Raw genomic sequence first — 71916 nt, 5'->3', positions numbered from 1 at the left:
ATACGGCCACGTGTACCCTAGACCCCCTGTCATGCTGCAGAACCGGGCAGGGATGATCATCGCCACCTATGAAGGGATCAAGGTGGATTGGCCGGTATTGATTGCAGACGAGTTGTGTGCGGCGATCGAGATCGTCAGAGGCAAAGACGACAAAGAAGGCCGAGACGGACGAAGGATATGGCACGCCGTAACGCAGTGGCTCACCTTGTTGGTGCCACCCATTCAGACCGTCCAACCCAAGAAACGAGGAAGAGTGTCGGACGGCGCCCCAAGGACGGCTTCCAAACGGCAACAGTTGTTGGCCTCTAAGGCCAGTAAGGGAAAGGCGGTGGATGCAGAATAGGCGGCAGCAGGAAGCGGAAGCCGGAAGCGCCCAACGGAGGCGCAGGAGGAACCACCGGCACGGCCCGTAAAGGTCACACTCCGCCGACCGGTGAATCAAGAAGTGGACCCCTTGGCGGCAAAACTCAATGCCGGAGCTCAGGAGGAGGAAATAGAGGAGGAGCCTATGGAGCACCTCCAGCGACGGTCGTCGGCAAGGACCGTTGAGACAGTCGGGAAACGTTCGGACCCTCAGACGGAGGGAACACCGGCTCCCCATACTGAGACTCCCACGCCAAGGAAGGAACCGGAACCGGTGCAGATGGCACCAGAAACAGAAGCCCCGGCAACACCGGCAAGCCCCATCCCGCCAGAGCCGGAAAGGTCACTGCAACCTCCCTCGGTCAGCCAAGAAGAAGCGCAAGGGGAACCAGGATAGCAGGATGGTCCACGGGCAGAAACGGAACTGCAACTCGGCGCGACCAGGCGGGACCACCCCTCTACAAGTGAGCCCATCTATCAAACCTCTGTGCAAGAACAACAAGGCACCGGTAGCCTGTGGCTCTGGTGGATAGGCGAACAGATAGCCGGAGCAGTGGGGTATATAGAGGCGGAAGAAAGAGCGCAAAGCGAACGGTTGCTCATCACAACCGAACAACTAGAGACGGCCCGGTCCAGAATCCGGTGCCTTGAAAAAGACTTGGATCAGGTCACGACAGAGATGGCCAAAATACGGATCCAATCACCGGTGACTCCGATAAGTGTACAGAATAAAGAAACGGAACGACCTGTACATAGCAATAAGACCCCGGCAACGGAAACCGTTCCGGCGAGAAATGTGGCGCAAGCTCAGGAGCTTGCAGAATTGAGAGAGGAACTTGCCGCACAAGAAGCGCTAAGGAGCCGTGAACGAGAATTGAAGACGGCGGTCGAAGCCGAATTAAAGAAGACTGCTAAGAACCTCCGCCGGGCAGAGGAGAACCTCCAGAAAGGCCATCAAGCGTACGACCGGCTAAAGGAGGAGAAAGACAAAGTGCTGCAGGAAAAGGACAAGCTGCGGAAAACGGTGAAAACAGAGATTGAACGGCTAAAGGAAGAGCTCTGCCAGCAGAAGGACCATGAGGACCGGGCCCGTCGTCAGATCAACGCACGGCTCAAGCAAAAGACGGATGATTTTGAGCACCTACACCGGGACTACAAACGGCTGGAAACAGAGCATAAAGAACGTATGGCCGAGCTCCAGCAGGCAGTTGATCGGGCCGCGACGGCGATCGCCGACGAACGGGCGGAAAATACAAGACGCTTGGAAGAGGCGGAGAAGGTCTGGATGGAGCTCCAGAGGCAGCAGCAGGAAGACAAAGAGAGAGCGTCAACAGTATTGCAAAAATTACAAAGTACATATCAAAGGCAATTGACGCATTACAGAGCCACAAACAGAGGAGCAGCTGCAACAACCACCAACGGACCCGCCGCAGCAGACAGCAACAGAGCAGCAACAACAACAACAACAACAACCACTTCCAGATGAACCATTGGAGCCTCTCGAACAAAGCATTCTGGACATTTTGGACGAAGAATAGCAAGGGTCGGTTGTGGATTCGACGTACAAGGTACTATCCCACGGGCGTGCCATGTGTTACCGGCCGGCAAAGGAGTCCATAGTGGGAAACGGAGAGCTAATTAAGTAGTAGGAATGTGGTTGTAATTAAGCTATGAGTGTGGACGGACGGACAGGAAACGGTATGCCGTTCCGGATCCGGACCGATCCCGAACAGGTGCGAATGGCACCATTTTGTAATACAGACCGGAAACCTATTTAAAGGCCCGGATACAATGTAATAGTTAGCGATTAATTAATGAAAGCTTAAGCGTTGTTATCTCTCTGTGTTAATTGCCGTTCTGTCTTAATTGTTATATCTTACGCGTGTTATGAAAGACGATCCTAATAAGTAACTTAACTAAGTCGGATTAAGCGTTGAAGTCTAATCTGGTTGCCGTAACACCCTTTGGTGAAGTGTCTCCCGTAGACACCCTGTGTTAGGCCATTGTCCGGCCCGAAGAGTTAACAACTCACTCTTACATTCACACTCATAATCGTATAAGATTACACATACATATCAACACATTTCATCTTTCACCCTCACTTATCACACTTATCAATCACACGTACGTCTCGTACAGTAACACCCAACAACACTTTTGGCACGCCCGAACGACCGACCTCCCTTGAGAAGAGGTCGATCTCTCCCTCCCTCACTCTCCCTCTCCTTCACTAATCTTTCACCCTCCCTCTCTATGTCTCTACTTGTGTGTGTTTTTGTGCATACAATCACTATATGGTGAGCCATTTTTATTAGAGGTTTTTGGTGAAAGACTCTCTACATGATACGATGAGAGGTTTTTGATGAGATGAAAGACTTGAAGAAGACATGGAGATCATGGCTAAAGTTTCCATGGCTGAGAAGAAAAATTGATGCATAAGATTTTGGGAGAAAAGGATTTTGGAAGAATTGGTCAACAGTTGCGTCCCGGTGAAAAGGCTATCAGTCGAGCTCTCTTACAAACACGTACAGAGAAAAATGATTTGGAAGCACACAATATTCTTCTCCCTCTCTCTCCTTCCTTCCTCGTTCCCTTTTCCCTTGGTGGTGGTAGTGACTCGTGGGCATTTTACAGATTCTCAGACACACCCACATGATGATGGAGAATCCACAAGAGTTTGTTTGTCTGTCCCAAATACTCTTCACAGCTATGGCAACGATCATCACTCCCCACTCCATCGCTTTCACCCAAGCTCTCCCCCCCTCCTATGGCAACTCTGAGTAGCATCTAAATTAGAGCTATGGTGGAATGTGTAGCAATGCGAACTCAGGATCACATGGCTCTAGATGTAATGTGCCTTATGGAAATGCATCTCCCTCTACAGTGAGCTCTTATGGAAACTCTACATCTGGTTCAGAGAGTGGAGTGAGGCCCAGTTCACCACCACCACCACCATCTCCTCGCCCTGATGCTGCCAATACTGGATATGGTGGTTATGTGGATCCAAGTTATGGGGGTGGCTCAACCCAAAGTGGGCCAAATCGAAGCTATTTTGTTCCTGGTTCAGGACCGTAGATGGCACTGAACAAACAAACACCAATCAGTGGACGATAGAGCCCGAACGGACAGTCGGCCACCAACGAACGGCGACGGATGACGTTCGACAGTCGGCCTGCGAACAGACATGGCCGGCCAACAGATGGACGACGACGGCCAAGTGACGGCCAACCGGACAAAGACTGTTGAGTGAGTGACGGTCGTAGGACAGAGCCGGTTTGACAATCGATAGACGGCGGCGGCCGGACAGAGCCGGCCAGACGGCTGGGCCGAGAATCGGCTGAGACAGAAGCGTCAGCCAAGAGCCTGCCCTTCGACATCCGACGGAGCGGACGAACAAGGATCGACAGTGGCAGAGCTCGCAAGATGGTCTGGAAGCCCAGGAAGCCGTACAAAGACGGCCGCCAAGAGATGGCCGAAGTTCGACAAGTGTCCGAAAAGATACGGCAGAACTCGCCTAACAGTATCCACCGAGCCGACGGCCGATAGAGTCGGCCGGACAGATGGTGACGACACGGATGGAAATGGCCATAGATGACCACAGAAAAAGAAAAAGATAGAACATACACACAGAGAAGGAAAACATGAAGAAACGAAGAGGAAGAAGAAGCAGAAGAAAAGAAAAAAAAGAGGAGAATAGAAGGAAACGAAGGAAGAGAAGAGGGGTATGAAGAGAAAATTTCAGAAACATAAGGGTAGAACAGAAAATTTCGAAAATTAAAGGGCATAAAATAAAATTTTAAAAAAACTTGAGGGAAAAATTTTAAAGACCAAAGGGTAAAAAATATAAAACTCACTTCACATGATGAAAGAAAGAATACACAAATGCACAATACGATTTTACGACCCATGCCATAGTGAACTAGCCAATTGGTGTATGATCCAATCGCGACTTGTGTTGACCGAACGAGAAGGTTCGAGTCAAGCAAAGCTCTATCGATCGTAGAGCAGTGATCTGGTCGAGGGATTTCCGACCATTGAGACGATGAACGATGGAGTTCCGGTCGAGAAGAGTTGTCATGGCGAGTGGGTTCACCGTGCAATGCACTGTCCCACAAGTGTGCCATGTGTTACCCGTAAGAATATACGGGAAGGCATAAGGGTATGTGTAATGGTGTGGTTGATGTGTATGTGTAAAGTAAATGAGTGTGTGAGGATTAGTATGTGTATGGACACATGCACAATTATGTGCATGTGTACAAGAATGTGTAATGGTCTTATTTATAACGGTCATGTAACCGTTACATTGGATGTATTATATAAACCCCCTATGGGGTATGTAATGAGATATACATTTTTCCCCTCTCATTTTGTGTCACTTTCAATTTGTCTTTCTCTCTAGCTCTCTCACTATCGTAACCCCCTTGGGAGGGGGGTGAAGCCATTCTAGGCTTCACCCCCGACCCCAACAACAAAGCCACCTAGAGATCTCTCGGGCATTGCCTGTAGATGTTTATGTGTACAAGCTCTAGGGGTAGTCGTACTGTCTCGTAATGGAGAGAGTGCAGACTTCAAGTCTGTTTCCTGTAATGACAATGCTCGCAGAAGTCCGTCTTCGATTGGAGCTTCAGGATGTAGTTGACCGCCATTAGTTAGTCCAGTTCGACTTGAGACATATGGCTGAGTCGGCCATAGATTCGAGTCAGTCAATTTGGCTATGTTCACAATGCGTTGTGGATTGATCACCATTAATGGATACAAGTTGTTGTGCTTGCATCCATTCTTGATTTTCATGTTTCCTTGGTTGATCATCCATGACGACTCATCGATACCCATCTTCGGCTAACATGCCGATGGAGACCCAAATCCTTTTGAGCTCGGGCACGTGCCAAACATTGTGCAAGATGATTGTATTGCTATTCTGCAATTGAATTGGTACTTCGCCGATTCCAACGATTTTTCATTCCTGCCCATTGTCGAGTCGAACTGTGCCATCGGCTCCTACTGAATAGTTCGAAAACCATTTGATATTTGGAGTCACATGAAATGTGGCACCAGAGTCTAGTACCCACATTCGTGCATCTTGTGCACTATAGATGACTTCTCTGATAATTGAGTCCTCTAGAGAGAGACTTTCTCCTGATCGGGAGTTGGCAACATTGATTTGGTTGCCTACTAGAAAACAGTTCGAGTTAGAACATCCTTAATTCTGCTCAAATTGTCGACTACTCTACTTTCTTTTAATCGACTAGCAGTCAGAAACATTGTGACTAGTTTTTCTGCACTGGGTATAGAAATCACTTGGTCGGCTATTCCTCGACTTCGACCGTTGTCGGTCTCCCCTCTTTCTTGGTCGATTGATGTTTCGACCGGTTCTTTCGACTTGTTCTCTCGATCGACTCGATTGAATGGTAGGCTTCTGCCGACTCACGGATGGTGAGTCCCATCGATTTTCGCCGAATGTCCCATGTGAGGACTGGTCAAATCGCCTCATCTAGATTTAGATTCGGACAACTGTTGGCAAAAGTCGTGCGGAATATCTCCCACCTCACCGGCAATCTCAAAATGAGGGCAAGGGCTTTAACTTCTTCTTTGAAGTTAATCCCTTGGGAGGAGAGTTCAGATAACACCCGAATGAAGGTGTTGATGTGGGAGGTTGTTGGATCTGTCTCTCTCATCTTCATGTTGAATAACTATCGAATCAATATCAACTTTGATGAGGAGGATTTCATTGTGTACACCGCCCGTAGTTTCTCCCACAAAGAGAATGCAGTTGTCTCCTTTGCCATATTGGAATAGATGTTTTTAGCCAGGTGTATTCGAATGGTCGATCTAGTTATTTCGTACATAGATCGCCATTCTTCTACAAACATTGAAGTCGGCTTGTTATGCCGAATGGCTTCAATCTATTGTCGGACATGTTGCATCATTTCCTTCCAAAGGGCGAAGTTCTTCCCATCGAACTTCTGGATTTCCACACTCGTGTCGGACTACGTTGTCATGATGTGGCGTGCTCGAGTGTGGGAAAAACCAGCGAAAGGGGGGGGGGATCAAAAATGTGCATGTGCACACAAAAGCAATTAATTGTGCATATGCAAAATAAAAAGGAAAAGAAAGGGTGAAAAGGAGGTATAGAACCTCGTGCAAAAAGTAAGAGAGAGGAGAGATAAAAGGTAGAGGGGAGACAAGCTATGAATTTATAGAGATAGATTTATGTATTATATAAGAGAGAGTTAGTGGGCTAGTGGATAGTCACATTGACTACTAGCTCGAGGTGCACGGTTTGAATTTGGACTTACAGTGCAGCTTGATTTAAGGAATTTTATTCCTTTTTCATTGAAGACAAATTTGGCGACCCCCCCTTCTTTTTTTCCTATAAAAGGAGGTCGAGGGGGGCTCATTCGGGAGGACGTTTTGGGAGGAGGAGACTATTGCCAATTTTTCTTCGAAGTTCTTCATCTTCTTATTCACCACTTCTCTTCATCTCATACCCCTTCATCCCCCCCATCGCCACGTGCTCGTCTTCTTCACGTCGGCACTCGAACTGCTTGTGAGCCCAAGCTTCGTTGGTTCGACGTTGCTCCGCCCCGTTCATCGTTGCGAGCCCGTGTGCTCGTCGTTCGGGAGGTCGTGGTTCGTTGCGATTGGTATTTTGGTGGTGCTCGTGTGTTCATCTTCGCCGTGTTCGGATTTGCTTTTGTCTCTAAGGGCATTTAATATTTATGTTTTGATTGAGCTTGTGGTTAACTATAAGTTGCCATTGTAAACAAAACCCTATTTTATAAAGGGTCCTCTTGCGTTGGAATCAAACACGTATTTATCTCTTTGGTCGATACCATTCGTGTTTCTTTCTCTCCTTCTTTCTTTATTCGTGTCTTCCTTGTACGTTCAGTCGTCTTGTGACGAGGGGACCGTTCGGGCTTGCCCATGCACCTCTCCTCCTCATAAAGGCGTACGAGCATTTTGTGCCTGTGTTTGTGTCTTTCTTGTATGTTTGGTCGTCTTGTGACGAGGGAGCGTTTCGGGCATGCCCATGCACCTCTCCTCCTCATAAGGGCGTACGAGCATTTGTGTGTGTGTTTGTGTCTTCCTTGTACGTTCGTCCGTCTTGTGACGAGGGGACCGTTCGGGCTTGCCCATGCACCTCTCCTCCTCATAAAGGCGTACGAGCATTTGTCTGTGTGTTTGTGTCTTCCTTGTACGTTCGGACGTCTTGTGACGAGGGAGCGTTTCGGGCGTGCCCATGCACCTCTCCTCCTCATAAAGACGTACGAGCATTTTGTGCATGTGTTTGTGTCTTCCTTGTACGTTCGGCTATCTCGTGGCGAGGGACCGTTTCGGGCTTGCCCATGCACCTCTCCTCCTCATAAAGGTGTACGAGCATTTTGTGCGTGTGTTTGTGTCTTCCTTGTACGTTCGGCCGTCTCGTGACGAGGGAGCGTTCGGGCTTGCCCATGCACCTCTCCTCCTCATAAAGGTGTACGAGCATTTGTGCATGTGTTTTGTGTCTTCCTCGTACGTTCGACGTCTTGTGACGAGGGAGCGTTCGGGCGTGCCCATGCACCTCTCCTCCTCATAAAGACGTACGGACATTCCTGTTTGTGTTATCGTCCCCTTGTGCGTTCATGTTGTGTGCTCATCTTGCTTGTACCCGTTTGGTCACTTGGCTCGTGTGGTGATCTCGGAAGGTCGACGAGTCATGATCAACGAGAGCCACCGGCCTCACAAAACAAAGGGCAACGAGACCTTGCTCGGGAAGTAGTATTGTCATAAAGCAAACCTCGGGTCTTCTCTATCCCTTGAGTACTCCCTAGTCCAACACCCCCATGGTCCCGCCCAAGTAACACACGTTGTCGTGAAGAATTTCGGCCAGAGGCGGAAACCGGGAAATATTGGCTACATCGGCGGGGTGCAGCATGTGCGCTCACCCTTGTACATTTAGTGTGAATAATGAGGGCGCCTTTATGGCGCCGAAGAGTAATCAAGTCGGGACAAGAATCCCATGTAATAAGGGATTTATCCCACGATGCTACGAATCCCTCTCCTTGTTCTATAAAAGGAAGGGAGCGCCCTTGGTGAAGGGGTTGCCCATTTTTGGTAGTAGGGTATACCATTAGAGGAAGAAATGTTCTCTCTTCCTCTTTCTTTTCTCTGGTTTCAGGGTTTCTTCTGGTTCTCCTCTGCTTCTTCTTTGTCGTTCTGTGTGTCGAGCCTTGGGATCTAGTGTTTCTGTTTTCTGCCTTGTTCTCTGTGCAAGACCCCGCTCGACGCGACAAGCCCGAGAGCTCCCCAACCGGTGGCTTGGCAGTAGACAACAGTTGTATCCTATGCTACCTAGGTCTGGCTCGAAGTCGGTGTTGAATCTCGTTGTCTTGTAAATACATATACATTTTGTCACGGATCATAAGCTCAAGAGACAAGCAAGAAGATAACCAAATGGATAAGAAAGAAGATAGTATTAAAGGAAAGACTCCATAACTGGTGTTGTTCACCTTGAATTCCTTCAAGGTGAACTCCTCTATTTATACTACATGGCATGCATACTTGTTTGCACGCATGTGAATCTACAATAGAGCATGTAGGTATGCATGCATGTGCCAAGTGTAAATACTACAAGGGAGCAACTATGCACATGATGCTAGCAAAATAATAAGGATCAATTACATACATAACTATGTACTAGATATCTTGGTTAACTCATAATACTAGATTATAACTATGTCGTGTCAAGAGTTCGAATCTTGACATTATCCCCCCTCCTACGCCGCCTTCCCAAATCGGCCACTGGTTTGTGGGGATATCGGTGATGAAAATCTTGGACGACCTCTGGGGCATTTTGTAAATTTGCTGATGGTTCCCACGTGGCCTCAGACATGGGGTAACCCCTCCATAGGACGAGGTATTGCAAGTGTCGACGGTGCCAACGCGAGTCAAGGATTTGGACGACCTCGTATTCCTCCCCTGTCGTCAATTGCACAGATGGTGGTGGTGGGGCCTGACGTCCTGGGAGTTGTGAAGCATAATGGGGTTCGAGGAGGGAGACATGAAAAACATCGTGAATTCGGAAGTGGGATGGAAGGGCGAGCCGGAAGGCGACGGGATTGATGCACTCGATGATTCGGAATGGTCCCAACTTCTTGTAATCAAGTTTCGCAAATGGACGAGTAGTAGAGATGTGTCAACGTAACAACCAGACCATGTCTCCAACGACAAAGTGTGGAGTGGAAGATCGATGGTGATCAACCTGCTTCTTGTATCGTTCACTAGCAAGACTAAGCTCCAAGGATAAATCATGATGTAGTTCTTCCAAAATGCGGGCGCGATCCTCCGCCGAAAGGTTCACGGAAGTGGTAGGAAGGGAAATGTTGAAGCGAGGATGTAAACCATAGTTGGCAAAGAAGTGGGTGACGCCAGTCGATGCATGGAGAGAATTATTGTAGGCGAATTCCACGAGCGAAAGTAAGTTGACCCAATCATCTTGTTGGTAACTAACTGAGCACCGAAGATACTGCTCAAGGATTTGGTTGACACACTCCGTTTGCCCGTCATTTTGGGGGTGATAAGCGGAGGATAACTTGCCAGAGATGCCTAAAGTTTGTAGCAGGCGCTGCCAGAAGTGAGAGACAAACTGGGGTCCACGATCCAAGATGACATCATCGGGGAGTCCATGCAAGCGTACCACATTGTTGAGTAACTGACCGAGCACCGAAGATACTGCTCAAGGATTTGGTTGACACACTCCGTTTGCCCGTCAGTTTGGGGGTGATAAGCGGAGGATAACTTGCCAGAGATGCCTAAAGTTTGTAGCAGGCGCTACCAGAAGTGAGAGACAAACTGGGGTCCACGATCCAAGATGACATCATCGGGGAGTCCATGCAAGCGTACCACATTGTTGAGTAGTAGATGCACCATTCCTTCTCCGGAAATGGTTTTGGAGCATGGAGTGAAGTCAGCCATCTTCGTAAACCGATCGACAACGACCAACACCGAGTCATAGTTATTGACCAAGGGTAGATCAGTTATCAGGTTCATAGAGATAGAGGCCCAAGGATGACGAGGACATGGAAGCGGCTGTAGTAAGCCGTATGGCCGATGATGAATGGCTTTGGAGCGAGCACAAACCTCACAACTCTTTATGTATTCTTTGACCAACTTCCATGGTTGTGGCCACCAATACCCCCGAGAGATTAGCTCGAGGGTTTTCGCGACCCCGAAATGACCTGTCGTGGCATTCCTGCAACACCCGGGTGCGACATGGGCCCTCTGGGACGTATAAGAGATGATCTCGGAACAACAAACCCTCTTGTATGGTGAAGGTGTCAAGATCCTTCCTTTTGGTCGCCTTAGAGGGGTTTTGCAGACTATCTCGAATCTCGTTGGCGAACGCATCAGTCTTGGATGCATTAGTGATTTGTTGGAGTAAAGAATCATCCTGCAACATACAAGTGGCAAAAAGATGTAATTGGTTGGGTTTCAACAAACGTCTAGATTGTTGAGCATAAGCAGCATCCCCAGGGCGGAGTGCAAGGTCAGCTCGGCGAGAAAGGGCATCAGCCTTCCCATGTTGGCCACCAGGTCGAAATATGATCTCAAAATCGTAGTCGGCGAGAAATGTCGACCAACGGGCCTGCCTTCGATTCAAAGTACGAGTGGTGGAAAAATAAACTAAATTTTTATGATCAGTCACTACCTAGACATGATGTTGTGCGCCGGCCAAGTAGGGTCGCCATTCTTCAAAGGCAGCAATGATAGCAGCAAGCTCCTTGTCATAAATGGGATAATTGATTTCGGATGCCGTAAATTTTCGAGAATAGTAAGCCATTGGGTGCATTAGGTTGTTGTTGTCTGCCTGGGATAAGATGGTGCCAATGGCAAAGTTAGAGGCATCGGTTTCGACTTGGAAGGGTTTTGTGGGGTTGGCATGTAGCAACACCGGGGCAGTGATGAATGCGTGTTTGAGTGAGTCGAACGCATTTTGCGCCTCCGAGGTCCATAAAAATGGAGTGCCTTTATGGGTGAGAGCGATAAGAGGTTGTGCTAGGGTGGAGAACCCCTTGATGAAGCGACGGTAAAAATTCGCGAAGCCGAGGAAGGATTGCACATCTTTAAGTTGCCTTGGAGTTGCCCACGCCTGAATGAAAGAGACCTTCATATCCATGGTGATGCCAGTGGGCGAGATGATGTAGCCTAGAAATTCGATCGAGGTACGGTCGAACTCGCATTTCTCGCCTTTGGCATAAAGGCCATGCTCGCGAAGTTTGGCAAGAACTAATCGGACTTGGTGAGTGTGGTCCTCCATGTTTGGCGAGAAAATGAGAATATCATCGAGGTAAATGAAAACAAAAAGATCAAGATATTCCCGGAATATATCGTTCATCATATGTTGAAAAACTATGGGAGCGTTAGTAAGACCAAAAGGCATTACCTTGTATTCGAAATGCCCATACCGTGTTTGAAATGCGGTTTTCCATTCGTCCCTCGGCTTGATGCGTACTAGATTGTACGCTCCACGCAGATCAACTTTGGAGAAGACACGCGCAACTCGGAGTCAATCAAGGAGTTCGGGGATCAGAGGTAGCGGATAGTGGTTGCGCACAGTGAGTTTGTTGAGACCTCGGTAGTCGACGCATAAGCGTAGAGAGCCGTCCTTCTTCATCACAAATAAAATGGGGGCCCCGGCTAGTGACTTAGAAGGTTGAATAAATCCTTTCTCGAGGTTCTCTTCGAGATACACACGAAGGGCCTTCAACTCTGGTGTAGACAACGCATATACAGGACCAAAGGGTGGACACACACCTTCTTGAAGATCAATCGGACAGTCGTAGAGCCGGTGTTCAGGCAAACGATCAACATTACATTTTTCAAATACGTCGGAGAAGTGTTGGTATTTTTCGGGTATAACATGGAGTGTGTTAGAAATGGCGCCACAAACAAACCCATCCTGGACCGATGATGGGGTCTTCAATTCAGAGTCGACCGTCTCCGAAGGATAGGAAACTGAATTTACCTTCATACTTTTGCACGAGCATCTTGGCTTGCTAAATGTGATCGAGCGGTTGCACCAATCCACTATTGGATTGTGCGCCTCCAACCACGTTAGTCCTAAGACGATCGGATGTCAAGGAGATGCGATGAGGTAAAAGGCGAGCTCCTCCTGGTGTGAGCCCACCCGAAGCCCTAATGGGATTGTAGCTTGAGTAATTGCACCTGACGAGAGGACACACCCATCGATGGCTTCAACTGGAATGGGTTTTGAGAGGCCAACGACAGGTACGCCATGTGCTTGGGCAAACGGGACGTCGATGAAGCAAGAAGATGCCCCAGAATCAAGTAAAGCAACAGACTGAATGAAACTAGAGTTAAACGAAAGCCATACCTCCAATGTGAAATTGCCTGATGGTCCGGCAATGGAACCAAGAGAATGTGGGTGACAGGAGATGTCCAGTTGCATGGCTCCTACTGCAACCGAACGATGTCGTTTTCCGGATGTTGGGGTCCGTTAGCTCGATGGAATTGTGGGCGAGTACTTCTAGGACAATGGTGAACGACATGACTGGAGGCGCCACAATACATGCACAAGCCATTAGCCCGTCGAAATTGTCGTTCAGCATCAGTCAATGGCCGAAATCGGGCTTGATCAATTTCCATGGGGACAGGAGCATCTGCCAAAGTAGGCGAGTGTGAGGATGCCTAGGGTTGTATGATCGGGGCGTGGCGTGGAAGTGAATGAGGTGGAACCCAAGTCCGGCGCTCTTCTTGGCGAAATTCGAAAAGACGATTGTCACAATGAACTGCTTGTGAAATCGCTTGGGATAACGAGGTGGGCTCCGGAAAGTTTAAGAGAAGATTCTTGACATTGCTTCGAAGGTCGCGCCGAAAGTGATCAGCTAAAGCTTGATCATCCCAATTGACGTCGCATGCTAGTTGTCGAAATTCTAAAGCATAGACCGAAGTTGCACGCGAACCTTGTTCGAGTGCATAAATCTTGTTAAGAGTTGTACGTCGTCGGTCCGTCTCTTCAAATGTGGCCTCTAACTCGGCGAGGAAGGTGGGAAAGTCCTCCAATAGAGGTGACGAGGTTTCTACCAATGGTGCAAACCAAGCTTGGGCCGGACCGGAGAGAAGGGTGCCCACAAGGCCGACTTGTCGAAGACCATCTCCATAACGTCGAGGTTGTAGCCGAATGATAAGTCGAACTTGGTTGATGAACCCTCGGAAACGCGACCTCGTTCCATCAAATTTTTCTGGGAGGCTAACCTTAGGCTCAAGAAACTGTGACAAAGCTAGGCTAGATATTGGTAGAAGATCGGGCTCTAGGCTAGGTTGTTGTGGGAGACTAGGGTTCGGGGGTTGTGAGGATAGGGAGGTACCAACTTGAAGTTCTTGTAAAGAATTTCGAAGAGCTTCATTTTCAAGTTGTAGTTGTCGTAAGGCTACCATTATTTGGCCTAACTCACTATTTGAGTCGAACATAGCTATGGCTTATGAGAGGGAGAGCTATGAGGATGGGAAGGTGAACAAACTGTCACGGATCATAAGCTCAAGAGACAAGCAAGAAGATAACCAAATGGACAAGAAAGAAGATAGTATTAAAGGAAAGACTCCATAACTGGTGTTGTTCACCTTGAATTCCTTCAAGGTGAACTCCTCTATTTATACTACATGGCATGCATACTTGTTTGCACGCATGTGAATCTACAATAGAGCATGTAGGTATGCATGCATGTGCCAAGTGTAAATACTACAAGGGAGCAACTATGCACATGATGCTAGCAAAATAATAAGGATCAATTACATACATAACTATGTACTAGATATCTTGGTTAACTCATAATACTAGATTATAACTATGTCGTGTCAAGAGTTCGAATCTTGACACATTTGGTTGTGCATATTCGGGTCTCTGTTGGTGTGTGTGTCTTAGTGTCTCTTTCTTGCTTATGTACATAAGGGCGTGAGTTGGGTCGGTGTTGTGTGCGTGTGTGAGAGTCAATGTTGCATGCCTGCTCTCTCTCTCTCTCTCTCTCTCCCTTCGGTTGCTTCAGGTGTGCTTCTGGGATGCCCCGGAAATGGTGAGGCACGACTTCCTATGCTCCGTCACTCCCTAGTCCAAGACCCCCGTGGTCCCGCCTAGAATTCTACACGTACCCGCGAAACTTCGCGACATCTTTGGTGAACCCGACATGAAAGGCGGCAAGGGAGGATGGAGTCGGAAGATGATGACCTCGCGGAGATGATGGCCGAAGTGCCGTTGGAGTCCGCACGAGTGGTGATGAGGCGAGAAGCAGCGCAACAATCTATTGAGTGGGTGGTCGATCGAGTCGGCTGTTTCAATGGGGACAAGGTCCCATTTTACTTGGTAGCATACAACGCAGAAATGGAAGTGCGTGGTGTAGACGAGGCGTTGAGGCTGGAGTTCTTCTGTCGGGTCGTAACTATCCGGATGCATGCGGAAGTAAAGGAGCTCCGTGAGGCTCATAGTTCGTGGGAGGCCTTCGAAGAGGCGCTCCTGAAGGCATACGGAGGGCGGCCGAAAGGCCGAGGAAGGCGTGACTTCGACTAATGGATATCGTCGGCAAAGACCCACCGGGGCGCGATGAAGGCGTTCAAGGAGTTTGAGCGACGCTTCACTCGGCTCCCAGAGCGGGAACAAAGATCGGTGGGGGTGGACAAGGTCCTGTTGTTTGTTAGGTCGATCGACCGAGCAGAACGGGAGGCCATCGGAATTGAGCTCGAGGACGACGATGGAGCGAATGACCTTACCGAGGACTGGTTGGAAGTCGAACGAGTGTGTTGGCGGTTGGACGAGGAGCAGTCCGCGAGCGGAAAGGGGAAGATGACGCGCAACGGCGCTTCATCACAGTAGGAAGTGGGCACGCGACGAGAAGAATCGGGGAAGCTTGATGTCGAGACCTTGGTCCGGGAAGCATACGAGGTTCTGAAGGTGATGGTCGAAGAAGAAGAAAGATCTGGCACACAGTCAGATTCCGGAGACCCAGGGCTAGTCGGCCTTCCAGACGAGGCGGACATGGCCGAGGGAGGGTACGATGGTACCACAGGAGAGGGTGAGGAGCAAGACGCCCTCTCGACTTGCGGAGAATTGCCGACCGAGGACAAGGTCGGGAGCGGAGAAGAGCCCTCCACGCGGATTTTGGAGACTCTGGTGGTCGAGCCCGTGTGCCGACATGAGACTAGAGAGAAGGAAGGCGCCGACGAGGAGTCCTGGCAAGATGCCAGCGAAGAGGGATGGGAAACGGCCTGCAAGGAGGCCAAGGACGGAAGCGGCACGGAAAGATCGGCATTCCGATTCGGATGGAGCGTGATCCGGATGTGGATGACTCGACCGAAACCGGCCCAAGGCGCGAAAGACCAAGGATGGGCTATAGAGCCCGATCGGTAGGGCTCAGTTCGGTACAATAGTGCCGGCGCGGAAGAGGGTGCGAAACAAATCTCCCTCTTTTACATGAGGACACAAGCCGGCCAGGCGAAGGCCGCAAATCGGGAAGCTAGCGATCGAGGTTGCGGAGAGAGACCGGCAGGTTTCGGACACTGTGGCCCGAAACTCTGGACATTGGAGAATCAAGTGCAGGTGGCACTTGATCGATCGAAGTCCAAATGCTTCTCACCGAACGTGCTTGGGGAACGGTAACCCGAATGAGCGTCCGCAAATAATTACGGGACGGAAACACCACGTCTTATCCGGAGACTCAATCAGCCGGCAACAAGCACCGGCGTGAGACTTGGAGAGATGGGAGATGGAGGCGGGTACGCGAGAAGGAGGGCGAAGAGTTCAAAAGAAGCACAGGTGAGTGAGGATGAAAGCAACCAATCCTACGGGATCCCCACACCGATCCAAAGACTCCGACAATTCGGCCAACGTGGCAACGTGAGACCTAGAGAGAAGGACAATGGCGGCGGGAAACGGGAACGGCCAATGCGAACAGACCTCGACGATAACAGGGAGGACGTGTTTTTGGATAACCAATCCGGAAGGAAGGAAATAGGTACGTCGGTACCACGGGAGAGGGTGCGGAGATAACCACCCTCTCGGCATGCGGAGAAGGACGACCCGAGATAGGGTCGGGAAGACAAATCGGAGGCCCAAAGAGGATCCTTCACACCGGATCTAGAGACTTCGGTAGTCGGCAACGTAGTCGACGTAAGACCAAGATACTGACGGTGGCGGCGAGGGGACAAGGGCGGAAAACGGCGAAAGAGGAAGTCCCACAAAGACACTCACACTGATCCGAAGACTCCGGCAGCAGGCTAGCGAGAGCCGGCGTGAGACCTAGGGAGAAGGACGGTGGCGGCAGGGAACGGGACCCGGTGACACGAGATAGCGGATTGGTAGTCGGTAAGACGGGGGCGGACGAAGTGCGAAACCCTTACCGGCCGGTTACGGTTTCGGAAGGAGCCGGTAGGGGCAAACACGGGGAGGTGTGTCGGGCTGGAAAGGCACACTTGGGACGGAACAAGAGTCTCGCAAGTCGCCATCGCGGGCCGGATCGAAGCGTGACTACGGGACGGTGTTCAGCATGGGCGGTGCCGAAAGGACCGAAGAAGGATCCTCCACACCGTTCCGAAGACCTTGGCGGTCCGAGCCGACGTGGCGACGTAAGACCAAGGAGAAGGAAGGTGGCGGCGAGGGGACGAAGGCAGTGGGAAACAACGCGGGACGACAATCAGGACCACGCGAATGGTCGACGGAGGCCAAGCGGGCCACTACGGGCGTTCCTCAAGCGGAGGACATCGGGTATACGGCGGAGACTGGAGCGTGCATACGGCCGAACAAGGGCTAGTGGAAGTACGCGTACTACGGAGATCGCGGCGAAGGACCCATCGACGGGTCGAACGAGCCTACAGGGAGGTAAGCGCAAGGGAAGAACCGAAGCCGACGATTCAAACCGGTAGCGAGCCGGGATGCGGATTACGGAAGACCGGTTTCTCACCGGCCGAAATCTCTCACCCTTCACCGGATTTGGCACGTACCGGTGGACGTGCGGTTTGGTGGGGGCGGATGTCGTGAAGAATTTTGGCCAGAGGTGGAAACCGGGAAATATTGGCTACATCGGCGGGGTGCAGCATGTGCGCTCACCCTTGTACATTTAGTGTGACTAACGAGGGCGCCTTTATGGTGTCGAAGAGTAATCAAGTCGGGACAAGAATCCCATGTAATAAGGGATTTATCCCACGATGCTACGGATCCTTCTCCTTGTTCTATAAAAGGAAGGGAGTGCCCTTGGTGAAGGGGTTGCCCATTTTTGGTAGTAGGGTATACCGTTAGAGGAAGAAACGTTCTCTCTTCCTCTTTCTTTTCTCTGTTTTTAGGGTTTCTTCTGGTTCTCCTCTGCTTCTTCTTCGTCGTTCTGTGTGTCGAGCCTTGGGATCTAGTGTTTCTGTTTTCTGCCCTGTTCTCTATGCAAGACCCCGCTCAGCGCGACAAGCCCAAGAGCTCCCCAATCGGCGGCTCGGCAGTAGACAACAGTTGTATCCTATGCTACCTAGGTCCGGTTCGAAGTCGGTGTTGAATCTCGTTGTCTTGTAAATACATATACATTTGGTTGTGCATATTCGGGTCTCTGTTGGTGTGTGTGTGTGTGTGTGTCTTAGTGTCTCTTTCTTGCTTATGTACATAAGGGCGCGAGTTGGGTCGGTGATGTGTGCGTGTGTGAGAGTCAATGTTGCGTGCCTGCTCTCTCTCTCTCTCTCCCTTCGGTTGCTTCAAGTGTGCTTCTGGGATGCCCCGGAAATGGTGAAGCACGACTTCCTATGCTCCGTCACTCCCTAGTCCAAGACCCTCGTGGTCCCGCCTAGAATTCTACACATACCCGCGAAACTTCGCAACAACGTGCGCGAAACTTCACGACAACGTCACCATTCTTTTTTTGGAATTAGATGTTGTTGACCTTGTCTTTTTCTCTCAGCTGTATGTCTTCTCTTCTTAGCTTTTCTGCTATTCGTTGACGTTGGACAATAATGTCGCTCTGATACCACTTGTTATATATTAGATGAAGAATATGATAAGGACCTGCAATATAAGATGTGTACAACAAATAACTTAGATATGCAACAACAACAACAACAAGAAAGGTAGGAGATAGACATAGATGAAGCTTCAATGGAAATTATCTCTTATTCTCTTCTCTGTAACTCTCTTTCTCTCTGAGATTCTTTAAAATGTTATGTTTGAGCTTATATACTCAAGCCCTGACTAGAGAATGTGTTCATACTAAGGATTCAAAGTGGAAGGAGTCGGCCTTTTATGCCAACAAGTGGGTCACTTGTCACCTGAATACTTAACACAAAAGAAGTTCTCGGTGAGCCTCTCCTCAAGAAGAACACGTTTATGCATTCATAGACCCCATGAAGATGATCTTTTAGTTAACAATCGATGCAACTTGGAACAACAAAATCTAGTTCAAGAAGAATAATAAAAGAAAATTGACGATAAATGGAAGAATAAACTATATGGATTCAAACCCACAATTTTGAATCCAGCAACCTCCTACCTAGTGATGCTCAAGATCTATGAAAGAGCATTTGTGATCAAACTGCTATGTTGAGAGCTCTTACAAGCTCTATTGTGGAAAGCACCTGCATGATGATGCTTCTGGAGTGCGAGAATTAGTGCTACGCCAAGCATTGTTGCTCCGCAATCGGCCATCATCCATAAACAGACGACAACATCATGCATGCTTATCACCAGACATCTGACCATACCGTACGCTTGACGCAAAGCCTAGGGTTCACAATATTGAGTCCTTTCAATTATTCTCTTTTTTCCTGATCCCATCCCTTATACAAATCCTAAAGGGGACCGAATTAGAGCCGAGGGATGACTGGCATGACTATTCTTGACTTGACCAAGACTTTCCTCCGGCCTTTCTATGAGATGACTTCAACCAACAACACAAGAAGAAGAAGAAGAAGAAGAAGAAGAAGAAGAAGAAGAAGAAGAAGAAGAAGAGACTTTCCTTTCCTTTGGCCTTCAATCTTTGTTGTGATGAGAATTGACTCTTTGCAAAAAAAAAAAGTCTCTCTCTCTCTCTCTCTCTCTCTCTCTCTCTCTCTCTCACTCTCTGTCTGTTTTGTCTGTCTGTCTGTCTGTCTCTTGTCTCCCTCTCTGATGCTCGGCTATGGCGTCTGCTCCCCTCATGCAGCTTCACGACTCCGACTCCCCCAACCATTTCTACCTCTATCGCGGCGGAAAGAGCCAAATCCGAGCAGAGAAGCAACTCCAGCAACAGACCACTTTCCTGTCAGAATTGGTTCGAGAAGAGTTCCCCTCCTCGATTAGCTCTAAGCACAGGGAAGACATGGACGAGAAGGAAGAAGAAGAGGAACGGAAAGGAAATGAAAGGAAAGAAGAAAAGAAGGAGTCTGTGGCTCTACTCGAAGCAATCTTACATGAATCTGATCTTCAGGAGAAGAAAGAAAGGCGTTTAGAAGAAGAAGAAGAAGAAGAAAAGAAGAAAGACATGGTTAGTTCTCTGTCTCAGAATTCTTCTCTGTCTGATGATCTTCAATTGGCTGAAAAAGCTTCATCGCAACATTTCTACTCCAAGGTTAGATCTTTCGCCTTCTTTATTCTTTTTTGCTAGAAAAACTAATGCCTGATTGATTGCTACTTTAAGGCATGCACGTTTTCTCTTTGAGGCCAAACGTTAATCTGGTGTGTCTGTTTCTTCTGAAGAGGGAAATTTTGCCTAGAATTTCTGGGTTTTTTTTGAGGCTTCCATGCAAATTATAGATGCTGAAGTTTGCTTGGAATTGGTGTTTTCTCTTCTTCTTCTTCTTCTTCTTTCTTAAACATCAGTGCAGGAAAAATAAATATCCCATTCATCAAGATTCTGTATAGTAGTAGAAGCAATTTCTAATGAACATTTTGCCATCCCTTGGAGGTGAAATTTACCTGGAATGTCAGTTTTTTCTTAGAGATAAAAAAATCCATGTTTCTTATATGTTTTTGCACATGATTATGAAGGAAAAATATACTGTTTTCTGTTGAAAGCCTCCATATGGATCATGTTTTTTCTTTTAGAAGTTTCCATACAAATTATAGGGGCAAGAACTTTCTTGGAGTGCTATTTCTCTGTTTTGAGGGAAATTTCTCCTAGAATTTTTGTTTCCACCAAGAGGCTTCTATATAGAGTCAACGATTTATCTGAAATTTCTTTTTTCTCTTAGAGGCTTTCATCCATAACTGTCGACTCAAATTTTACCTATAATTTCTGTTTTGTTCAGAATTACTTGTTACAGAGGCTAATTATACCTGGAGTTTTTCTTTAAATAGAAGCTTGTTCAGAATAGAGGCAAACTTTTACTTTGGGTGCTGTTTTCTCTTAGAGGCAAATTTACTTGGAATTGTATTTTTTTCCTCTTAAGGAATGTTTTATCTGGAATTGTGGTTTTCTCACTTAGAGGTTTTCTATATAACTATAGAGATAAAAATTGATATCAAATTTATTCCTGTAGAAGAATTTTCATAAAGGTTATATTTTTCTTTGAATAGAAAGGGAGGTTGCATTCTGCATGCTCAGGTGATTCTAGCAAAGATCCAGAAACATTTTCTCCTTCGGCTATTACGACCACTACAATGAAAAGTGACATTTTGGTTTCCTCCCCAAATGATAATGGATCTATCTCCAGCATTTCTTCTACTGAAGTATGTGCTACATTGCAATTTCATGTTTAGAGTTTCTCAATTATTTTCTTATAGGATAGGACAAGTTTGCTTATAACATGGGTTTTTTATTTTTAACCTTTCAAATAGGTCCAAAGTGTTCTACAATCATGCCTGGCAAATGCAGAAATCGTAGCAACGAAGCTTTTGCAAGAGGCTATGGATACCGTCCAATCACAGGTTCTGTGTGCTTTGCAGCAAGCAGCCAATGAGGCTATTGACAATTTAAAGAAAGATGCAGCACACCGTATTGTGATGGCTGAGCAGAGAGCTACAACACTTGAACATGAGCTCTCTATGGTGAAGCAGCATGCTCTGATGATGCTTCTTCGATTAAAAACTGACAGCGATGCCAAGGTATGTAGAACACTCTCTAGTTTGAGATTTGAATGTGTGTATGGGATCCACCATGGTTTAGTTCTACTTTGTTCTCATCATGGTTATTCAATGCAAGTTTTATTTCATTGAGTTATAGAAACAGAGTGCCTGTTTGAATATGTTGGTAATCGAACTCAACTTCCCATAGGAATAGGTTTCACACTAGCTCATGGACATACCAGGTTAGTTTGCTTTTCTTTACCGAATATATAAAAGGAAATTGACATGACGTACCTAGTGCTGGAACCGGGATGCTGCACTTTCTTGGGTTAATATTTCTATTCATGTTTCCTATGCTTGAGATTGTTTATGGGGAACTCTGTATTCTGAGCAGATGTATCTATCTTATTCTCTTAAGGTGCATTAGTGCATGTTTATGGTTTGCCCTTAGAACAATTTTTCTTTAAAGGTAATACGTATGCTTTGCTTTTTGTTTACAAGCTTGCTCCATAGTTAGAAGTTTCTTTACCCTTCATGGTGGATGGTGATCTTCAAGATGAAGTACAATGTTTATTGTTCTTGAGATATAATACATGCTCCTTGGTTCTCTATACAAACTTGCTCATAGTTTGAAGAACACAATCTCTCTAGGGATCAAATTCTAATTCTGCCCAGTTCGCCAATTTTTGAAATTTCTCAAACCATGTGTGGGTTTGGGTGTCAATGGAAAATTTAGATTTGAGCTTACACTTTTTGGGATGGCTACTCGAATGAAAAATCATACTTATAGCATGTATATGTGGTTTGCATACTGCTCTTCTGCATCCTTCATTAATGTAGAGCCCATCAAATCCAGTCATCTCTTTGCAACATCATATATACAAAATTAGAATTTTTTATCGTACATAAAGAGGCCAATTTTGACCTATGGGACCAAAGTATACATGTGTTCTTGATATGTGTCTCCTTCCTAAGAAAGGGTATTTATACATTGAAGCACAAAGTCTCTATGTGTGAATAAAGCATGCACATATGAGCTCAACCTTCTAGGTGGTGTCTTGAGTATGGCACTTAAGTTATCACTCCCTCTTAGTATGTCAACATATCTTGAACGAATTGCACTATATGTCGAGCATGTGTAGAGCAAGTGACATTCATCTTCTACCATGCCTTCATTGAATACTTTACATTACATGTCTTCAAATTCGTTACATTTTGATACCATGATGCAACTTCAATGCCTAACTTGTGAGATCAAGTGCGAAGTAGTGTAAGGGCTCTACGAGCATTACTACTCATATTGGTAATGACAAGGTTGGATATGATCAATAGGCATTCTTGCTTTATATTGAGATCAACATTCAGGGTTGACATTTGCAATGTAGTATTCTAGCTTTGTCCTCGTAGCATCTTCCCACTTCATCCTTAATGATTCCACCAAGCTTTCCTCAATCATTACATAATGCATAGCATCGCCCGAAAAGCTCTAAAAGATCATCCACACCCCATCTTCTAAACCATTTCCTTATGTCAACAACCAAACCAGATGAGAGAATCTTACTCTTATGATTCTTTTGTAGCTTACATCCAACATTCCAAGCTAGATGTGGTAATCAATGATTCGGCATATTCTCGACTTTTGTAATGTATTTATATACTCTTTGGAGTGCTAACATTTCTATGGGTCGAACACTTGTTTCTAAGAGCATAACCTGGTAAGAGGTAGTGCATTTAACTCCTACTTGCCTCCTTAAAAACATCTTTTGAATTTTCTCAATCTCATTCCATGCATTAAGCAAGATGGTGCCACCCCATACTTCTACTCCATAAAGCAATACTTGAGTTACCATGGCATTGAACAACATTAGTTTTACTTCCCGTCCACAAGTATCACTTTGGTTGCATTGGTTCTCCAAAAGGTAATACGATTTCCAACTGGCGTGGAGCCTAGAATCAAAGCATGTACTCTATTTATTTGTGGCAGGTACATCAATGCGAAGATATTTAAAGCTCTGAAAAAATTGTATATGTTCACCTCTATATGTGATCATAGGGTAATGATGAGGTTGGATGGTTTGCACTTCCATCATTTTTGTTTTCTCCACATTCACTGCTAGTCTACTACTATGGTAAAATTCTTCTAATACCCCAAGTAAATGTTGCACACTATCAACATCATATGAGAAGAGTACCACATCATTTGCATATAGAAGCAATAAGATAACATGTTGCATCAATTTGGGGCCATTCAATCCTTCTTCTCTTGCAACCTTATTCACCACTTCTTCTAATTGAATACATAAGCCAAAGCGTGTGGGGGATAGTAGACATCCTTGCTTGACCCCCATGTTACTTAAAAAGTGCTTTGAGAATCCACTATCCATTTTTAGTTGGCATTTCACTTGTTCATATAGGCGTGCAACAACAACTCTATACTCTAATGGCATGTCAATCTCTACCATTCTATTCCAAAGCTCACTTCATGGTATGGTATCAAAGCTTTCTTGAAATCAACAAAACAACAAAAAAGTGTTTTTCCTTGTAGTCGAGTCTCTTCCATGATTACTCTCAATGTAACCAAATGATCCACAGTCGAGTGTTTTGGTGTAAATCCTGCTTGCCCAAGTGCTCTTTTGCTTGTACTTTCAGCCCATGTACTTATCGTTTGCTCCATAATAGTGTTATATAATTTAGCAATAGTTGAGCTCACCATTATTGTACGATAATTTGATACTTGATTGTTATCTCCAACTTCAAATATTGGTTTAATCCAATTCATAAGCCAATAGTGTTATATAATTTAGCAATAGTTGAGCTCACCATTTGGAAATCCTTGTTTAATAGCTTGCTCAATAATTGTCATTATCCAATGACAAGTATGTGGCATTGTCCATTTTAAAAGCTCACTTGAGACGTAGGTTGCATTTGTTGCTTTCCCACTCGCTATCTTCTTTATTCCCTTATTGATATCATCAATATCGATACATGTAGTGCATGATGTTTCAATTTTCTCAATAATAGGAGCCACACCTTCATGCATATATAGCATTTGTACATAGTCTAACATCTCTTCATTTATAAAGTGACCTTTTCACGTCTTCTTTCTTACCCTTGAGTTGTCTCCATGCTAATTTTGGTTTGAGCTTAAACAAGTTTTTCTTTTTCATCTCTTGCATTTGGAAATATGTTCTTTTCTTTCTCCTCACTACTTTCTTATATAGGTGCCATGGAACAATCTTTTCATTTTCCCCTTCTATGGACTTAAACCATTTGAAATACATCTTACATTCATCGTCGAACCAAGAATTACATCTACACATCTTATGCCCACCCACATGCCTCTTAAAGTATTGATATCCTTCAAATGTTGCCAATTTTCTTTAATATCGTTTCTTAGAGAAAAATTTAACAAATTGTTCTCCACTTCATTTGCATATATCTTAGCTTTTTTGTAGCAAGGTCAGACGACACATCTCTTTTCGTCTCTCACTCCATGGCATCTATTGGTGAAATGTGGAATTGAAAGCTCTAAGTACAATGGCTTGTTGTCTCAGTTCGGAGATAGAGAACCAACTTTAAACACATTCACCAATGATAGATCACATGCCAACATTAATGTGTAATCAACCACACTTCCTCGACCCGAGGATGGTAAACATGTGAGCACATTTGTCAATGGGAATGCCTTTATACCATTTAGGATAATCAAGTTTGTGCAATTTAGCATATGTATCAAAAGTTCTCGATAATCTAATATGACACAATCCTCCTAGTTACGCAATAGACAATGTTCTACTTCATTTCCTTCAAATATCTCCACATTTTGGAAATTTCCAACTCTTGCATTGAAGTCTCCTATAATTAAAACTTTACCAAGCTTCTCAAATGAAAGTATATCATGGTATAATTCTGTAAAAGGATTGGCACAATCTAACCTAAACCTACTATAGTAGTTTGAGTCTTTGGGAGGAATGTAGCATGCAACTATATACAACTTCTCTTTCCCCAAATTAACCTCTATCCATATGTATCTCTTATAGTCATCATATTTGCATACTTTGATAAAATTATCTAAGCTCTCATGGTAGATACATGCTATCCCGACACGCCCAATATTCCCTTTGGAGTGAGGCCATATCGATTTTATGAGGTAACTAGGTATACGTTTTGCCTCGTGCTCCCATGTTTCAGCCAAAATTATAATATCCATACCTTGAGCTACATCATTGAGTCCTAAACCCTTACTTCCATGGATATCCTCTACAGTTCCAAAACATTACTTTCAATAGTGAAGCACTTATAGTCCCATAGGTCGTTGGTTACTATGCATTTTGATTTGCTTTCCTAGATGCATATGCTTGCCTTCTATGTTCTTGCCCTTGTGGAGTTTTATCCTCCATTATAAAAAAACTTGTCCCTTTTAAGTACACCTTACGACTATCTAGAATCATAGCCCTTTTATGTTCATCAAGGAGTGTACAAACAATAGCTCGAGATGACTTTCCCTCTAGTTACTTTTTGCCAACCCTATGTGCGGCATATATAATAACATCTCGCATAGCAAAGTGATCTTCAAAGAATTTCATAATATTCTCTCCAAGAGATAATGCATTTTTTGTTTCATTTTCTTGCATACCTCTAATGACAATATTATTCTTTCTTTTTTCAATTTCATATTGCTCCTTTGCATCTAACATATCCATGATATTAGAATGCCTTTGCGTGATTTTTGGTGTTTCTTTCAAGAGAACATCTTTCCACCTTGTCATGATCACATCTTTGTTCCTTTCAATTGTAGATTTTATTTCGGTATTTACCTTCACTAAAATCTCTTTTTCTGCCTCAAGACTCAACATTTTTCTTTCTATTTTAGGCATCCGATTATCGTGCATTTGAATAGTCATGTTCTTCATTGCATGTAGTTCTTCACGCAAAGCTTTAATGTCCAACTTTTGCATTTCCATTGTATGTTGAAGAGTTAATTCTCTCTCCTTACAAGCAACAAGCATACATTTTGGTTTGCATATGCATCACTGTCTCTTGCAATGAGATATACATAGCTGCCATCTTTTCCATTGACAAAGTATGCATTTGATTGTTTGGGCTTTCAATCACATCATCATTGACTTTTAGTCCTCTTGGCATATTTATTATTAATAAAATGATAGAAGAAGTATAATGTACCTTTCAATAGAGAGAGAGAGAGAGAAAGAAAGATATATTAATGTCTTCTAAGGCCAAAATTGACCCATGAGACAAATGGTTTACAAAAAAATGGGATATTTACCCATTCATCGAAAGTAAAAATAAAAATAGAGTTTAAGCTAAATAGTGAGAGAGAGAGAGAGAGAGAGAGAGAGAGAGAGAGAGAGAGAGAGAGAGAGAGAGAGAGAGAGAGAGAGAGATAGATAGATTATATTATTGTCTTCGGAGGTCAAATATGACCTCTGAGAGAGAGAGAGAGAGAGAGAGAGGTTATAAATTAATTGATAAAACTGTCAAGGCTCATTTGTATGCTTAAAAATTGGCAATAGATTTCTCAATTTTCATGGAGGAGCTATAAGTCAAATGGTTTTTTTTGAATATGATATTCACTAGCACCTTCACGTCTTTGATATACTGAAGACCCAATCCCCAACATGTTTTTCAGGAACATTGATGAATTTTTAGAGAAAAAAATAAATATAAAACATGGTGAATGTGGTCAAACAGAGAATGTTCGAGATCTGATTATTGAGAGGTAGCTGGTCAGTTAGATTTCAATACTATGCCTTGGGCATTTTTGAATTCCTCATAGTTTGCACAAGCAGAAGAAGACAGCTTGTTCCACTTCCACTATTCCTTGGATCTGGCTATATGGTCAGTCTGTGACCCCTAGATGCATTCAGCACCCACCCTGAGGTGATCCTGTAGGTGGGCTGGTCCATGCATGTGGATTTCATCTGCTCCATTGCTTGTTGATTACTTAAGAAATTAGAATTGAACTTTGATTTCAATGGATAATTGGACATAGCATTATTCGTTTCTAAATAGTGCATTTATAGTTCGTTCTTACTATTAAGAATATTGGAGCTTTCCCTACAAAGTATAACTAATCTAATTCGTTTTTGAGAAATGTTTTGAATCTCTAACTTTAAAATTCAAGTCAGATATAATGAACTGCTAGTCATTTCCATATCGTGCTACTAGAAAACTTGCCCTAGGATGTGCACATGGTTAGTTCTTTATTTTGTCACTGATACTCTGGACAAGAATTTCCCAAGCCAATTTGATAGGAAATCTTCTTCTTGTTTTTCTACACGTATTCTCCATCAGTTTTTGACACTTTTGAGTTTGCAAAAAGCAATAAGAAATTCACCACATCGTCTTACATTAGTTTTTGATTATCATGTGTCTCCTAAAGCTTTTTGAAACTTGGAAATTTTTTCACAATTCTCTAAACAAATCGTATTTTCCTAATCGTTATAGGCTTTAGAGAAAAAGAGGAAAGAAAAAACTGAGTGGAAAAAGGAAATCAGATTCAAACACAACTGAAGATCTTCCGTTTTTGCTTAATTTTAGTTCCAGCCCATGATTCAATTTTGGAAACTGTGGTTAAAGGCGATCAACTGTCTGAACTCTCTTCACATTGGAAGTTCTATATGGTGAACTTTAAAGCAATGCAAAATTAAAAGATCAATTATAAACAAGAACCTCCGTTTCTTCTTTTATGAAGTACATCAACTGCTTTCTATGTTGATGCTTAAAAGTAACAAAATGCTAGATATATATGAAAAATAGAAATAAAATACTGTGTATTTCCTTCATGAAGACATGCCATCTTTATTTAGTAATGGTTAGGCACTATGATTGTTGGTTATTCATGATTCATTATTACATTTCAAGACATGTAATTTTAGGTAGCTAGCATAGAAAGTCATTTATTTCCCTTCGTTCACTCACATTGACAAGCTAACACAAACAGTTGCGATCGTTGTCAGGTCTGATTGGCTAAATTATGGTCTTTTACAGACATTAATTTATATTTCTTTATTTGGCATGGTCGCAAATGTTTGTGTGTTTTTTGTTACCTATATTTTGTATTGACCTAGATCCTAGAATAACCTCAGGTCCTAACATTATTTAGTATATCATTCCCCTCACGCTATTTTTATGAAATTTCTGCTATGCTCTCCTGTGATGTTTTTACTAAGGACATGTGCCTCGATTTCAGGTTTTAGAGATGGAAAAAAGGTACTTAGCAGAGAGAAGAAGGGCCCAGGATGCTGAGGCCAAGCTTATAACAGCCCAAGACACCTCAAAGAGGTTGAAATTAGAGCTTAGAAAGAAGAGAGAGGTAATAGAAAAGATGCAAAAGTTGGTACAACCAATCAGTGGAGACCACCAACAGACATTAAAGAGAATGACAGATACAACTGTAGCTTGTGGAGGGAATTTCTTGAGAGATGAAGTAGATGATATGAATATGCAATCTCCCAAAAATAGGTTTCGTCCCAATATGGAAAATTATTCATTGCATGCATTTAGTCAAATAGCCCACCAGGATGTCCACTATGCTGTAGCCAAACCTGATGTTCTGATTGGCACAGCTACATCTACAGAAGATGGAAGAAAGCTAATTGCAGAACCAGTGAAGGATGAAGAGAAAATGGAATTGCACATTCCAACTAATTGTCTTATTGAAAAAGTTGAAGATGCAGCTGTTCTCCATACAGAGGATGCAATGCCAGAAAATAAACAAGAAAGACCCTTGTTCCAAATTGGAAGCACAAACACTGATCATGTAGAAACAGTTGATGAACCAAACAGAATGATGGTTATAGGTCCCAAGGCGATGATGGATCACACAAAAACAAATCATAAACATAAAGATTGGGTTGATTCAAGTATTGATTGTTTTGAAACTACCATGCCTCTGGTGCTAGACGAGCATCCAAACTTAGGTGATGAGAATTTTGGAAGTTTTAGAGGTTCAGATAGTTCCATAAAGGGAATTTATGTAAGGAGAAAGGATAGAATGAAAAGTGAACAATATGCAAAGAAGGAAAACAATGGTTTGGCAGTGGTGAAGCCTTGTCCAAGTATGAACGAGTGTATTCATAGTTCTGGCTTTACAGTATTGAGAGAAATGGAATTACAAGCCAAAGTTGATATAGGAAAGGGAAATGAGATGGTTGATGTTCCAATGCTTCCAGATGATGTATTACGAATCAAGAATTCTGTGACTTATCAAAAAAACGAAGTTTTGGAGGAGAAACTACTGAGAAATGTTTATGGAAATGGTTCAGAATCGAATCTCAATAAATCAAGAGATGAAAGTTTTTTAAAGTCAAATGAACTTGCAAGGCCTGACTATGAGGTGGCCACTTCACTTACTGAATTAGCTTTCCTCGGTCAAGAGCTTCAGCGTCATCAAATAGAGATGTCACCCTCCATGAGAAGAGAAGATGTATTCATAAAGCCAGGTAGAACAGGACTTAGAATGAAACGAATGGGAGTGTCTTTCCAGAGGAATGTGAGTTCTGGGGTTGGAAGAAAAATTGTAAAGAAGGCCAAGCTTGATGAAGATGATGGTAGAATGTTAGAGAAGTCCAGTCAAAAGAGATTGAAGAGAACAAGGATAGGAAAATCAACCACTACAAAAGATGGCTTTTCTGTTGAATCATCTAGAGATAGCAGAAGGCTACTGCAAGGGGCACGGCAGGTCTTACTCTTACACTGTTAAAATAGCTTTTGCAGCTTTTTTATGTTTGTGATCTTTAAGAGCGTAATTTTTGCATTTGGGATATTTTGGTGTAGCTTTTCCTTTTATATTGTTTTATGGACCTGGTTTTCTCATTTGGAATTTTGTTGTGTAACTTCTCTATCCATAAAGGTGGTCTTTAAAGAGCCTGATTTCCCATTTGAGATATTCTGGTGAATCTTTTTGCTCCTTTATGAACTTGGCATTTTGATTTGGGATCTTGTGCAGCTATTTTTACATTTAGCATCTTTTTGTGTGCAGATTTTTTCTATGCCTTCATAGTCATTCCTTGTTTTTCTCATTTAGAATCCGCAGGCGTTCCTGCAGCTGTTTGTTCCTCTCTTTTAACTTCTCTATCCATAAGTGTGGTCTTTAAAGAACCTGATTTCTCTTTTGAGATATTCTCGTGAATCTTTTTGCTCCTTTATGAACTTGGCATTTTGATTTGGGGTCTTGTGTACCTATTTTTTACATTTCGCATCTTCTTGTGTGCAATTTTTTTCTATGCCTTCATAGTCATTCCTGGTTTTTCTCATTTAGAATCCGGTGGCTTTCCTGCGGCTCTTTATTCCTCTCTTTAAGTTGTTTTCCTTTATCATTTGGGGATTTTCTTATACACAGCTTTTTTCTTTGTTATTATTGTAGTCTTTTGAGAAATTGATTTCTCATTGTTTTTGTTATATTGTAGTCTTTAAGGAGCCAATTTTCTGAGATGATGTCTTCTTTTGTGCAGCTTTTGTGCTTGGCAGAAAAGAAATGGGGATGATTGAAAACCAGTAAAATCCATGTTAAAACAGGTGTGTAAGAGGCCTTCTAGTAGTTGAAATTCCTTTTTAATTGAATCGTCTTTACAAGTCTCTTTGTTACACAATATATCATTCAATTCGAATGATGCCATTCTTCCCACAATTCTCCCATAGTAAATATCTACAGCAAGAAAATATGGAATACATGATATAATCTTCCAAGTAGCTTAGTGGATTTGGCCCCCTTCTGTGTACTATAATTCTATCAATAATACTACTACCCCTTTTTTGATGAATTCTTTTCTTCGATGATTATCCCCATCTTGTTTTTCACCAAGAAGCCAAATTTTGAAAATTTGAGCTCAGATTGTCACATAGAAAGTTTAATCCAATCAGCGCTCAAGTAGAAATTCGAAATCTTACTATGAAGTTGTGGAGTATATGTGCTTTGATTTTGGGAGTGGGAGTACCTTTGCAATGAAGTATATATACACTCGGACACTTTCATGTGATATAGCAAATAACCTGTTGTGCCATACACATGACTAGAAGATCATAATACGTAGTAATATCCTGTGCTTTTGGTGAATTTTAAATGTTCTTTCATTAACCTTCTATTCGGAAAGAGAACTTCATACCATGTATTTTTAACACACTTCATTTCAAAGGCCCAATCCATGGTATGCCTTTCTCAATGTACTATTTATGCATCATCATGCCCGAAAGTTTGAATGACTTCTTTTAACTAAATAGACAAAGAAGATATACGGCCATTTTAATTTGTATGCAAATTTAATTATTTCATGCTGTGTGTAACTGATGCACTACAGTGTTATGTATTTTGTTTCAACTTAATGAATTAATGAGTTTGTGTGGCTCTAGTGATTATGCTTCTGCATTTCCCTTCATTTCCTAAACAAAAGCATTCATCTTTTTGTTGTAATGATTATGCTTATTCTCTTTATTTCCTATACAACTTGTCATGGATTTGTCTTGGCTCTGAAGATTAAAGCTCACGCTTTTCCCATCATGTAGTATCAATATTTGCTCTGGTTAGATATGTGATAGGCATCAATAAGAGCTCATTAAATATAATGCAACTATACTTCATGGGGGAGTTCACACGAGATATTGAAGATATTATCTTGGGGGAAACCACTTCCATTTTAATGTTTTGTGTCATGTCCACAGTTGATCTCTTGCTATCACCATGAGGATTTTGTAGTTGCTTTTTTCAAAATCAGATCAGAACCCTGTAGAACACAACTAATTTTCAAGTTTCCATGCCTTCCTGATTGTTTTGAAATCTGAATACTAATGCTGAGTACCTATACATAGATATAAAGGATACGTTTGCAAACGAGTTCTAGGTACCTTTACCAGGGATTCATTTTTAATTAAATAGTGTCCACCTACTAATGCATCTGCATAGTCGTTTGAAATATTGTGTGATATCATTCTATTGCTTAATATTACATGTGCCTTCATGTTATCTCTTGGAAATTAAAAGCTGTGGGATGTTTTACATGTAGGTTTTTGTGCATCATTTATGGCTTAACCCCCACACTTTTGGGACTCCATGTGATCTTAGAAAGGAAAGCTTGTCAGCCTTTTTAGTTTTTATGTATGTTAAAAACAGGTGGTCATACTGGTGGTTCAACTTATTTGTTGATACACATTCTTTATATTGTTTATTGTAAAGTGATCACACTAGGAAATCTACAAGGAGGTCCAGATATACCTATGTGAACTAACAAGGAGTTGTCCACAAGTTCTTGCATGCCATATGTATCACTATTTCAACGTTAACATCTTATTGTGATAAACCTAAACACTGTGTGAGTAGAACTAACAAAAATCTTAACCAAAACACAATGATGGCATGAAGGAAAATAACAAGTCTTGTTACCAATGCACACTAAGATACAAGATGCACCAAATCATTGGACAAAGACACCCTCAAGCGTGTTAGTTCCCAATAAAAAAAATATTATGGAGTATGTGATGATGTTACTATATCCCTCACAACATGGCATCTCTAGCAATCACAACTAAAACATTGAAGGTTGGAGAGACAAAGACAATCTTCAACCATTTGAACCTTTTGTTAGTAATGAAAACAAACCGTCTAGTACCTATGAAGACAATTGAGAAATAGCCTCATATCTACCCCACAAAACCTCAGGAATTTGAAGACTAAAACTTAAATCAACAATTGGCTCATGAATTGTTCAACCAAGTGAGTTTTTTCGAGTAAAGGACCTAGCCAAATTTTTTATCCATAGGTCATGAAGTCCAATAGATTCACTTCATAGTATAATCATGTAGCTATCATGTTCTTACTTTAGATCTCAAGTTTCTTTTAAGATGATGTTTAATTTCTATATATTCTTAGATTGTCCCTAGGTTTGTAGCACTCTTATTTAAACAAATATTCTTAGTTTATTCATTTCTCTTAGATTTTTGAGTTATCGTTTCCCTGTTTTCTTGTTTTCTTGCTCCCCTATCAAGCACATTGTCTATGTGGTTTGTATTTCCATTTCTTGCTTCACCAAGCTCCACTTGTTCATCTTTCAAGTTTTACTTGGGTATTGGGCATGGGGGGCTCATTAAAAACAACAAAGACATGTTTTTTTTAAAGTACGATAAAATAATATGTTGATAGATATGAAGATTTCCAACAATAAATCACCAATAACCAATCACCTCTAAACACTATTAAACAATGAGTTGTGACCGACACTTCCATTCAACCAGCTATTGACATTTTGATAGAATGTCAAACATTAATGCCTTACGAGCATAATAAAACATTTTCTAGAAATACTTTGAATGGTTCAGTCTGAATGTTAGTTGCATACTCTTGGTTCCTCGAAGATAATGGAATATGTGCTTTATTGCTTCCCAGTGCTTCCTCCCTGGATTCAACATGTAGCGGTTGGTAGCTCCTACGGCATGTGCAAGGTCGGGTCGGCTGGCTACCACCGCATACATGAGACTTCCTAATGCCCATGCATAGGGTATCTTTCTTATCTGTTCTGTCTCTACTCTGTGGAGGGAGACTCTCTATCCAATAGTCGGATCGACATCGGAAGCGATGTTGGTGCAAGCTTCGACTTGTCCATGTTGAACCGCCTCAGCACCTTTTGGATATACTCAGATTGGGAGAGATGTAGGATCCTCTTCGTCTTGTCTCGCTCTATCCTCATGCCCAAGATATGTTGGGCTTCGTAGAGTTCCTTCATCGTTAGCTCCTTGATTTCAAATCTATCACTTCCTAGAACGAGCATGTTGTCCACATAAAGGATCAAATATATCTTGGACTCATCGAATAATTCTTGTACATACATACATGGGTTGGAGTTAGATCGGTTGTATCCAAGTTGCCGAATGTGGGAGTCAAACTTCTAGTACCACAATCTCAGCGCTTACTTCAAGCCGTAATGGCTTTTCTTCAGTCAGCATACGAGGTGACCTTCCTCCTCCGTCGTCATGAAGCCTGCCATTTGAGACATGTAAATGTCTTCCTCCATATCTCCATGCAAGAAAGCCTTCTTTACGTCCATTTGTTCAAGCTCGAGGTCTTCTGTCACGACGACTCCTAGTAGGAGCCGAAGGGTTGTGATCTTGACTATGGGTGAGAGGATCTCATTGTAGTTGACTCCATGTTCTTGTTCGAATCCCTTTGTGATGAGCCAAGCTTTGTATTTGGGTTGATCCGAACCAGATACATATTTGTATATGTACACCCATTTGCAAGGCAGCAACTTTCTGCTAGTTGGTAATTCGACTAGCTCCCATGTGTCATTTTCCTTAAAATTGAGTCCATTTTGAATAGCATGGCCTTGTGCAATGTTTCGGCATCCGACGCAGCGATAACTTCTTCATATGAGCACGGTTCGCATGCGTCCATATAATTGATGTAGTCCAAGCCAGTTGATAGAACTCTTTCGGCTTTCGGACTCGTCCAGATCTCCTTGGTGCCAAATTGATTGGTTCAATTTCTTCGACCGCTACGGGTGGTCGGTTGGCATTGTTTGAACCCTTATTTGATGGAGATCTTGATGGTGATCCACTATGGCAAATTTCTTGCGTCTGTGTCGGATCTACCCCTGTTGTCTGTCATGGGAGTATTCAGCCAACTCGTTTGTGTCATTGTCGGTTCAGATCATTCGGTCAGCATATTACTCGGAGTTATCTCTACGAGCTCTCATTCGAATCAGTTGGTCAACTGGGTTCAACATTTGGCATTTCTTCCTCAAACACGGTGGGAGAAAAGTCAAAACTAACCCTCTTGCTGGGTCGGGGCTTTGTTCGGACTGAGCTGATTGAGTCTTCATTGAAGACTACATCGTTACTTTGGATCAACTTCCTATTCTCTGGCTCCCATAGTTGAAAGCCGAAGTTCTCCTCTATCCCATATCCGAGAAAGATGCATTTTTTCGAATGGGGGGCGAGCTTTGTCCTTTTCTCGTGTGGTATGTGTCGAATACATGTGTATAATGGACGTATTCACATTACCCCGTTTTGGCCATTTATGTAATTAGCATAAAGGGTAGTTGCCCTAAGTCGGTCACTATATATAGTGACCTTGTAACCTTTTTGTAAGGTTGGATGTTGTATTGTTGCTTTGTGAAATAAAGAGTCTTTTTGTGTCTCTCTCTCTCTCTCTCTCTCTCTCTCTGTGCAACGACCTACAATCTCTCATACACAGGGAATAAACAGGAATCGAGTGCTTCTTGATCTTCCGCAAAGACGACATTGCTTCCAACATCTGGTATCAGAGCCTGCACAGTAGTCGGTCCTTCAATCCGCTGTCGGCCGTCGTCTCTGCATTCGGTTTCCTGCGTCATTCGAAGAAGAGAGAAGAAGAAGAAAAAAAAAAAACCAGGTTTGCATCTCATCGCGTTAGATCATCTTGCTTGGAGTAAGCCATCAGATCGTACTCCGTTCCTTGTGATCGTAACCGCTCGAGGTGAAATCCCCTTGTGCAACTTTGACAACAACCCAAATTCGCGCTTCATCCGGCTGATCGACATTCGGGAGGATCAGTCGGATCCGTCTCTCTCGTCGCTGCAGTCACCCGAAGCCGAATCGGTCCAGATAATCGGTTTCAATAATCGGTATTCGGCATATATATCCGAAGCGAACCGGGCTCACTCCGACTCGGCAACATTCGGGAAGACCAGTCGGTTCTGTCCCTCAAGTTACCGGAGTCAACTCGAGCAAGTTCAACAATATATATATATCCGAAGCCGAACCGACTCGGGTTCAAATCCGACTAGAACGATATCGGGTGAGCCAACCGGCTGCACTCCAACAAGGTTCGTAGTCAACTCCGAACCGAGCTTCGTCAACCGAAACCGAATTTGATGGCATCAACATCCGGCTCGTCAGAAATGAGTCTACGAAAGTTCGATGGATCGAACTTCAACTTCTGGAAGGAACAAATGCAGGACTATCTCATAGTCAAGGGGCAAATCGATCCCATCGAAAATGAAGAACCTCCAGAAGGATACAAACCAATTGAGTGGCAGAAGCTGGACAGAATCGTCCGCGCCACGATTCGGATGCACCTATCGGAATCGGTATACTTTACGGTGCAATCGTGTACGACAGCATTTGAACTGTGGAAAACACTGTCGGACACCTACGAAAAGAAGGTCGCCGCAACAAAGATGTTTCTGATCCGGCGCCTCTACAACTTGCGGATGAAAGAATCCGATTCGGTCCAAGCACATCTCAATGAGTACGAAAGCATAAGCTCCCAAATCTCGTCACAGGGGACGGCAATCGAGGATGAACTCAGAGCAATGATACTCATGAGCAGCCTTCCCTCATCATGGGAAACTTTCGTCACAACCGTGTGCAACGCGTCAACCACGGCTGTTAAGTACTCCGAAGTCACGAGCGCAATCCTCACCGAAGCAGCTCGGAGAAAGTCTTTCGCCAAAGACTCAACAGACGACGCTTATGTAGTACAAGGTTCGACAGACCGATCGAACATACGAGGAAGAGATTCCTCACGGCCGCCCAACAATCAGCGAAGACGGAGCCAGTCACGGGATAACCGAATCTGCAACTATTGCAAGAAACCCGGACACATTAAAGCCGACTGCCGCACACTCAAGAACAAGAACAACAAGAAGAGTGGCCGGCATGAGGAGATCAATTACGTCGGCTTCTCAGCGGATGTACTACCGGACGACCCGAATATACTATCAATCGAAAATCCAGTCGGATCAGAAGTTCTACTCACGACTGAAGAATCGAGCACATGGCTCTTAGATTCGGGCGCGTCATTTCACGTGACTCCTCATCGATCCCAATTTCGGCAATATACGATCCGTCACTCCGACTCAGTTCGGGTCGGCAACTCGCAACACTGTGACATCATCGGAATCGGCACAGTAGAGCTCAACCTTGCAGGTGGCTCTACACTTGTACTCCACAATGTCCGACATGTACCCGAGCTCACAAGGCCATTGATCTCAGTCGGACAACTAGATGAAGACGGCATTCGTGCCGGTTTTTCTTCGGGAGGGTGGACACTCCACAGGGGGAACCTCCTGCTTGCTAGAGGACCCAAGATACACTCACTGTATCCGTTACATGTTACGCTCAGAGAGGGTAACCTGTTTTTGGTGGATATTCCTGTGTCATCACTATGGCACCGAAGATTAGGACACCTCAGCAAGGCCGGCATCACGCACCTATCTAGAGCCGGATACATCCCCAAACTCTCCTTCTCCGACCATCAATTCTGCGAGCATTGCCAGTATGGCAAACAAGCAGCCGCATCACACCCGACATCAGCACCAAGAGAAACGAGACCTCTTGATTTGGTCCACTCGGACGTCTGTGGCCCAATGCCGCATCAGTCTCTCGGCGGTGCCTCTTACTTCGTCACTTTTATTGACGATTCGACTCGAAAGGTGTGGGCTTATCCAATTCGCACCAAAGATCGGGTCTTCTCGATCTTCACCGATTGGCTCGCTATGGTGGAAAATCAAACCGACCGAAAGCTGAAATGCTTTCGGACAGACAATGGGGGAGAGTTTAAATCCGAAGAATTCGTCAAATTCTGCCGACAACGCGGCATCCGACGTGAATTTACGGCACCACACAGTCCGGAGCAAAACGGGATTGCAGAACGAATGAATCGGACAATCCAAGAACGGATAGTTTCCATGCTCCAACACTCCGGACTGTCGGATGGCTTCTGGGCAGAGGCTCTACTCACGGCAGTACACATAATCAATATGTCGCCAAGTAGACCTCTAGGACTTCAAATTCCTCAGGAACTATGGATCGGCAGTAAGCCGAATTACGACAAGCTGAGGATCTTCGGATGCGAGGCGTACGCCCTTATTCCGAAAGATGATCGCCGAAAACTTGCACCTCGGTCCAGGAAATGCATTTTCCTTGGATATGGATCCGACGGCGAAATGGGATACCGACTCTGGGACCCCGAACGCAGACAAATCGTTCGAAGTTCGGACGTTGTGTTCAACGAGTCGGCTATGAATCCATCAGTCGAAAAACCGATCGAAGTCCGAAGGGTAACATTTTCCGATGTGCCGACCCTTCAAGAAGGCCCCGCTCTCAACACACGGTCAGCTTCACGGGTAGCTGAACCTTACACTACCGACTCGGACAACCCCGACTCGGCACAGCAGAACAATCCGCTTTCGGACCATCCGACCTTGATACCCGATGCGACCAGTCCACTCTTACCTCGACGATCCGAGAGACTGTCGCAACCTCCGGAGAGGTATTCTCCTGGAATTTTCTTCACCGACGCCGGCGAACCGACGTCTTACGAAGAAGCATCGACATCTGTCGATTCAGCCACCTGGCATCTGGCGATGGAGTCGGAAATGCACTCCATTCGGGCAAACAAGACTTGGGATCTGGTCGAATTACCTAGGAACCGACGTGCCCTTCCTTGCAAGTGGGTCTATCGACTAAAAGAGACGTCTGATTCGACCACCCCAAAGTACAAGGCCAGATTAGTTGCGAAGGGCTTCCGACAAGAATATGGCGTCGACTTCGACGAGATTTTCTCACCAGTGGTGAAAATGACAACCCTCCGTTTTCTACTCGGCGTAGTGGCAGCCGACAACTTGGAGCTGATTCAGCTAGATGTCAAAACAGCCTTCCTCCATGGTGATCTCGAGGAGGAAATTTATATGGAGCAGCCAAAAGGCTTCGTGGCGACTGGCCAAGAACATCTAGTCTGCCGACTCAGGAAGAGTCTATACGGCCTCAAACAGGCACCGCGACAATGGTACAAGAAGTTCGACGACTTCATCCAATCGATCGGCTTCTCAAAAAGCGATGAGGACCATTGTCTCTTCACCAACACAGCTCAAGATGGATCACCCATCTTCCTCATCATTTACGTGGACGACATGCTAATTTCTGGACGCCACGCGGGCGAACTTGCCGATCTCATTCGGCAACTGCGGTTGAAGTTTGCCATGAAGGACCTCGGTCCGGCACGACACATCCTTGGCATGAAGATTAGTCGGCATCGCGATAAACGACATCTTTTCTTGTCTCAGACCGACTATATCCGACGTGTCTTGGAACGCTTCAACATGCAATCAGCCAAATCTGCTTCAACCCCGCTCCCCATGAATCTTCGGCTCTCTCAGCGAGACTGCCCGACATCCGGTCCGGAGGGGGAAGATATGAAGTCGGTACCGTATGCACCGGCAGTCGGCTCCCTTATGTACCTGATGGTCGCGACACGGCCTGATATTTCTCACGCTGTAGGAGTCGTTAGCAGATTTATGCACAATCCTGGCCGATCGCATTGGAACGCAGTCAAGCATGTGTTCAGATATCTGGCTGGCACAAAAGACCATGGCATTCTTTTCGGTCCGAACCGAACCTCAGGCGTAGTTGGTTACACCGACTCGGACTTCGCCGGCTGTATAGACAGTCGGAAATCAACAACCGGATACTGCTTCAAATTCGGCAATGGAGCAATCTCGTGGAAGTCGAAACTTCAGGAGTGCACAGCGACCTCAACGACCGAAGCAGAATATGTAGCTGCGTCCGACGCAGCAAAAGAAGCTTTGTGGCTCGGTCGGCTGGCGCACACGTTTCGACAAGTCGACCATGACTCGGCCCCAGTTGTCTACAGCGACAGTCAAGGTGCTGTTGCCTTGTCAAAAAATCCGGTTCACCACAACGCCTCCAAACATATCGACGTTCGATATCACTTCGTTCGGGACTGCGTCATTTCAGGGAAAATCGGTCTAGAGAAAATATCCACAACCGACAATGTCGCAGATGGAATGACCAAGTGTCTCTCGGCAGACCGCTTTCGGTCTCTTCGGCATCAGATGGGCGTAACGACAAACCAGTCCGGTTAGAGCCGGACACAGAGCAGGATGGTTCCCGACAACCGACATCAGTTCCTAAATGATCGGCTTCAACTGTTCCGACCCGACCAGTTTGGTCTTCTGCCTTCGGACCCTGCCGACTCGAACAAAGCTGATATGTCCGAGAACCTAAGCCTATACCTGTAATTTTAGATAACCCATGTATACGCCCATTACGGGGGAGTGTCGAATACATGTGTATAATGGACGTATTCACATTACCCCGTTTTGGCCATTTATGTAATTAGCATAAAGGGTAGTTGCCCTAAGTCGGTCACTATATATAGTGACCTTGTAACCTTTTTGTAAGGTTGGATGTTGTATTGTTGCTTTGTGAAATAAAGAGTCTTTTTGTGTCTCTCTCTCTCTCTCTCTCTCTCTCTCTGTGCAACGACCTACAATCTCTCATACACAGGGAATAAACAGGAATCGAGTGCTTCTTGATCTTCCGCAAAGACGACATTGCTTCCAACAGTATGTGCACATATGCTTTGCACCCAAATATGTGAAGTCGATCGTAGTTCGGTTACTTACCAAACCATAGTGTCTGTGGCACTTGAAGTTTGATGGCCTTGGGCGGTGATAGGGGGGTGACAAATTGATTAGATATACAACCATCTGCATTGCCTCTCCCCAGAATTCCAACTTGAGTCCTACATGCTAGAGCATTATTGTCACTCGTTCTTGAATGGTCTGATTCATCTATTCGGCTACATCATTTTGCATCGGGATGTAGGGAACAGTCTATTGATGTAAGATCCCTCTTTTAGATAGGTACTTCATGAAGGCTTTGGAGGTGTATTCTCCTCCATTGTCCGATAGTAGAGTCTTTACCTTGTAGTCGGATCGATTTTCGACTTCAGTCAACCACCGAGCGAAAGTTTCTGTCACGACAGTGGCATGGTGTGTCTGTGACCTTTTCAAGCGCTTCATCTTTAGACTTAATCGAGTAAGCCCATAGTTTGTGTGTACTGTCATCTACAATGTGATGAAGTATTGTGCATTGTTGATAGGTGGGAGCCCTCCCAAGGGGTTAAGCGTGAGGGGGAGAGGGAGGAAGAAAGAAAGAGTGAAACAAATTTTTTTGAGAGGCCAACTTCTTCTCTTCTTTTTCATGTCCCATGGGTGAGGTTTATAAATGCATGAGGGTAACTGTTACAAATCAAGGACGTTAGGGTATCTATATAACCCTCTTATCATTTACACACCACTTACCCACACTCTCTCATATTTGAATGTGTAGGTGATATTGTGCAGTGGAAGGAACTATGTGTGCGTGTAAGACAAACAAAGAGAGAGAGGGCTTAGTGAGAAAGAGAAGAAGAAGTTATATTAGCAAGAGATAAAATTACATCCAACAACAACTTAGTTACAAAGGACTTGGTTTAAATACAAACTAACTTAGAGCAACTGCCCTTTCTACAATTTACAAAACAAGCCTACACTACACCTTGCGTGTCCATTGGTAGAGTGAAAGCCATTGCATTGGGGAAGTTGGGTTTGATTCTCAACACGCCCCTTGAAACACAACTTCAAGTCACTGGAAAGTCGTCTAGATGTTTGGTTTGTTTCGACTTTCTAAATTCCTCAAATCTTAAGACTGTTCTCCCTCGTGTGAGGAATATGTCCCTCATGTGGGAGGAGCCGACTGTTCAAGCCAACAGTTGAAGTCAAGGAGTAGCCGATTGGTCGGGCTGAGAGCCGACGGTTGATAACATGGAGAGTCGGATTGTTAGAAATAGTGCTCGGCCACAACCGAGTCTTAATCACTCAATGGAAGAAAACAAAAAATAGGAATAAGACGACACAAGATGTTAACGTGGAAAACCCTATCACTATGAGAGGAAAGGTACAATGGGAGACTCAGAGGCAACGACCTTGAGCTCTATCTTCTCCTATCGACGGTTACAACAGAAAAGTTTTCTCTCTCTCTCTCTCTCTCTATGTACAACAATAATGATAACAACATACAACTCAAAATAGTATAGCCCTAGTTATATTTATACTTATATAACTTTGGGGTTATTTACAAATATGACCTCAACGGTCACGTCTGAACATATTTACTAATATATTCCTATTTGTTGGTTCATACCGAATTCGGCCGGACTCCTTCTGGATCCATCCGATCTGGTATCCGGATACCTTCTAGACCCATCTAGTCCAATTCCTTCCTTCGGCTCATCCAGATCCCATCCGGAGGAACCTATTTCCCAACAAACTCCCCCTTCACTCCGACATGCGATGTCTCGTCAATTTGATCCATCTCTAGCACACGTCCAGCTTGTCGGATGACAACACCTTGGTCAACATGTCCGACCCGTTTTCCTCAATATAGATCTTCGTCAGCAAAAACTCTTTATCTTCTACCTTCTCCCGGAGCCAGTGATACCTTCTTTGGATGTGTTTGGTCTGAGAATGGTAGGCCTCGTTCTTCACGAGGTGGATGTCACTTTGACTATCGTAGTAAAGCCGGAATTCCTCCTACCAGATCCCTAGCTCTCCGATGAAGTCCTTCATCAAGATTAGCTCTTTACCGGCTTCTACAACTGCCATGTACTCTACTTCTGTTGTCGATAGAGCAACAAACTTCTACAGCCTCGACTGCCACGATACACCTCCCCTTGCATATGTCATGACATATCCAGATGTAGACCGACTGGTATCCGCATCAACCGACATGTCTGAATCAGTGAAGCCTTCCAAAAAGGGTTTACCGGAGCCGAATCAGAAGCACATACTCGAGGTGCCTTTCAAGTACTAGAGTATCCACTTGACTGCGGTCCAATGCTCTCTTCCCGGATTGCTCATGAACCGGTTGACCACTCCGACAACATATCCAATATCCGGCCGGGTGTTAGCCAACCGGCAAGGAGTGGAGGACAATCCAGAATAGGAAAGGGCAGAAATAATCGGAAGTTGTTATTAGGATATTAAGTAATTAAGTAGATTTTAGAGAAGTGAACGGACAGACCGGAATCGGTATGCCGATCCGGATCCGGACCGGTTCATATTAGTGTGTCGGTTGGCACCGTTTTGTAGGCAAAGCCGGTGATCTATAAAGAGGCCCGGTTACATTGTAAATGACAACGGATAATTATTAAAGCTCTATTTTCTTATCTCTTTGTATTGATTACCGTTCTACGCTAATTACTTTCTATCTTACGCGTGTATTAAGATTAAGGAGATATTGCTTAAGTAACTGATTAAGGTTTGATTAATCATCGGTCTAACTCTGTTTCACCGTAACACCCTTTGATGAAGTGTCTTATGTAGACACCCTGTGTTAGGCTATTGTCCGGCCCTAAGGAGTAACACCGGGTACACACCATTGCATACATGAGGCTTTCGGCTGCAGAGGCATACAATATCTTCATCATTTCCAACTTCTTTGCCTTTTTCTTCGGACTTTGTCTTCCGGACAATTTCCAGTTTGTCGGGAGTGTCGATCCGACCGGCTTCGCATCCACCATGCTGAATCGTTGGAGCACCTTTGTCACGTACTTCTCTCGTGACAACCACAATAGCTTCTTTGTCCGGTCCCAGACTATGTGCATCCCCAATATCTGTCTCGCCGGACCCAAATCTTTTATTGAGAATGTTCGGTTCAAGGCCTTCTTCAGATTCCCGATTTTGATTTGGTCTTGTCCGATGATCAACATGTCATCCACATACAATAGGAGTATCAGGAAGTCACCTCCGTTGATATTCTTCACGAACAACATTGGTCGACTTGCGTCTTGTGGTATCCTTGGTCGGTCATGAAGGAGTAGAACTTCCGGTACTATTGTCGGGGAGCTTCCTTCAGTCTGTACAAGCTCTTCTTCAACTGGTAGACTAGGTTCTCCTTTACTTTCTTGACAAAACCTTCCGACTGTTGATGTAGATCTCTTCTTCGAGGTCTCCATGTAGGAACGCCGTCTTGACGTCTAATTGCTCTACCTCGGGGTCCATGCTTGCCGCAGTGCTCAACATAGTTCGGATGGATGTCATCTTTACTACCAAGGCAAAGATCTCATCGAAATCTACACCTTTCTTCTATTGAAACCCCTTCACTACCTTGGTGGATTTCCGATGTCTCTCAATTTAAGCTTGAACACCCACTTTTTCCGGAGCGCTCTCTTTCCTTTTGGCAGCTCCGTCAATTCTTAATGTGACCTATATTGTGCATATCTTAATCAGGGACTATGAAACCAACAGTTGACAAGAAATATGTGACCGTCATAGAATAGTACATGCAATGCCAAGAAATATGTGAGAGTGAGATTTGAGCCAGTGCAAATTGTACGGATCAAAGGTCAAGACTTAAAGAGGTCGAGAAGATACTCGAAAGCTATGTGACTGATCCAACAAAGTGCATATTATGGATGAGGCATGATATTGGTTTAGAATATTGAGGATGATGATTCCCACTCCATGGTCTAATGTCTGGCTCTAATGCGCATATTGTGATTGTGAAGACCTTGCAAGTAGATGTAAGCATTTATTCGGAATTCGGATGATCATTGAGAGGCATATGCCATCCCTATGTGGTTCGTTGCCATTTATAGATCATGTGGCCCAAAAGCGAACGAATGATATCACAGAAACAGAGGCAGAACTAGCCATGGAGACAAAACCCTAAAACATCTAACATGGAATCATGGAATTCTAGAATACAAACAATCGAGGAGGTTATTGAATGGCTCAAGCAAGAGTTAGGATCATTCGACTGGAATGCCATTGGTTTAGGTGCATCGAAATCAACCAACGAAGAAGGCGTAGGATCCATAAGTCGGAAGCAACAAATTGGTACAAGACGAGGAGCGACGATCGATGTCTCACAATAACTTATTGGCATCGCCCCAAACACTTCCAAATCCCACATCGGTGTCGTGAAGTTACGTGCGTGCGTGTCAAATTTGAGCAGAACCACCAGGGACTTGAACCGGAGAGGATGGGTGACTCGAAGGCTTGTCAAAGTCGAAAGTTTGCTACACTCGAAGGCTTGTCTGAGTCGAAAGGTCGCTATTCTTGAAGCCTCGTTATAGTCGATGGCTCCCTAGAATCAAAGGCCCCTAAGAGTTGAAAGATCACTAGACTTGAAAACCCATTATAGTCAAAGGCTCCCCAGAGTCGGAAGCTCGTAGAAGAATGAAGTATGCAATTAGCCCAAACAACATGAGATTACGAAGGGATTTCACAATATTAAGTCGGAAATGGCCACTTGGTAGGCCTGAAAACGCTAGATTATGAAAGAAATTGGGTTTACATGAAATAGGGTTTACAAGGTTTTGGGGTAAAAAATTATAATGGTGGTAACTTGGAGAAAGTAGAACAAGTTTTTTGTGTATGTTCTTCCCTCTGAATGAATGAGAGGGCATCCCCATAATTAAAGAAAACATGATGTTGTCTCCACTACTTCTCAGAGGGTCTCCTTCTGCTCCTTTTCTATTGTTTACTAGCACTCTCCTTCCTTCAGCACCCAGCTTCCCTGCAGGTTAGGGCGCCTGTTTTCTCCATCCTAAACCTGATTCTGATTCTTCCTCTATTTGGGTTCTGATTCTACTTCTATTTTTGGTTCTGATTTCGACTTAAATACCGCCGACAAATGCTTGAGCTTGTTATTCTAATTCTAACCCTGATTCCCAATCACAGAAAGAACACCTGAAATTATTTTGTTCAAAATTTCACTCCAAACCAAACACAAATTAAATGAAAATCAGAAATAAGAAGGAAATAACTTTTGAATTTGTTGCTCTAATTCTATGTCAAATTAAGTAAGAAGAAAATCTTTGGAATTTTTGGGTATTTATTTATAGTAGCATCATATGCCATGGCTTCTCCTCATGATGGAACCCATCACGAAGGGAACCTTAGGATAATAAAGGTAACTAAATTATTCTAGTTTATTTCTTTTTTACATTTTATTTTGTTCATGCGATATTATTGTTTCTCATGTCGATATGTTTTCATATTTTCTCGTATTTGTCTTGCAGGAAGAGCTCTGCTACTCTCGGTATATCAATGTATACAACCGTGTTGTAGAGGTTAGAAATCATTAAAATTCCCAAGAGGTTATTGTAACAAGTAAATCTATATAGATTTGAATCAAACAAGCAAATCTACATAGATCTGCATAAGAAATTTGGATTGTATGGCATTATGTATGTATGTCATGCGCACTTTATATATTGGGTATGTCCATGTTTAGATTACCTATGTGTGAGAGAGAGAGATAGAGATCTATATTAATGTCATTTTAAGAGGTCAAAATTGCCTATAAGACTGCCCAAGAGATTAGATCCTATAACACTAAGGTAAAAGTAGTTACTGAAGAATCTAGTTATCTAAGCACTTAAGCTTCTAAACTTAGATAGCCTGACATTGTCCTGCCTTCAAAAATTGCGAACGTGGGCTGCTTCAAGGTGGAAAGATCTCTGAACTGAAGGAAGCACTTTAAGTACCAGGGGATAATGGCCGTTGTTTTTCGATGACAAGAGCGGTAGGACCTTGCTCCAGATGACAGTGGCCTACTGCCTGATCTATTGTAACCCCTTTCGAGTGCTCTTTTCAAGACTTCACTTGTGTAGCCCTTGATTGAATTGTAACATTTGGAGTGATAGAGCTCAAGCAAGTTGTGATGGTTTTCTGTTGAATTGTTGTGGTTGCATTGTTGTCCTTCAATAACTTCTCTCTATGCTTCTGTGAGTTCTAGCCAGAACAGTCCCAAGTGCCAGTGGTCTTTGTATTCTATTACCTTAAACAGTGAGGTAATGCATTTGTCTGAAGAGGCAGATATTTCTCTCTTATTTCATGAAAACAGAATGGTAAAAATAATGTTTATTTTGATTCCACCAACTGATGGCATGATTGGCAGATCAGTTCTTCCATAAGCTTGTGTGCATATCTGCCTATCTCAATTTCTAACTAATGTAAAGAGGTTCTGAACTGCGCTATCACCATGCAGAGCACAGTAGATAGATGTGTATCCATATTTGAGAGGCCCTAAATGGTTTGGTTTGGCTCTTTGCTTTGAAATTATATTGGCTTAATGGTTTCCTGTTCTCTATCCAGCTTGAAACTGCAGTTTAGACGGTTTATAGGTCCACTTCTATAATATCGATTTTAATAAATATAATAAAGCCTAAAATATTTAAAAGTTGATTTTAAATTTATTTCTATTCAAATTATTTGCCAAAATGGTTTATAATTTAAACCCTTTCACTTTAGCTTGAACCCATATTTCACTTTTATTTGACAAGAGAGTTCCCCCTCGCCTTATAATTCATCAGTAAACTGATGATGACATATATTGTTTCCTTTGGGAGGCAAGTGCCGTGACCTATGGGGGACCCAAAAAAGTGGTAAACACGAGGAATTACCCTATCCTGATTATGGTTTGGAGGTCATAGTACATGCATTTTTCAATAGGTCTCTCTTATTCTCAAGTAGGAAACATATATACAAATGGCTGTGAGGTAGGATCCATCTTGGAGAACTTATTGTAAGGTTGGGAGCACGAGGTGATAGATGGTGGGAAACATTCTCTAATGGCAATATATACTTCACGTAAAATTATATCGTTATGCATGGTGCTACTCATCCTCACATATGTGGTTTGTTGCAAACTCTGTACATATTGACTTGTTTCTAGCTAGGGCTCTCCATGCTCTTGTCCTCAATTGTGAATCAATATGCTTGCGTGCACAGGAGACTGATTGACCATCTAAATTGTTGAATGAGATTGTAATTACAATATATGATTGGGTGTTTCTGCCATTCCCTTTCAGATGCCTCAACATTGTTAGGTTGATGTGATTGCAATAATATTGCAATTTTGCTGCTTCTGGTATCCTCATTCCATATGTCTTCAAGTGTATCTAGAAGGGTACAATTCAACATTGGTCTTATGCATATCTATCTTTCATGGGTAGCTCATGTAGTGTGTCCACATTCCATGTCTTAAACCATTTGGGTGTATGTGCCCAGCTAGAGTAGAGATGTTTGCTTCAGTTGGTCTACTTGGAAGATCTAGATGTAGTCTTGGATACCTCTGTGCATTGAGTGAATATTCACCCAATAAATTATATTGATTAATAATGCAGACAAGTACCTATATATACCCAATATTGTATTAGGTTTTCAAAATATATGCTTGCTTGTTCTCAGAATTACCTTCATATGCTTGGTTCATGTTGAAGCATCAAATAACAAAATTAGAATCATAATTAGCCAATTAGATCGCCTTAATTAGGATATGCCCACTTTATGAAATTAGATGAAATCTTCTAATTTGAGTAATTATGGTATGCTCTCTATTTCACAAAAGAGTGTATACAGTAGTTAAATCTTGTAATCATTAAAACCCACAACCTCATATAATTAACGTGCCTAAGGTTAAATTTCACCACCTCATATAATAGTGTGCCCAAGATTAAATTTCATGGTAATTATGGACTCCAACTATGACTAAGTTAATTTTCAGAATACAAGCACACCTTCTGAAATGCCTCACACATAAATATATCAAAGTAATTTTCCAGAATGAATATGATATATATCTTATCAAGAGACACGCATAAGTTGCTTCTCCAAACTCAAATAATAATCTGCCTTAGATTAAATTGAATGTGATTAGTAGCTCAACTATGACATTAAATTTGAAAGTAAACAATTTCGAAATTCTATACATAATAAGCATATATAATTAAGTTTTCCCAAAAACGATCTCTTATCAAGAGACATGCATTAAGTTGTCAATTTATCCAAAATTGATGTTAAAGCATCTGTAGTTTAACAGTATAGAACATTGACGGAGTTCTTCTGGCATGATGTATGGCAAAAATTCAGATGCCCGTGGCTCAGACAAGCAATGAGGAAGCTAAATTTATAACCGTTGATTATGATATTGTTGGTTCAAAGACTGTTTCACACCATTATTGTACTGTCTTTCCCTTCAATACATCTACAAAGTCTGTGACTCTCATTAAAGAGTATGCCCAGGTAAGTTTCTTTCTGTGTGTTTATAAGAGTTATATAGTGTATAAATTCTGTACACATATGAATGATATATGTACATGTAGAGGCACACATAAACACGCATGCGCAGACACCCGTACGCACACACTCACATATTTAGAGAAACGCCAAAATGCCCTTTCACTTATCTGGAAACTTAAGGAGCATTTTGCCACTTTTCTCTATAACCTTTGTATATTATATGATACATACATAAATATACATTAATTTACATAGGGAGCAAATGATTTCCTATATGGGGTCCCAACGGGTGGATTATCACAGAAGCACAAGTCCTTAGAAGATTGCATAATGAGTGAGCTCTCTGAGGAGGTATGCTATTTCTTACAATCTTTTGTGAATAATGTATGCATTCTTTATTGTGTATAAGAAAACATTTACTTCGTGTATATTATACGTATTCTTCGTTGTGTCTGAAGCACTTTCTTTGGACTATGGAGATATGAAAACTCTTCCCAGGGCGGCAATGCTTTAATTATGTGATCTTTCTCAAAAGCATGTATAGGCTCATTTGCGGAATGGCTCTCTGATCAAGCTTATTCCAGATGGACATCTAGGAATTTTGGAGGTATATGGTGGATATAAATATGTATTTATATAAATGTATGTAGGATGCATGCATTAAAGTGTACATGTGTATGTATATATGTCTATACATAAAAATACAGACATATATACACACATGTACATACAGATAGACATACATACCATGCATATACACATGTGCACACACACTCCACCCACATAGCATAAGTTTGGACAGGCCTGATCTGAGGCAATTTTGGAGCTATAGAGTCACATAAAACTCCACTCACTTTTTCCACAGGTGAAATGGTGCCGGAATAGATTCACCCCTTTCTTGGTCCTCGATCCTGAGGTACCCCGACTTCAAATTTTTTGTTTGTTTGTTTGTTTGCTTGCTTGCTTATTGCTCAATTTATCTCCTATGTAGTCAAAATTATTTGTATATATAATGAAACAGAAGGATCCAATGCCACTCTCTCAAGATCTAGAGGAGATTATTGAAGCCTTGGATGTGGACCTGCCAACATTGAAGGATATCATGTATGGTGGTAACATGATGTTGCCATCCATAGTGACATGCAACATGGCTCTAAATTATCTACAACAACATAATATTATTTGAACAAGAAGAATTCACTCCAGAAACTGATGTAGGTCCAATTGTTGATTGCTATTAATAATATATAATTTGCTTATTGCCAATCCATTGCTGCGTTCATGTTGTGCACGATATATAAGTTGCTTCTTGGCAATACAAGAGCTTGTTCATAATATTATATAATTTGCTTAGTGGCAATACAAGAGCATGTTCATGATGTTTTTGAACTCCAGGACGAGTGTTTTTGGGTCTTCTCTCTAGGTTTTAGGTGCGTGTTTTTTAAGCATTATTTATGGATGAGTTAGATGAATCAGTTTTCGAAGTATTGATATATATTAGTACCATAGATAGTGCATCAAGATTGATCCTCTTTCTTTTTTTTCTTCATAAATGGTAATTATGTCTCTTTGTGCATGACTTGATTCCCTTGCCATTAGGTGATGGTGATCCTTTGTGGGCCCAAATCATCACGATGCTCCAACATATGTACATCCAACCGAAATCACCATGTGAACAAGCCCACATGAACAAGCACAATATTACTTTGTTGGGAGATGGTATTGTGGCTTGCCAATAGCCATGGTGTAGAGTTGTTGCATGTTGTATTGAGCCGCTATGTGACAATAGGAGATGTTGCATAAGATGCAACACCTCTATGTTGTGCATCATCATTTGTTCCAAACGTTGCCAATGCACCCCTCGACGATTGCTTGCTTAAGCGTGTTCAATATTCAAAAGTTAGGCTCTGTTCATGGTCACTCACCGACCTTACGCTTGGTGTCAAGCTTGGGGCTCATGTTTCACATTGCTTGAGCCTTGTTGGATTCACAAAATCAAGTCCGTCCCCTATAAAAAAAACTACATTACTAATATACCCCTACCCCACCTAAAATTTGTTGAATATCCTTTTCCTTCTTCTTTTTCCAATTTTATTCCCCCAAAACATAGAGCCTCCACTCTTCTCACAATAACAACACACATATATATATGAAAGCATAAAAAATGCAAATTCACATGACTTGATATATGTTATTCCACATGCACATTTGCATATAGAACACAAGCACATTTAGATACTAAAGGTGACAAACTCACTTGCATGTTTGACACTAAATGCAGACACACACGCATCTAATCTCATAAACACGATTATCATTCATGAACCCACGATTATGTAACTTCTTAGGTTTTCATAGTTTTACACATGCTTTTTCAACACGAGATCTCATTAAACCAAGAAAATAAAAACTTTTGCACCCATCCACCTTCACTGTGATGGGGCTATCAATAAGCGAAATAACCACACATGGGCGTTCGTGCCATTAAAAATGTGAAACTTCAAAAGAAATGTAATGTTCAACCCCCCCTTTCATTGGTTCAAGACCATGGTGGTCCTCATAGATTACATGCATGCTTGGATTTCCGCAATAACATGCTACTTGAGAGCTTAACCAGAACATAACTATGAGGGCATATGCTAACTTAATGTGCTGAGATCACTCTCTTGAACAATGTTATGAGACACATTATTTTGACAACAAACACTGACCAAACTTACCATGACATCTGAATCACTTCGATTATGAAACATTTACATTCTATTAACGCAACTAAAACAATGTTGTTGATCTTTTGCCATTACTTCATTAAAACTACGTTATAACTCTCTTACATTGTGTGGTCTTCAGATGATGTTTATACATGTTTGGCTTATTGTTATCTTGTCATTCAACTTTAACAATACTAATGATCATTTTCCCTTTATTCTAGTATTATATGCCTAATTAAGGAGTATTTTGTACCTAACATTAGATACTTCGGCCATGTTCATGTTTATCAAACCACCAATACCTAGGTTTCTCGCCTTGGCTGATTGTTCTTGTCCAATTCACTCCATTTGTTCCTCTCTTCATATCCACTCATCCTCATCTACCCATTTTCTCATGTGCTCATCCCGCCTTTCACTCATTCCCTCATCCACGCATCCTCTCAATAAATGTTTCATTCATTCGAATCTTCCCTCATCCACCCATCCTGTTGCCCTGACCCTCCCACATCCATGACAAAAATGGACCGTCACGGGAAATCTGAGCAGTAAGACTTTCAAGTTTCGAGAAAGGAGCGGATTGCGTCTGGTTTACCCAAGGAGCTAGGCGGTGGTTATAGACAAGCATCTGTAACTGAGAGGAGAGAAGTAGGAAGGAACCCAAGGAGTGGAATTGGGGGAGTGTGGAAATTAATTTTAAGGTTATGAAGTAGCGAGATGCCCCTCCTTCCCCCAAGGTGAAAAGAGACAGGTCAGGAAGTTCCTGCCAAGCTTCAATGGCCGGGCAGACATTGGCTATTCTAAGATTATGAAGTGGCGAGATGCCCCTCCCTAGTCCCTGGTGAAAAGAGAGAGGTTGGAAAGTTCTTGCTAGGCTTCAATGGCCGGGGTGGACATTAGCTTGCCCATCCTCCCCCAAGAGGCCAAAGAGAGCCAGGCACACACATTGAACTCATCATCATCTTCCTCTTCTTCCTCCTCTTCTTCTTCTTCTTCTAAGTTCTTTATTACTCTGAACTCTCATCCATGGAGAGAATGCAAATTTCCGCCATAGATCGCCCATTTCCTGCTCAAGCAAAACCATTCAGAAAATAGAAACACAGAGGAAAGCAAGAAACCATTTCCCACCGAAACAACAGCGATCTCCACCCACGATTAGGCCACAGATCCGACCTTCAGACAATACCCCTCCCCCAAAGCAAAGAAAAGGGTAAAATCCCCACAAATCGCCCACATTCAGAACCTATCTTTTAATCCCCTTCTGTTGAAAGAAGAAGAAGAAGAAGAAGAAGAAGAAGAAGAAGAAGAAGAAGAAGAAGAAGAAGAAGAAGAAGAAGAAGAAGAATCTCTTTACGATACAAGAAGGTATGGCCATCGCCCATCTCTCAGATCCTCTCATTTATTTCAGCTCAATTCCTGAAGATTTACTACTAAACATCTTCTTTCGACTCTTTGATGATCCTCGGGACTTGCCTCGACTCGTCTGTGTCTGTTCTCGATTCCGCAATCTCATCAGAAATGTATGTTATAAGGTCAGGTGTGAACAAACCCTACCCCTGCTTGTTAGGGGACTAATCTCTCCTTCTTCTTCGTCTTCTTCGTCTTCTTCTTCTTCTTCTGAGCCTCCTGGAGGATGGTCTTCTCTTCAGAAGCTTATAGTATGCTGCCCTGGGCTATGGCATGCTGGAGTTCTATTAGGAAACTGGGATTTCGGGATCAATACAGGGCTTTCTTGGCTTGAAGAAGGAGGAGAAGAAGAAGGTCCAGATTTGTATCTCAAAGAAAGTGCTGGTAACATTCATAAGAAAAGCCATCATAGAGAAGTAAGTAAGACAACTGGCTCTGGTGCACAAGATAATATGCATCTTGCAGGAAGTTCTAGAAAAGAAATCCATGAAGAAGAAGAAGAAGAAGAAGAAGAAGAAAGAACCCTTCATGGAGAAAGGAGTACCATATCTGGTTCTGGTTTTCATCAACATTCCTGTAGTAAAGAAGACTCATCTCATGGCTTGATGGCCATGGAAAGAGGACATATTGGACGGCTCTGTGTTATACCTTGTCACTCCCATCATCATCATCATGACTCTGATGATAAGGAAAGCACTACCTATCATCACAGGGATGCCTCATCCATCAAGGAACATGCCATTGCCACAGCTTGTAAGGTTCCATATCATACCGATTCAATGATTGTGTCTGCTAGCAATCTTCGTCCAAAGCAGGCAAAGAAGAACAATTGTGAAAGCAATGACTATCTTCGAATAAGCCTCTGGGGTCACAATCAGGAAAGCAGTAGGAATCCTCCGAAAAGCGAGAAGTATCATCAGGAAAGCAGTTGGAATACTCCGATAAGCGAGGAGTGTCATCCGGAAAGTGATCGGAATGTTGTGGAAAATAGCGATGACCTTTGGAAAGGTAGTGAAGATCTTTTGAAAAGCAATGAGTATCTTAGAATAAGCCTCGGGGATCACCATCAGGAAAGCAGTAGGAATCCTCCGGAAAACGAGGAGTGTCATCCGGAAAGCGATTGGAATCTTGATCGGAATGTTGTGGAAAATGGCGATGACCTTTGGAAAGGTAGTGAAGATCTTTGGAAAAGCAATGAGTATCTTCGAATAAGCCTTGGAGATAACAATCAGGAAAGCAGTAGGAATCCTCCGAAAAGCGAGGAGCATCATCATCAGGAAAGTGATCGGAATCCTCTGAAAAGCGAGGAGTGTCGTCCGGAAAGCAAAAGCGTTCGGAATCTCGAGGAGAATGGTGATGACCTTCGGAAAGGAAACAAGAATCATCGGAAAAACTATGAGGATCCTCGGAAACGTGACAAGAGACGTCGTCTTTCCCGGGAATGTGACAAGAGACGTCGTCTCAAGCATTGTCATATGGCCTCTGGATGTGCCAACTTATCTCGGGAGCAAGGCAATAAGCTCCTTGCAAACCGATTCCGAGCTGATAGCCTCTACATTTGTGATTGGCCTGGATGCGTGCATACTAGGGAGAAAAGGAAATACAAGCTTTTCCGAGGGGTATTCAAGAATTTCAAAAGCTCACATGTGTGGAGGAACCTTAAGGATATGCATGCCAAACCGACCAATGTTGGATGTGCTTTTTGTGTATGTGAGTCCACATGGGATATGGTTACTACCTTTTGCTTGAAGAGATGTATTGAGTACCATGATGATGGAGAGCCTGTAGTGAGGGCTTATGTGTGTGAAAATGGCCATGTCTCAGGGGCGTGGACTGATCGACCCATGTATAACCTATAGCTCTCTCATTATATCATATATACATCTTGTTCTCGGCATTCATCGGTGCCCAATTCTTCATTTATTGCCCTTTGATAATATTAGTGATTATATATTTCAGCATTTTGCATTTTTGGTTTGTAACTAGTCTTTGCTTAACTTTCCCTATCTTATAAGGATGGCTATGTGTATGAAGTCAAATAGTATGCATTTAAGCTCGATAAGCAAATTACAACAATGTGGATGTGGGAAGGAAATTCTCTAGCAAAACCTAATGTTGTGGGATTTAAGCGCCCTTGCATATCATAGGTACACATCCTTGGTTTAATATGTATGCCACACACCTCAACAAGGTCAACAAACAATGGGGTAGCTAGGTTGTAATGCATCAGTAATTGTTACATTGTATCTATTGCTTGTTCAGTTTTGAGCAAAATAACATTTCATGGCTAGTGTGAAACATTGGAAGGCAATGGTTCATAGATTGGAAAAGTCATTGCCAGTAGACCTCAAGATTGGCATGTGATTGGTTGAGTCAGCATTGGATAAATTCAAGTAAGTGAGACACTCCATTGATTCACATTGTGGATATGTGAGGAAGATTGTTTACTTTTTACTGGAAGAGTGAGACTTGGTAACATAAGAGATGCCTTATTCAAATAAATGTCTTTGATAAATAGAAGCCTTGAAATTAAGTTTTGAGCAAACAAGTCAAAGTTCGAGAGTGGAAATGTGCAAGAATCAAGGTTGGTTTAGGGTGGTCATTAGGAGAATACTATGGAAACCTTGTTTGTAGTTTTAGTCTACTAGTTTTCTTGGATTCAGGCTCCATATCTTATTGCCATCTATTGGTTATCAATTAAAGAAACATCAAGGGTTCCAATCTTTGAGGATTACAAGGTGTCAAATTATTTGTTCATGAACAATCTAGCATCCTAGAGATAAAATCAAGTCATGTGATTGTAAATCTCTAGGTAGATCTTTCCTTATTTATACAAAACTTCATCAAGGATGAAACTAAGCAAGTTTTAGTTCCCTTCAAAGTTCCTTATGCTAGTTTGAACCAACCCTAGAAATAAGAGAACATTAACTTAGAGCTTGAATATGATACTTAGAGCTTGAACCGGGGTCTTGGACTAGGGAGAACGTTTGTGCCTAGGAGGACGTTCGCCAAGTTATCGAAAAGATGTCGATGTGTATGTAGGAGTCGAGGAAACTAATGTCACACTTAAGAAGATTGAAGATTTTTATACTTGAGAAGAAGATAGATGTCAAGAAGAAGAATAAGAAGAGTATTATATTATTATTGATGATGATGATGAGGATCTCCAAATTGACCCCCCTTACACAACCTCAACTAGAGGCTTTTATAGGTCTCTCCATGCTTGTGACATGCACAAAACCATGGGCTAAAACCATGGTTTTGTGCACACAGTTTTGTACGTTTGTTTCCTATGGAATACTGAATATGACAAGGAAATATACAAAATCTAAAGCACTTAGTAGTAGCTTTAGTGGTAAGCTAATTGCTTTTTATCTTGGAGGTACAAGGTTCAAATCTTACTTGCACCCCTCTATACGCACTCAATGCCATTTGGCCCTAGGTTTATTTATTATTGATTTATTTTCATTTTTAAAAGTATTTGTTAAATGTGTGTGTATCCTCACTTTTTGACTTTTTCTTGCACTAAACACACCACATCACGACATCCACCCCCACCAAACCGCACATCCTCCGGCATGTGCCAAGAAGGAAAAGAGTGACGTGGTGGGGCCAAAGGTTGTCAGCCTTGCCCGCACCTTGCCCGCACTGTCTTTGTCCCTCCATTTTGAGCTCGTCCATTCCTTCCAGCCGAACCATCGTTGCCATCCGATCCACCATATCGTTCGCTCGCACTTCGCAATGCCATGGCCGGTAGCCATGGCCCCCTTTGCCCCTCCTGAACATAACCCTTCATGTATCATACATGTGCCACGTTCGTCCCAACCATCTCCTTGGTCATCAAACTTCCTCTGATTGTCCTTTCTTCTCTCATGCTTGCCATTCCTCATGCTCACTAGCCTTGACCGGGTGTTGCAGCTCGTCTGCTTCGACCTCCGGCTAGGTTGGCTCAACTTCTGTCTGGATCGGTCTCGACCAATCAACTTCTGGCTTGGTCGGCCTTCGTTCAAATTCACATTCGGCCGAATCGGACTTAGACGATCGGCTTCAAGCAAGTCTACTCCCTTCTGAATCGGGTCTGACCGATCAGGTTTGGCTGGATTGGGTTTCGGTTGGGTCGGGCCTGGTTGATCAGCTCTTGTCCGGGTCGGCTTTTGTTCGGGTCGGAATATCAACCACGTCATCTCCATTCGGATTTACTTCATGTTCTTCCTTTCTTGTTGCTCTCTGGCTCTTCATCAAACTCTATGGTAGCTTTGTTCTTGGACTCCTTGTTGGCCATCGTTCCTCTGTATGCGCTGGCTTCGACCCTCATCTCCTTGCCGCCACCTTCCATCTCTCCGGTCTTATGTTGGCTCTCAGGCACAACTGCCGAAGTCTTCGGAACCGGTGTGGAGGGATCCCTTCATCTGTGGTCATCCTCGTCCTCGTCCTCATCGTCGTTTCGATCCTTCGATTTCCTGCCGCCACCTTCCGTCTCTTCAGTCTCACGTTGTCGTGGAGAATACCGTCCCTAGGCAGAATCGGAGATTAATGTGCGCGAACTGACCCTTATACGTAGGCACAAGTTTTGTTGTAATATATACATTTAGGTACAAGTGGGTTGATGTGAATATCCTAGGTAGCACACATTTGTTAGGTAGAAAATCGAAGCGTATCTCTATTCGAAAGGACAAAAATAAAGATGATGTAATGGGTTGTGACGGCCTCCCTCCTTGGGCTATAAAAGAGAGGGAGAGGAATCGAAATAGAGATCGCTTTTGTTGAGGACAAAGTGCTGCCGGACTGGGACCGAGCTCTTCTCCTCTATCTTTCTCTCTATTTCTGCTCGGTGCAGGTTTTCGGGAGGCTGACTCTGCTCCGCGGAACGCCCGAGTGCTTTCGGCAGAGTCTCCATCTCACTCTTCTATGTGCGTGTGCATAGGCATAGGAGGTTTGTCGCTCACCGGCTCACCGGTTGTAAACCCCTTTTCATCAGAGTATATGTAACACATACACATTCGTCTCGTTTCTGTTGTTTCATTCGGTTGCGGTTTCTGTGTATCTGTGTGTGTGTGTGTGTGTGTGTGGAAGCATGACCGTTTTCTTCCTTGCTGCTACGCTTGATCGGTTATTCCTCGGTCTAGGACCCCCGTGGTCCCGCCTCGTTCTACACGCACGCGCGTAACAATGTGACAACGTTGGCAGTCAGGCACAACTGCCGAAGTCTCAGGAACAATTGTGGGGAGAACCTCGGCACCATCGGTCACCATCTTCTCATCCATAGCCATCTTTCCCTCAACGTTGTTATTCGCATTGGCTTCAATATTTGCTTCCCCACCACTTTCTGTCTCTTGGGTCTCATGTTGGCTCTCGGACCCAACTGCCCAGGTCTCTAGATCAAGTGTTGGGAAAGTCTCGACATGGTTATCCGTCGTGGACTTGTCCATAGCCATTTGCGTCTCGATGTCGTTCTTCGTGGCTACCACCTCAATCACGTCGGCCTCACGCTCTTTATCTCCTTCGATCACACAAGCTTTACTCATGCTTGCATCTTCATCACTCGATATTTCGGACACAACGTGTGTTCCGAAATGCTCGTCCACTCTTAAAGCAACATTTCCCCCTCTTGAGTCTCCGGTCTTTCTCTTGACCGTCGTTCCTCCATAAGTCAAGAAGGTGGCTTGGTTCACACCTTCTCCCGTGGTCTTGTTGTACTGAACTTGGGCCTTCGTATTGGCCGTATCATTACTCCACCTTTGTTGGGAGGTCTCTTCTTCCTTGATCACCATTTGAATCGGTTTTGGTTCCATTATAAGATTCCCTTTTGCCTCGACTTGCACCTTTAAACTCTCCTATGCCTCCTTTACGAACACTTGTATGTCGAGTACTGTTGAACCTTCCCTCTTCAAGCTCTCTTCTTTAGGTGGTAGTTTGTAGTCGCATCCCGTCCTCCTTTCACCATCCCTCTTGGGTTGTGTTGTTGTCGATAAGAATCTCGCGTTCGTCTTATCGTATAGTCGACATACTCTTTCCACTTTGGTCCAATCCTCAATAAGGCCATTTGCACCATCATCTTCTTCGAGTTTGAGTCTGATGGTCACCCTTTTCCTTCAATCGATCGACTTCACAAACATCAAGACCTTATCCACCCCCACCAATCTTTGTTCCCGCTCTGAGAGTTGAGAAAAATGATGCTCAAACTCTAGGAACGCGTGCATGGCACTTTGGTGGGTCTTTATTGATGATAGCCATTGGTCGAACTCGTGCAGACCTCGTCCCTTCGGTTTCTTGTATCCGTATGCCTCCAATAGAGCTTCCTCAAAGTACACCCATGAGTCGTGAGCTTCTTGATGCTCTTTCACCTTTGTAGAATGGTTCAACCACCACCCGACAAAAGTACTCCAACCTCATAGCTTCGTTCACACCTCTCAAATCCATCTCGGCATTGTAGGTTTCTAGAAAAATTTGGACTTTGCCTCCATTGAAACAAATTACTCGCTCGACCACGCTTTCGACGGCTTGTTGGGCTACATCTCGTCTTTTCCCTTCTCTCGAAAATTCCATCATCATCTTTGACATTGCCTCCATGAGATATTCCTCATCCATATCCTCCCCTGCTGCACTTCATGTCGGGTTCACCAAATAGATGTCGCGAAGATGCGCGTGCGTGCGTGCTTCGCTTGAGCGGGACCACTAGGGTCTTGGACCGGGGAGAACGTTTGCTCCAAGGAGGACGTTTGCCAAGTTATCTAAAAGATGACGATGTGTATGTAGGAGTCGAAGAAACTAATGTCACACTTAAGAAGATCGAAGATTTTTATACTTGAGAAGAAGATAGATGTCAAGAAGAAGAAGAAGAAGAGTATTATATTATTATTGATGATGATGATGATGATCTCCAAATTGACCCCCCTTACACAAGCCCAACTAGATGCGTTTATAGGTCTCTCCATGCTTGTGGCATGCACAAAACCATGGGTAGCCCATGGTTTTGTGCACATGGTTTTGTACGTTTGTTTCCTAGGGAATACTGAATATGACAAGGAAATATACAAAATCTAAAGCACTTAGTAGTAGCTTTAGTGGTAAGCTAATTGCTTCCTATCTTGGAAGTGCAAGGTTCAAATCTTACTTGCACCCCTCTATACGCACTCAATGCCATTAGGCCCTAGGTTTATTTATTATTGATTTATTTTCATTTTTAAAAGTATTTGTTAAATGTGTGTGTATCCTCACTTTTTGACTTTTTCTCACACTAAACACACCACATCACGACAACGTTCCTCTCCTTCGGGAACGGGTGCCGATGTTGCTTGCTGAATTGGCATGCTTCACATACTCCTTCAATCTCTTTCTCTTTGAAGCTCGGGACCCAATGACGACTCCTTTCGATCGCATCGCCTTGAGTTTGTTGAGATTGATATGGCTGATTCTTTTATGCCATAGCTCTATGTTGGTGTCGGGTTTGAGGCCCTTTGCAAACTTGACCGATTTTACCTTGTTCGCTTGGAGGATAAACATTCGGCCTTCCCTTCGACTACGAGCAATTAGTCGTCCGTTGTGAAGATTTTTGGCAATGGTGTGAAAATCACATAAGATGTACGAAATCAAGTGTCAATCATATAAAACAATAATAATGAATATACTAATTTTAAGTAAGTTTAATATCTTAGTACAAAAGACGAAGATCTTGAAGAGATGCACTTTACTACATAAGAAACGAACATCTAAGTGTCAACTTATGTGGGTAAGAAGTTGGGAAAGAAAAAGAGAAAATTGTGAGATATCCCACATTGATAGGACGAATAAGGCTCTCACCATATATAAGGTAGAGCAAAAATTATTATATTTGTGTCTATGTGTGGAGTATAGAGAGTTCAAGGTAACTTTACTGAGAGTGGAGGTGGCCTAGCCACTTGTAAAGGTTTTGGCCAACCAAAACGGGATTTGGACGGTGATCCGGCGAGGCGGCATCCGACGGTTACCGACATCCGGCGACCAAATAAATAAATAAATAAATATATATCACATATATATATACAAGAAGGGCAAGTAAGGATTCAAACCTTGCACCTCCGAGTTAAGAGTCAGTAGGCTTACCACTAAGCCATGACATTTAGTTGAATTTATATTTCTATCACTGTACTTTTACATGTAAATTCACATACATGAGAGCTAAAATGAGTGACATGGTTATCATGCACCACATGTAATACATGAGCGCCAAATGACAAACATGCATTTTATGCATGTCTTGTACCCTCTCATGCATCATATGCACGAGAGCATCTATAAAAGAAGGGTTAGGCTCTTTTGGTTATGAAATTAAGAAGAAGAAAATTCGTTATCAAATTGATCATGTAACTTGTTTCTTAAATCTAAAGATAAAAGTTCAATCAATCTCTCTCAATCGAAAGTCAAGTGTTTAATCTCAATTTCTCTCTTTCCCAATCTATCTTAAATACTTCCTCACTAAAGCTTGTACCGACTTCGAATCCTTCCGGTCCAAAACCCCGACGGTTCCGCCTCACGATCCGCGCCTAGTCACGGATCTTCACGACACCGTTCTTCTTGATGAAGCAACCACCTTGGTTGAATCAAACTTGCATCCCTTGCTCCACAATTTGGCCGACCCAAACCAAATTCTTCGTTATGGTGGGTACATGTAAGACATTTTTTATGCAACTTTGTTCACCATCTTTCCCAAATGGGACATTGACGACATGCCGATTCGGATGAGTGGTGTCGTCTCCGGTCTCGACATAACCGGGTTGATCTAGCTCTCGTAAGTCTCAGAACCATTCTTGATGGAATGTCATATAGTTTGAGGCACCGGAGTTGATGAACCATACATCTTTTGGATTGGAGGCATTAGTCGAAGTAGAGGCCGACATAGAATTTGCTCTATGTCTCATCACGAACATTCTGCCATGGTCTTCATAATCGGAGTTGGTGGCGTAATTTGTGAGTTGTCGGCTTGTGGAAGCCGACTCGCGCTTCTTCTTTCGGCACTCTTCTTCATGACCGTGGCCGATTTTTCCGCAATATCCGCATTCGATCGAGGTTTGTCGGCTCGGACCGGAATGGAAGCCCCCCCCTTCTTCCGAAGTGTTAGAGTTATGATCTAAAGTAAGCATATGATAAGGATAAAAGATAGATAGATAGAAACGAGAGAGAGAAAGAAGGGTGTTGATCCACCAGACCACCCTTGAGCGAAGGGATCGAGACAGACTCGAGCCTCGATCGGTGTCCCATACCACCGTCGTGGCACCAAGTCGTACCTGGTGTTGGCGCACTCACTACAAGAGTTGACCCACCACAACTTCAGAATCTCGACGTAGTCAAAAGATATCATCAAATGAGGGTAGCTAGGCCTCATCTTTATAGCGATATCCAAGGCCCCCAGGCAAGTTCACACTTGGCCTAATGGGTTGTCTCAATCCCGAGGATTAAAAGTAATCCTCCCCTTCTTTACACGCTCGTTTAACCCTCACACTTATCCACATGTATAGAATACTACGATAAATTCTCACCACGGGATATTATATGGTCATGCCCGTAACATACTCCCCCTCTTTAAAACATTGCACTCTTGCAATGGAAAGTTAGGGAAGTTAGTTGTAAGAGTATTTTCGCGTTCCCATGTGACATCTTTGATAGATTTATCCATCCATTTAATTTTAAATTCTCGGATTATTTTAGTACGCAGATTTTTTGTTTTAACATCGGGAATTCTTTCTGGTAGATGTGGTTTAGAAGATAATTCTTCGGAAGTAACCAGAGTTTCAGTTGTAACTGTATTGTCGCTAGAACCTAGAAGTTCTTCTAGACAACTTATATGAAAAAATGGATGAATTTCAACGCCATCGGGAAGAGTGAGACGATAGGTTGATGAACCAATGCGTTTGAGGACTTGGAAAGGTCCACAAAACCATGGGGCTAACTCAGTGCAGTTACCTGTAGACAATGTCTTAGAATTGTGAGGTACACGTAAAAATACCTTCTGTCCAGGGGTGAATACACGAGGTTGCCTATTATGATCGGCGTAAAAATGCACTCTATCTTGAGCTGTTTTTATATTATCTCGTGCAATATGCAATATATCTTGCATATCCCAAAGAAAGTTTTGCGTACTTCGCAACTCATCATGATGTATATTATCATCCATTGGGGCTTGTGGTTGAAAACCATACATCAACATAAAAGGACTATATCCTGTCAACGTATGCTTGGAGCTGTTATAAGCAAACTCCAAAATTGGGAGATAACGTTCCCATTTTGTTGGTTTTGCACTAACGTATGCTCGAAGCATGTCCTCAATAATTTGATTTACTCATTCTATCTGTCTATCGGATTGAGGATGATCTGTGGAGCTCATGCTCAACGTAGTTTCTAACTTCTTAAAGACTTGCGTCTAGAAGTCACTAGTAAACTTTGGATCTCGATCACTCACGATATCTATCGGTAACCCATAAAAACAAAATAACTCGTCAATGAATTGGTAAGCCAATTCATGAGCTGTTACTGTGGTTTTAGTAGCAATAAATCTTTCCATTTTAGTTAGTATATCATGTCCAAGGGATGTAAAAGTCCAGCAACTTTACGTCACTCGGCTTTGTGAACCTTACATTGGTGACATTTAGTCACATAGCTCTGTATGTCAGGACACATCTTAGGCCAATAGAATTGAGTAGAGATGAGAACGAGTGTACGATGTATTCCAGGGTGCCCTACTGAGGGCGCATCATGGCATTCAAAAAGAATTCTCTTTTTGACCTCAAGAACATCTGGAACACAGACCTTCCCATTACGGTAGAGCAGACCGTTAGCAATGTGGAAGTATTCCTTCGAGGATGTGGTGGTGCCTGTTCCAGACTCAACTCTTGCCCAGTATTTGGCAAAAATAACTGTCATCATGATACTTTCCTCGAAGGTGATCATACAGATCTGATGTTATTTCAGTGAAACTAAGCATGTTAACTTCATGGATGGGACTTAGTGCATCAATGATAGTGTTCATGGAACCTTTACGATATCGTCTAGAAAAATCAAAGTCATGCATGAGATCAGCCCATCATGCCTTATGACCTTTCAGGTCTTGTTGGTCACAAAAATATTTCAAGGACTCGTGGTCCGTAGTTACCACAAAACGACTTCCATAAAGATAATGGCGCCATGTTTAGAGCGCATGTATAATTGCAAATAATTCCTTTTTTTGAACCGTATACCGACATTGAGCAAAATCAAGTTTCTTACTCTCGAATGCTATTGATTTACAATCTTGATATAAGACAACACCTATAACATAATCGCTTGCATTGGTTTCAACTTCAAAAGGTTTTGAAGGATCGGGTAAAAGAAGTGAAGGAGCCTTGCACACCGGGTCCTTGAGTTCCTTAAAGGCAAGGTCTAGTGTAGCATTCCACACAATAGGTTTTGTAGAATTATGTGTTTGCCCTTTTAGAAGATTAGTAAACGACGTCATCAATTGGGAGTAATTACGAAGGGATTTCCCCAAAAACCCGACAAAACGAAGCAATGATCAAACTTCTCGAATATTCCAAAGAGTGGGCCAAAGTTTGATTTTATCAATGCGAGAAGGATCAATTTCAACTCCTCGTTCGGTTATGATATGTCCAAGATAAGTAATTGATTTCTTGAAGAACTCGCATTTTGTGATCTTCATGTAGAATTGCTTGTTGCGCAATGTTTGTAAAACAAAGCTGACTACAAACTAGAATATCATCCAAGAAAATAACGACGAATTTTCCAAGTCGTTCTCGGAAAATGTCATTCATTTCTTGTTGAAATGTAGCCGGATCATTGGTCAAACCAAAAGGCATAACCAAAAACTCATAATGGCCATAACGCGTACGAAATGTCGTTTTAGGAACATCGTCCTCACTAATACAAATTTGATGGTAGCCTGTAGGAAGATCAAGTTTCGTAAAATAGCGAGCTCCCTAGAGACAATCAATTAGATCGTCAACCTGGGGCAATGGATAAGAATTCTTGATCGTCACTTTATTCAGGCGTTGGTAATTAATACACATACGCCATGTGCCCTCTTTCTTTTCTACCAAGAGAATAAGTGCACCCCATGGAGATTTATTGTAATGTTGTCGCGTTGTTACGCGCGTGTGTGGAGAAATGAGGTGGGACCACCGGGGTCTTGGACCGAAGAGCAGGTGATAGGAGGGGAAAGAGAAAGAGAGAGACGACCGGTAACGTATGAGCAAAGAAACACAGGGACACGGCCCGTCAACGCAGAAAACAGAAATGGACGCAGAGACAGAGAGACACGAATGTTTGTATATTATCAAATGACACAAAACAACAGAGCACGCGAGCGGTTACAACCGAACAGGCCGGCGAACATATGCCGATGCCTGTTCGTTTGCGCACGAAAGGGGATAGGATGGAGGTGCTGCCGGAAGCACACGAGCGTTCCTCGAAGTAGCGCGAGCCTCCCGAAATTCTGCAGAGAAGAGTGATGGAGAATGAGCAGAGGAGAAGCGTTCGGTTACGGTTCGACAACACTTCGTCCTCCTCAATGCGTGATTCCCTTCTCCCTGTGTCTCCCTCCCTTTTATAGCTTCAGGAAGGGAGCCGTCTCCCCCATTTACTTCCTACCTACCGAATCTAACTACCTCGGATATGCTTATGTACCTAATTCCCTATTATATACATTAAAGGGCGCGCACGCGTGAAGAGCCGGTTCACGTGCGCTATGCACCGATTGCGCTAAGGGACGGTTTTGTTCACGACATCCGCCCCCACCTAACCGCGCATCCACTGTTATGCGCCAAAATTGTGCTCTGGTTGGAGAAAACCGGTCCGAGTTCCGGTTCTTTGTCCATCGGTTCGTCCTCCGTTTCGGACTGTTCGTTGTCGCTGTCCAGGCCTCTTAGATCTGGTTCGCCGTCGTGGCGCTTCTTGAATGCTTTGATCCTCTTCCCTGCTACCGGTATCGCCATCCTCGTACTGTCGAGGTCCGCCAGGTGATATGTCCCGTTGTCGTTGGCGCTCGTTATCACGTAAGGCCCGAACCACCGCTTTGCAAACTTCCATGTTGCCCGGTGCTGGTTGTCGAGGCTGCTGTCGTAGACTAGCCCCCAATCGCCTTCCTCGATTTTCTTTGGCCGGAGTCGGTGCGTTCGGTCGAACTGGGCTTTGCTCTTCATCCTCGCCGTCCGAAGTCTCTCCGCCGCTCGTTCCACGTCCTCTGGCCTCCGCTTGAGCTTGCGTATACGCGCCGCTAGCAGTTCTTCCCGGCTCATCTCGTCTCTCCAGTCCACTGTCGCCCAAGAGGAGATCGTCCGCTCCATCGACATGATCGGCTTCTGTCCGAACATGAGCTCTGACGGCATGAACCCGGTTACCGAACTGTGTGTTGTCCTGTCCGCCTACAAGGCATAAGGTAACAGTCGTGGCCAGTTCCCGACCTGGCCTCCGCATGCCCAGACTAGCGCTTTGACGATCGGCTCGTGTCCGCGCTCCACCTTCCCGTTCGCCTCCGGATTGTACGCTGTGGTGAGCGAGAGCTTGACCCCTAACCGGTCGAACAGCTCCTCGGCCTCTTCGGCGTCCAACTCCTCGCGGTCAGCCACGATCTTCCCGACGCACCCGTACCGGCATATCACGTCCTTGATCAGGAACCGACACACGATCGCGGTCGTTTTGTTCTACAGGGCTCGGCCTTCCACCTGGTTCGTCAGGTCCTCCCGGGCCAGCACCAGATCGACATCTGCCCTACGCCCATCGGCATCGTCACCAAATCTACCATCCATTTGAAGTGGATGGCCGGAGGGTATGTAGGGTGAAGCTCGTCCCGATGTCGGACTATGGAGTGTATCTGACAGCTCTCACAAGTTGTCACGAACCGAAGCACGTCCCGGTACAGTCCCGGCCACCAGTACTTCCCCTTTAGTTTCTCGAACGTGGCCCACGTTCCACGGTGTCCAGCCCAGGGGCTGTCGTGGTAGGCCTTCAACAACTCCTCCTGTTCCTCCTTCATCGCCACCACTCGGAGTGGGATGCCGCTTCTCTACTTCGGGTGCTTCCACAAGTATCTGTCCCGGAGAAAGAATCGGTACGCTTTCTTCCGGATCCGGTTGGCCTCGTTCTTTGTCCATGACGCGGCCGGCGTCATCGTCCTCAAGAATCCCCCAATCTGCAGCCACTCCCCGTTGTACTTGCTCTCGTCGAAATCGTTAAGCGCCGGAGTGCTCCCTCCCTCGGTTGTTACGTAGGCCGCCTCGAGGAAGTCTACGCCGACTTCCTCGTCTTCCGAAACCATGCCGCCCTCGTCATCGAATCACGCCCTCGAAAGCATGTCGGCCATGGCATTATCTTTCCCGGAAATGTGTCGTATTTCCGGATCTAGGGACTTGATGTACGCTATCCACCTGAGCATTGCCAGGTCCGGGTTTGCGCATCCGGAAACCATGCCGAGAATTGGCAGGCATTTCGTCTCGATAATCACCTCTGTCCCGATCAGATAGTCTTTATCGGCCTTTACCGCCGAAACGATACCCCAGAGTTCGCGTTTAACCTGGGCGTATCCTCGTTGTCGCTCGCTGAGGACCTTCGCGCCGAACCAGATTGGGAACCGAATGCCGTCCTCATCTTCTTGGTTGACGACCCATCCGATCCTGGTTGGACTCGTATCTACCGTTATGTAGATGGGAGTGCCTTTCTCGTAGACAGCCTTTCGGAGTGCCGGAGCTGCAGCAAGAGCCTCCTTCATCTTTCGGACCGACTCCGTATGCTCGTCCCGCCACTCGAATTTTCGCCCCTTTTTCAGAAACCCGTATAGCGGCTCGACAACGTGGGCGTAATGCGGGATCCATATGTGGTAGAAAGCGCATGCTCCCAAGAACCTCCGTACCTCCGTGACCGAGTTACAGTCGGGCTTCATTGCGGAGATGGCTTCTACCTTAACCGGAGACGGTTTCCGGCCATACGGTGTCGTAGTGTATTCCACACACTACGTGAAAACCATAAAATAATAGATCCGATTTTAGATACATATAACTAGATAAATAATATATCAAAAGAATTTATCACGTGCATAGGGCAGGATTCGAACCATGCACCTCCACGTAGATAAACCCCAACTTTACCATTGTAATAACTTATCTTTAGTGTTAGAAATATAGATTTAATACGTATAAGACCTTTATTTACACATACCTTTATTAAAAGGTAAAAATCATGTATTCTTTAGAGTGTGAATATTTTATTTACACGTGACATTAAAAGTGACTCATGCACATCTAGCGTGCACGAGCCCTATATTTAGGAAATGACAAAACATCACATGCACATTTAGTGTGCATGGGCACTTTAGGTGAAAAAGCATGAAGCTATGCTTAGCCTCTTCCATCTTTATATAAGGAGGAGAAAAATATGTATATGGTTGTTGATTAATATACAAGGTTGGATCAATCTAATATATTCGTGGGATTCACGAATTTTGCCATCTAATTGCTCTTATAATCTAAATATTGTTTTAATTACACTAAACTCGTGGGATTCACGAGATTGCTATCTTACTTCTCTTTCCACTATTCATATCTAGCCTTAAGTTGTATTCCTCTTCCTCCTAGTCAAAAACCTCGGCGGTTCCCACCCGACTCACGCAACGATCCGGAGCCGAAGGGCGCGACAACGGTCCGCATAGATGTCCGATGACCATGATCTACGATTGCCCGAAGGCCGATTTCTCTCCGGAGAAGGTGAGCCTCGCGTCCTCTAGCCTCTGCTGCACCTTCTCGCAGTCGCCAATGTGTGTCGCCACGAATTTCCGGCATCCGTCCGGTCCGATCGTTTCGTCCTTTTCCTCCACCGGACATCCCTTGATCGGGACGTGGTCCAAGAATGGCATGGTGATGTCCGGGATACAATCCCTCAACACCTTGTTCATCGCATTCACCATGTGGGCCACCGAGTTTGTCTCTCCTTGCGGCAGGGTACACATCCGCACTAGGCCGAGAGGAGTCCGCATCGTCGTAATGTCTCTGCTCTCCACGGCTAGTTGGAACTGATCGTACCCCGAGTACAGATCACCGACCGAGTAGATCGACCTTCCGGCGAAGGCCTCTGCGAACTCGTCTATCGTTGGTCTGATTCCTACGTTCCGAATGGTCAATCTGTTGACCGGTTGCAGGTCTTGAATGAAGCGCAACGTCCCGTTCTTCTTCGGTACTGTAAACCATCGGTTCGAGTACGGGGCACTCGACGGTTCGAGGATTCCCATATCGACTTTCTGCCTTAATAGCTCCATCAGCTCCGGGATGTGAGCTCTCGGTACCGGAATTGGTTTGAGATTCCATGGCACATGCGGTACTGTGAATATCACCATCGGCTTCACAACTGTCGGGTCTACGCACCCGATCTCTCTCGGTGAGAATGCGAAGGCTTTCCCGTGCCTTCCGAGCATTCTCCGAAACCGGTCTTCTTTCGCCGGCAGTAGGAACCCGCCCCCACCGACTTTGAGCTCCCGTAGCGTTCTGTCGGTGAAGGCGTGTCCTATGCAGGCCGGATCTCGTAAACTGGGGTCCGACGCGACCCCCTTGATTCGCAACTCGCTGCCCTCTGGTAAGGGTGCCGGGACTGGCCTTACCTTCCGGTCCACAGTCTTGTACTTCGTGTCAACCCGGGCCATCCGATCTGACTCGAGCCCTCGACTAAAGTCCGCGATGACTTTGTACATATCTTCTGAACAAACCGGTATCGTCCGGTCCTCTTTAAGGCCTTCTCCGACCACCTCTCGCAGTATTTCCAAGGTATCGTCAAAGGAGACCGCCTCCACGGCTCCGTTGATTTCCTCGCTGGGCCCGAGAACTCCGCATGCCCGAAGTCGCTCTTCCGCCCTTGTCTTTTCTCAGCCAACGACGCCGACTATCGTACACCCTCCGTTGTCGGAGAAACAAAACTTCCTACTTATGGTACAAGGATTCTTCGGTTTCGCTTCTATCGTACATTTGTGGGGTTTTCCCGGAGTGTCCGGACTGTCGCGGCCCCACGCCTTGACAACCCTCTCTAAAAATCCTCTCGGTTCTCGCCACCAAGGGACTCGCGGTTTCGCCCGTGGTTCGGTCGCACTGTCAGGAACTGGACCGAATGACACCCGTCCTGACTCTTGACCCTCGCGTAAGCCGACCCGTTGTCCAGCACCTTGGTTTCCATCCGCGCTGCCGTAATGTACGGTTCTCCTAGTATGACCGGGTGTGAGGACGTCTCCTGCACAAAGAAGTGCTGGTCTATCTCGACGTCGCCGATCTTGACTCGCACGTTTGGGCAGGCCCCATGTAGTTCCTCGGTGGCGCGCGTCGCCGCCTGTATCTTCCACCCGTGCTTGGTGTTGATCGGCCATTTCCCCTTTTTGTAGAAGTCCATGGACATCAGGTTTATTTCCGAACCGTGGTCCACTAGCGCCACCACCGGTTCCTAAACATCTCTGATCTTCACCGGGGTTTCTGTGGTTGCTCGGGCCCAGTGTGGCCTCGAATAGTGGCTCTCTACCCACTCGTCTTCCATCGCCATGTCCTCCATGTGCGTCGTCCGCACCTCCACCGGCCTTTCCGGTTCTGCCTCCGTCGACAGCCTCTTCCTCTTCACCAAGTCTATGATGGAGTCGTGGAACTCCTTCTTGGCGATTCCGAGCACCTCCCGCAACGACAGTTCCACCTTGCTGTCGAGGATTCGTTCTTCCAGGACCTTTCGTAGGTTTGTGGTCCTTTCGATCTCCGTGCCCAAACGGTATCCGCCCTTCTTGTGGTTATCCCGGGCATTGGACTCACTAGCCTCGTTCCGTATCGGCCCGAATCGGGTTTCGTATCTCTATGAGGGTCCGGCCCCTCCGGTTTTACCTACCCATTTGTCTTCAACTAGAGCCTCGTAGTTCTGGCAAGCTGGTTCGACGAACCCCGTCTTTTCTTCGACCGGGTCACTCCACCCGGTTACCTCCTAGACCCGCTTCTCCGCGCGGTCCGCCTCGTCTTTCTTTAGTCGGGCACCAGCGAGGCCTTCCAGCACCGTCGGCCAGAACCCGGCTTTGCTCTCCTTCCGGGCCTCGCTGCCTCCGACCCGAATGCCGGCTGACGCTGAGTAGTGGACGGTCTCCGCGTGCCGGGCCGCCGACTCTTCCATCAGCCTTTTCATTCCTCCTCGCCCGTCGTTTCGGTTCAGGGCCCTCCGGGTATCGCTGGCGTGCACCCGACCTTCCCACAGGTACACTACCCGGCTTCTCAAAGCCTCCGCAAATTCCCCGCAGTCTTTCCGGATGTGGCCGATCTCGTCGCACCACATGCACCTATTTCCTGCCGGAGGCCGTCGGTCACGAGCTTGATCGCCGCCTTCCCTCCGAGCCTGAGCGATCTGGAGATCCTTTACCGCCCGTGTCAACTCCTCCAAAGTTGTCCCCCCGGACGAGCCTCTGACCACGCCGATCGAAGCCGAACCGGTTTCGAGCCACTCCCGGGTCTCTTCCCGTCGCGCCTGCGGTATCGGTTCGAGCTTCCTTGCTGAGACAGGACCCGCCCCGGTCGGCCCTGTATCAGCCCACTCCCACCGTTTGTCAAAACGG

General features: G+C 44.2%; 3 protein-coding genes across 6 annotated transcripts; all 3 read left to right on the top strand.

Moving 5' to 3' along the window:
• Positions 1-19442: 19442 nt before the first annotated feature.
• On the top strand, positions 19443-41038 carry LOC147850791 (uncharacterized). 3 transcript variants are annotated; one of them, XM_087335604.1, is made up of 6 exons: positions 19443-19925; positions 20873-21025; positions 21134-21400; positions 28575-30065; positions 30838-30901; positions 41020-41038. In XM_087335604.1, exons 1-5 carry the CDS (start codon positions 19497-19499, stop codon positions 30868-30870), a joined length of 2373 nt encoding a protein of 790 aa, XP_087191730.1. In that variant the 5' UTR covers positions 19443-19496; the 3' UTR covers positions 30871-30901; positions 41020-41038. The 3 variants fall into 3 exon arrangements, with proteins under 3 accessions (XP_087191730.1, XP_087191729.1, XP_087191728.1); XM_087335603.1 differs by lacking the exon at positions 41020-41038 and adding an exon at positions 32383-32630; XM_087335602.1 differs by lacking the exon at positions 41020-41038 and having other exon boundaries at positions 19444-19925; positions 30838-31735.
• A 4570-nt stretch (positions 41039-45608) lies between these two features.
• LOC147850790 (uncharacterized) lies at positions 45609-50493 on the top strand. Of its 2 annotated transcripts, none has more exons than XM_087336044.1 (8): positions 45609-45724; positions 46050-46114; positions 46224-46274; positions 49078-49230; positions 49483-49578; positions 49772-49834; positions 50093-50143; positions 50249-50493. In XM_087336044.1, exons 1-8 carry the CDS (start codon positions 45628-45630, stop codon positions 50411-50413), a joined length of 741 nt encoding a protein of 246 aa, XP_087192170.1. In that variant the 5' UTR covers positions 45609-45627; the 3' UTR covers positions 50414-50493. The 2 variants fall into 2 exon arrangements, with proteins under 2 accessions (XP_087192170.1, XP_087192169.1); XM_087336043.1 differs by having other exon boundaries at positions 46047-46114.
• Positions 50494-52965: 2472 nt separating this feature from the next.
• Positions 52966-55303, top strand: EID1 (F-box family protein). Its single transcript, XM_087336040.1, has 2 exons — positions 52966-54523; positions 54704-55303. Exons 1-2 carry the CDS (start codon positions 53303-53305, stop codon positions 55199-55201), a joined length of 1719 nt encoding a protein of 572 aa, XP_087192166.1. The 5' UTR covers positions 52966-53302; the 3' UTR covers positions 55202-55303.
• The last annotated feature ends 16613 nt before the right edge of the window (positions 55304-71916 follow it).

The sequence above is a fragment of the Azolla caroliniana genome, unplaced genomic scaffold (assembly GCF_043228905.1).
Source record: "Azolla caroliniana isolate FFs.n. ecotype wild unplaced genomic scaffold, voAzoCaro1.0.p SCAF_20, whole genome shotgun sequence".
Taxonomy (NCBI): domain Eukaryota; kingdom Viridiplantae; phylum Streptophyta; class Polypodiopsida; order Salviniales; family Salviniaceae; genus Azolla; species Azolla caroliniana.
This window is presented reverse-complemented; position numbering and strand designations above follow the sequence as displayed.

Coding starts and splice junctions, on each gene's coding strand:
- LOC147850791 (XM_087335604.1), top strand. CDS start 19,497: ATGGCGTCTGCTCCCCTCATGCAGCTTCACGACTCCGACTCCCCCAAC. Junction 19,926..20,872: donor CGCAACATTTCTACTCCAAG/GTTAGATCTTTC, acceptor TTCTTTGAATAG/AAAGGGAGGTTGCATTCTGC. Junction 21,401..28,574: donor AAACTGACAGCGATGCCAAG/GTATGTAGAACA, acceptor CCTCGATTTCAG/GTTTTAGAGATGGAAAAAAG.
- LOC147850790 (XM_087336043.1), top strand. CDS start 45,628: ATGATGTTGTCTCCACTACTTCTCAGAGGGTCTCCTTCTGCTCCTTTT. Junction 46,275..49,077: donor TATACAACCGTGTTGTAGAG/GTTAGAAATCAT, acceptor GCAAAAATTCAG/ATGCCCGTGGCTCAGACAAG. Junction 49,579..49,771: donor TGAGTGAGCTCTCTGAGGAG/GTATGCTATTTC, acceptor AAGCATGTATAG/GCTCATTTGCGGAATGGCTC.
- EID1 (XM_087336040.1), top strand. CDS start 53,303: ATGGCCATCGCCCATCTCTCAGATCCTCTCATTTATTTCAGCTCAATT. Junction 54,524..54,703: donor TTTGGAAAGGTAGTGAAGAT/CTTTGGAAAAGC, acceptor AATGGTGATGAC/CTTCGGAAAGGAAACAAGAA.